Genomic DNA, 72,089 nt, shown 5'->3' on the forward strand with positions numbered 1-72,089 from the left:
CTCCCCTCCCTCCCACCCCCCATCAACCCTCAGTTTGTTCTCAGTTTTTAAGAGTCTCTTATGCTTTGGCTCTCTCCCGCTCAAACCTCTTTTTTTTTCCTTCCCCTCCCCCATGGGTTTCTTTTAAGTTTCTCAGGATCCACATAAGAGTGAAAACATATGGTATCTGTCTTTGTCTGTATGGCTCATTTCACTTAGCATCACACTCTCCAGTTCCATCCACGTTGCTATAAAGGGCCGTATTTCATTCTTTCTCATTGCCACGTAGTACTCCATTGTGTAAAATATACTTTAGGCCAAAGAGTGTAATAACAGTCAAATAATGGTGAAAGGGTCAATCCAACAAGAGGATATACCATTTGCAAATATGCACTCAGCATATGAGCACCTAATTTTATCAAATATTATCAGATATGAAGAGAGAAATAGTCATATAATAATAGAAGACTTTAATAACCTTCTTTCAACAATACATGGATCATCCAGACAGAAAATCAATAAGAGAGCATATGACTTAACCTACATATTAGACGAGATGGGCTTAACAGAGATAGGCAGAACATTTCTTCCAAAAGCAACAGGACATAAGTTTTCTCAAGCACATGGACATTCTCCAGGGTAGATCAGATGTTAGGCCATAAAAGAAGTCTTAGTGAATTTAATAAGATTGAAATCATATTAAATATTGTATCTGAACCAATAGCATAAACCAGAAATCAGTTATAAGAAGAAAATGGGAAATTCACAAGTATGTGGAGATTAAACAACATACTACTGAACAATCAATGACTCAAGAAAGAAATCAAAAGAGAAATAAAAAACTACCTTGAGACAAATGAAAACAAATACAACATACTGGAAGTTGTGGGACACACCACAAGCCGTTCTAAGAGGTAATAAGTTTATAGCAATAAGTGCCTACATTAAGAAAGAAGAAAGATCCCCAAAAAACTAACTTTACACCTCAAGAAAGTAGAAAAAGAGGAACAAACTAAGCCCAATGTTAGTAGAAGGGACGAAGTAATAAAGATCAGAGCAAAAAGAAATGAATTAGAGACTAAAGGACAATAGAAAAGATCAGTTAAACTGAAAGCTGACTTTTGAAAAGAAACCAAAATAACTAGACTCACCAACGCAAAAAGAGAGAGGACTCAATTACATAAAATTACAAATAAGAGAGGATACACTCCCACTACTACCACACAAATACAAAGGACCATAAGAGATTAATATGAGCAATTATACACCCAGAAATTGGACAACTTAGAAGAAATGGATAAATCCATATAAATATATAATCTTCCAAAACTGAATTGTGAAGAAGTAGAAAATATGAACAGACCAATTGCTAATAAGTTTGTTGAGTCAGTAATCATAAACCTAACAACAAATGAAAATCTAGGACCAGATGGCTTCACAGGTGAATTCTAGTTTTTGAAGAAGTATTAATGCAAATCCTTCTCAAACTCATCCAAAAAATAGAAGAGAAGGGAATACCCCTAAAGTCATTGTTTGAGGCCACCATTATCCTGATAACAAAACCAGTCAAAGACACAAGAAAAGAAAATTATAGGCCAATATCTTGAGTGAACATAGATGCAAAAGTCCTCAACAAAATAGCAAGCCCAATTCAATAGTACATTAAATGTAGCATATACCATAATCAATTGGGATTTATTCCAGGGGTGCAAGGATGGTTCAACATCTGCAAATCAGTGTGATAGATCATATTAACAAAATGAAGGATAAAAACTCTATGATCATCTCAATAGATGCAGAAAAATAATTTGATAAAATTCAACATGCATCATGATATAAACTCTCATCCAAATGGGTTAGAGGGAACATACCTCAAAATCATAAGGGCTGTATATGACAAGCCTACAGCTAACATTATATGCAGTAGTGTGTATAAAAGCTTTTCATTCAAGATAAGGAACAGCACAAAGATGCTCATGTCACTTTTACTCAGTGTAGTACTGCATCCTGGCTGGAGCAATTAAACAAGAAAAAGAAAAGGCTCCATATTATAAAAGAAGAAGTAAAACAGTCTCTATTTGTAGTGGCATGATATTATATATAGAAAACCCTAACGATGCCTCCAAAAAACTGTTGGAACAAAAAACCAAATTCAGTAAATTTACAAGATTCACAATCAATTTACAAAAATCAACGTCTTTCTATACACTAAAAATGAACTATCTGAAAGAGATTAAGAGTACAATCCAATTTATAATTGCACAAAACTAGGAATAAGTCTAATCAAGCCAGTAAAGAGCTATACACTAAAAACCAGGGACATCAATAAAAGAAATTTAAGACATAATTAAATGGAAAGATAGTATTTATGGATGAGAACAATCAATATTGTCTATACTACCCCAAATAATCTATAGATTCTTTGCAATCCCTATCAAAATTCCAATGCCATTTTTCAAAGAAATAGAAAAAAATTATCTTAGAATATAGAACCCCAAAAGACCCCAAATAGTCAAAGTAATCTTGAGAAAGAACAAAGCTGGAAGCATCACACATCTTGATTTCAAACTATATTACAAAGCATTAGTAATCAAAACAGTATGATACTGGCATGAATACAGACACATATCTTAATGAACAGATTAGAGAGCCCAAAAATAAACCCATGCAGATATAGTTAATTAATTTACAACAAAGGAGTCAGGAACATATAACAGGGAAAAGAAAATCTCTTCAATATATGGTGCTGGGAAAACTGGACAGCCACATGCCAAAGAATGAAACTGGAACTCTGTCTTATGCCATATACAAAAGTCACCTCAAACTGGATTAAATATTTGAACATGATAACTGAAATCATACAGCTAGTAGAAAACATGGGACTAGGATCCTTGATAACAGTTTTGGCAATGTTTTTTTATATTTGATACCAAAAACTAAGGCAACAAAAGCCAAAGTAAATAAGTGGGACTACATCAAACTAAGAAACTTCTTCACATGAAGGAAACCATCAACAAAATGAAAAGGTAACCTATCAAATGGGAGAATATATTTTCAAATCGTATATCTGATAAGGGGTTAATATAAAAAATATAAAGACATGACATAACTTGGCAAAAAACGCCACAAACAATATGATTAAAAAATGGTCAGATGAACTGATTAGACATTTTCCCAGAGAAGACATACAAATGGCCAACAGGTACATGAAAAGATGCTCAGCATCATTAATAATCAGAGAAATCCGGATCAAAACCACAATGAGATATCACCTCATACCTGTTAGTGTTGCTGTCATGAAAAAGACAACAGATACAAGTGTCGGTGAGGGTATAGAGGAAAGGGAATCCTTGTGTACTGCTGGTGGGTATATAAATTGGGGCAGCCATGTGTAAAACAGTATGGAGTTTCCTTTAAAAAAGTTAAAAAGAGAAGCACCTTATGATCGAGCAGTTCTATTCTGTCATATCTCTGAAGGAAATAAAATAACTATATTGAAGGTATATCTGACCCCCTCCAATGTTCATTGCAGAATTATTTACAATAGCCAAAACAGAGAAACAAACCTAACTGTCCATCAATGGATAAAAGAAAGAAAATGTGGTGTATATTTATAATGGATTATTATTTCACGATATTATTTCATGATAAAAAAGAATTCAGATTGAGGGCATTATGTTAAGTTATGTTAAGTAGAATCAGTTATATAGAGAAAGGCAAATACTATATGCCCTCAGTTATATATGGAATTTAAAAAAAACCTGAACCCATAGAAACAGAAAAGATTGGTGGTTGCTGGAGGAGGTGTTAGGGGGGTGAGAGAAATGGGTGAAGATAATCAAAGGTGGTCAGTAGGTATAAATTTCACATTATAAGTTCTGGGAATGTAATGTACAGGATGGTGACTATGGTTAATAATACTGTATTGTATACGTGAAGTTGCTAAGAGAGTAAGTCTTAAAAGCCTCACCTCATGAAAAAAGTTGTAACTATGTGAGGTGATGAATGTTAACTAGACTTGCTGTGGTGATCATTTCACAATATATACTTATATCAAATTTATTATGTTGTATACTTTAAGCTAATAAAATATTATATATATAATATATGTCAATTATATCTCAATAAAACTAAGGAGGGAAACCATGGTAAAAACTGAACTTCAAATTCCCCAAGTCCTCTCCTGTTATCTTTCCCATTTCCTGATGGCATTTTCACCTTTCCAATAGATCAGCTTAGAAAACTGTGGCCATATTGGACTCCTCTCTTTTTCTCATAGTCACATGTAATCATCACATTTGCTCACATTTAGTAAACCTGTCAGCTCTACTTATGAAATATGACAGAACATGACCACTTCTCACTGTGCTGTCCAAGCCACCATTTATTATCCTCTCTAATGGCCACAGCTTCCTGACTGGTTGCTCTGTGTCCACCATTGCCTGTCAACAGTGTGCTTTCCATGAAGAATTTAATACCTAAACCTGATTATATTACTCCTCTGCTAAAAATATTCTTGATGGCTTTCCCTTTCACATAGCCAAAGTCATTAAAAACCCTACAAAACTCTATGTTATCCCATACCTCCATGACCTTTTGATCTATTATTATCTTCTCAAACACATTTCTGCCTTTGCATCTATAGTTTTCTTATAATTCTCTGATATTTTAAAAATTCTAATTATAAATACTTCATTACATCTAAGAGATAATTTAAAAGTAATAATAATTATCACGTCTTAAACTGTAATTTCATAATGTCATGTAATTACAGAGTTTACATTTCCCTAGTTTTTGTAATTTAGAAGGAAATCTGTTCAGATTAAGATCCAAACAAGGTTCACACATTGCATTTGTTTAGTGTGTCTCTTTTTTGTATGTTCATGATGATACATGCATATATATGTATGCATATATATGTATATATATACATACATATATTTGAGTGTTACATTAATTTCAGATATATAGCATAGTGATTCGACTTGTCTGTATCTTATGTTATTTATGCTCACTACAAGTGCAACTACCATCTTTCACCATACAATGCTATTATAATATCATTGACCGTATTCCCTATTCTGTGCCTTTTATTCTCTTGATTTATTTATTCCATAACTGGAAGCCTATATCTCCTACTGCCCTTCACCTATTTTGCCCATCCCCCTACCCCACTTCACTGTGGCAGTCATCAGAGTGTTCTCTGTATGTATAGTTCTGATTTTATTTTTTGTTTATTCTTTTTTTTGTTTTTAAGATTCTACATAGTACGTCTCTTAAGATACTTTTAATCTGTAAGAGTTTTCTCTCCCACCACTTTCTTCTTTTTGTAAAGAATGGATCTTAGGTGGTAGAATTTCCCACATTCTAGATTGGTATTGTTTACCTTGTTTATCTAGCTTTCTATTTCCACTAACCTGGTTGTTATGTTAGACCTAGAGGCTAATTCAGATTCAAGTTTGAGCTTTTTTTTTTCTTTTTTTTCTTTTTTTACAAATATGTCATAGGTGGAACTGTATATTCCCTACTGAATTACATTGGGGGGTTATAATAGCTGTCTGTTTTTTGATGTTAGGATTATTCAGTAGATTCAATTATTGAATTAATTCAATTTAGCCACTAGAGGTCAGGACTTTGTTTTAAAAATAATAAGTACCATACTGGACTTCATGAAGGATCTAGACTTAAGTTTTGTAAAAGAGTGGAAAAATCTTTGTTAATGAGGTGTCATTAGGAATTCTTGGGTAAACCTTTTTGTCTCTTAAATATAAATGATGGCTGTCTTAAAAGGTTAAATATAGTTTTGCAATATAATTTTTCCATTTTAAACCATTTTCACTATATTAAAACTATATGTTTCCCAGATTTAAACACTTCTGTATCCTGGAAGTTTAATTCAGTTTGTATACTGCTTTAGTTGTATACAATATTCTGCTTAAAATGGTAAAACAGGAAAAATAAGACAATAGGAAAAATGCTAGTGAAACCAAGCATGGAAAAAGGGGATGACAGTAAAGGAGAGGAGGAACTAAGGCATGTCTGTGGCTACTGTGGGAATCTGCAGCTGTGTTTCCTCCCTGGGATTGTGCACAGGTCTGCTTCCCAGTGCTGTCTCTGGAACTTTTTTTGAAACATTCCTGCTATTAAATGAATGGGTGGCCTTGAGGGTCCAAAGAAGTTCTTCAATTTAATCACAGTAATAATTTTTATTAGAGATGCTGATAGAGGTAGATATGTGTTATTTTTGTTCTTTACAAGTGGGAGAAATTGAATGTAAGTAACACAACTATTATGGTAAATTACTGCCCCAGAACATAATGTCAAAACAATAATGAGTATGAAAATAGCAGTAATTTATACATTTTGAGAATCACATCTTTACTTTGGTGAACTAAGCCCAGATAATCTGGGGTTTAGATTCTGGCACTACTTAAAATTTTTTTTTCAACGTTTTTTATTTTATTTTTGGGACAGAGAGAGACAGAGCATGAACGGGGTAGGGGCAGAGAGAGAGGGAGACACAGAATTGGAAACAGGCTCCAGGCTCCGAGCCATCAGCCCAGAGCCCGACGCGGGGCTCGAACTCACGGACGGCGAGATCGTGACCTGGCTGAAGTCGGACGCTTAACCGACTGCACCACCCAGGCACCCCACTGGCACTACTTTATTATGTCATCTTGTAACATGACCACTTTGAGTGTCAGTTCACCTGTATATAAAGTGGGACCAATAAGACCAAGGTCTATATTAATAATATTGTATATTTGAAAGTTGCTAAGAAAGTAAATCTTAACATTTCTAATTTCAAGAAAAAAAAAATTTAACTTGTGAGGTGATGGATTTTAACTAGCCTTTTATTATTATCTACACCTGGGCCTGATCTGAATCATGCTGAACTGTTTAAGTCTAGTTAAAATGGAGATACTTGGGTGGCTCAGTCAGTTAAGTGGCTGACTTCGGCTCAGGTCATGATCTCACGGTTTGTGGGTTCAAGCCCTACATCAGGCTCTGTGCTGACAGCTCTGAGTCTGGAGCCTGCTTTGGATTCTGTGTCTCCCTCTCTCTCTCTGCCCCTTCACCGCTTGTGCTCTATGTCTCAAAAATAAATATACATTAAAAAAAATTCTTGGGGCGCCTGGGTGGCTCAGTCGGTTAAGCGTCTGACTTCGGCTCAGGTCATGATCTCGCGGTCAGTGAGTTCGAGCCCCGCATCGGGCTCTGTGCTGACAGCTCAGAGCCTGGAGCCCATTTCAGATTCTGTGTCTCCCTCTGTCTCTGCCCCTCCCCTGTTCATGCTCTGTCTCTCTCTGTCTCAAAAATAAACAAACGTTAAAAAAAAAAAAAGAAAAAAAAATTCTTTAAGTCTAGTTAAAATGGTCTTAGGAATTTCTTAAATACTTAGCTAATGTATTTTTCACTTACTTAAAAATTGAAGTTTTAAAATTCTCTACTATCACCCTATATAATAAGTTCTCAGAAATTATTTTTGGAAGTATATCTCTTCTTTCCAGCCCATATCGGCATTAAATCTTTATATTTATTTTAACTACTTAGAAGAATGTTCTGAACTATATGATTTTTTTTCCAGATGTATAAGAATATAACTGGCAATATTTAATAGTTTATGTTATTGTTGTTGTTGCATAGGTGGATAATTGGTTAGGTAAAGAAAACGAAATGATATCTTTTTAAAATCCAGATAGTTTACTAAAATAACTGAAAGCAACATCAGATTTTTATGATATTCCAATGTTTTATAAGTACAAATAAAGTCAATTATAGTTTATATATTAGTTGGGTAACTAATTTCATTTCATTCATATATTTGTTCATTAGTTGAATGAAAGAGAAACCATAGTACATTTACTTTTTAAATTATTTTATTTTATTTTTATTAATTTTAAAATTTTGTTTAAATCCAAGTTAGTTAACATGTACTGTAATAATGATTTCAGGAATAGAATTTAGTGATTCATCACTTACATATAATACCCAGTGCTCATCCCAACAAGTGCCTCCTTAATAATGCCCATCACCCATTTAGCTCATCCCCCTGCCCAACACCTCACCAGCAACCCTCAGTTTGTTGTTGTATTTAAGAGTCTCTTATGGTTTGCCTCCCTCTCTGTTTTCATCTTATTTTTCCTTCCCTTCCCCTATGTTCATCTGTTGTGTTTCTTAAATTCCATATATGAGTGAAATCATACTTCTCTTTCTCTGACTTATTTCACTTAGCATAACACACTCTACTTCCATCCACATTGTTGCAAATGGCATGATTTAATTCTTTTTGATCACCAAGTAATATTCCATTGTGTATATGTACACACACACACACACACCACATCTTCTTTATCCATTTGTCAGTCAATGGACATTTGGGCTCTTTCCATAATTTGGCTATTGTCAATAGTGCTGCTATAAACATTGGGATGCAGGTGTCTCTTCGAATCATCGTTTTTGTATCCTTTGGATAAATACCTAGTAGTTTAATTGCTCAATTTTAGGGTAGTTCTATTTTTAATTTTTTGAGGAACCTCCATACTGGTTTCCAGAGTGCCTGCACCACCAGCATTCCACCAGCAATGCAAGTGTTTCCCTTTCTCCACATCCTTGCCAACATATGTTGTTTCCTGAGTTGTTAATCTTAGCTACTCTGACAAGTGTTAGGTGATATCTCATTATAGTTTTGATTTGTATTTCCCTTATGATGAGTGATGTTGAGCATCTTTTCATGTGTCTGTTAGCCATCTGGATGTCTTGTTCGACAATTTTCGGTTTGGTACTGGCAGAAAAACAGACACATAGATCAATGGAACAGAATAGTGAACCCAGAAATGGACTCACAAATGTATGGCCAACTGGTCTTTGACAAAGCAAGAAAGACTATCCATTGGAAAAAAGAGTCTCTTCTGCAAATGGTATTTGGAAAACTGGACAGTGACATGCAGAAGAATGAACCTGGACCACTTTCTTACACCATACACAAAAATAAATTCAAAATGGATAAAAGTTCTAAATGTAAAACAGGAAACCATCAAAATCCTCGAAAAGGCAACAACGTCTTTGATTTTGGCTACAACGACTTCTTACTAGACATGCCTCTGGAGGCTAGGGAAACAAAAGCAAAAATGAACTCTTGGGACCTCATCAAGATAAAATCTTCTGCACTGCGAAGGAAACAATCAGCAAAACTAAAAGGCAACAGACAGAATGGAAGAAGTTATTTTCAGATGATAGATAAAGGGTTAGTATCCAAAATCTATAAAGAACTTATCAAACTGAACACCCAAAAAACAAATAATCTAATGAAGAAATGGGCAAAAGACATGAACACTTTTGGAAAGAAGACATCTAGATGGCAGACATACTACATTTAAAGTAGCATGGTGTCTGGGTGGCACAGTCGGTTAAATGTTCGACTCTTGACTTTGGCTCAGATCATGATCTCACAGTTCGTGAGTTCAAGCCCCACTTTGGCTCTGTGCTGATGGCTCAGAGCCTCCTTGGGATTCTGTCTCCCTCTCTGTCTGCTGCTCCCCAATTTGCTCTCCATCTCTTTCTCAAAATAAATAAAAATAAACTTCAAAACCAATTCAAAAAAAATTTAAAAAGTAAAGAAGCATGGCCCTTGCAGTCATGAAATTATAGAGTTGAATTTAAATCTCTGCTTATAAAGATTAAATGAGGTTTGTCATTTGTCTCTTTATTCACCCATCCATCCATTGATCTATCCATCCACCCATTTATCCATCCATGTTGAATGGATGAGATTCACATAAAACATTGTAAGTTTTTAGTGTAGTGAAGAGACAGATAATAAATCAGCGTTCACAGTTCAATATAATTATAGTGTGTGTGAATGCTACATCAGTACAGTGGAGGAGATCTAAATCGGATTAGGGGTAGGTCTTTTCTCTGAGCACATGAAACCACTAATGTGAGTGCCCTAAGAAAACTGGGGACTGCTGGGTCATGCATTAAAAGAAAAAGAATACCCCATGTCTATTAAAATGAAGGTTCAGGGAAATTGGTTTTAAATAATACAATTATTTTAAAATTTAAAGAAATTTGAGCATGTTTATGTTCTGCCAATTGCAAGAGAGAGATTCCATATTCTAGAAAGAGAAAATCTTTGCTATCATTTAATAGGGTTCCTGAGTATGTTGAAGAGAAGGGATTACAATAAGTAAACTAAAGTGGGAAATAAAATAGCCTGTGAAGGGTATTTGGAGCGACTGATGCATAAACACTCTGGCGTGTTTATGTTTGGATTGAGTAATATTTTAAGCACCTGGATTTTAGTTAATCCTGTTTCCCAAAGCAGTACTGTTCTCTGTATTTGTATAGCAGCCCAAGGAAGGCAAACAAAGATAGATTGCCAGCACTGAGGCTAAATCAGGTGTTCTTTTGTGTCAGGGTTACTGAGTTAAAGTTGTCTGTATTGGGATTTAAGCAGCATATCTTTCCCCTTTAATTTTCACTCTTAGGAAATGTTGATATGAACATGGGAAACTTAACCTGGAAGTTATAAAATATTCCGTGCTGAATTTTTTAAGAAAAGGGAACTTCATGTGGTAAGTAAAAAGAACATTCTAAGAGTAAAGGCTGTTAAATGTTGTAATAGCCTACCGAGAGGTTGTAGAATTTTCGTGTAAGAGCTTTAAACTTGCAATATAGATCCATTTAGATAACATTTTAGAACAGCCTCTGGCTTTGAGTACATGGTTAGTTATACTAATGTATTTTCTATGAACTAACTCAATCACTACTTTCCCCAAGAAGCCTTTCCTTAGCTATCCACTCAGATTTGATGATTTCTTCCTTGGTATCCTCATGTCACACAAGCACAGCACCTATAAAATTTTAGGACAGTTCTTTAGGTATCAGTCTCCTTTTACTAGATTATAGTTCTCTGAGGGCAGAGTTATGTTTCAAGTTTCCAGTTTAGTGCTAGGTAAAAACATACAATCAATATTACATAAGTCCCCTACCTCTCATTCTAGCTAAATCTGTCATTTCATTGTTCTAGGAGCTGGTCATGAACATTCCAATTTCTTGCGTTTATGCCATTTGCCTTATTTTGGAGCACACTTCCCTCTTCTGTATTTGTATGAGTCTTATGTGTTCTTCCAGACCCAGCACAAGTGTCACCTCTTTCATAGAGATCCCATGAGATTCAAGGCTTGTGTGAACATTCTTACCTTGGAAATTCTATAGCATTTATTTACAGATTTGGTAAATATGAGTGCATGTATCATGACTCCTCAATTTGTGAGCATCTAAAACACAGGGATCGTGCCTTATCTGTACTGTCCCAATGCCTAGCATGGTACTTTATTCAGAGTAGCTGGGGTAATGAGAGAGGTGTGAAAATGACTAATCTCCTCACTTAAGGAACTTACTGTTGAAGACACTGTTTCTAAAATCTGTACACAATGGAGAAAGGGGATCGACATTTCCAATACGATGAAATAATGATACGGCTTCCCATCCTTTATCCAGAATCCCTGAGGCCAGATTGTTTTGGAAATTAGAATTTTTCCTCTTCACTGGGGTAGTACTTTCCATTAATGATTCATAATAAATGAGTAAATAAAGACAGTAAAAATTATAAATATCCTCATGTCCATTCAGATCAGGTTTTAGTTAACAAAGTGAACCTTGATAATCTGAATTGCATAGACTGTGAAGTAAAATTATTTGTCTGATGATTAATCTGTAAGTCATATTGTTGACCTTGTAAATTGGTCACTGTCTGAAATTTATCCTCTGCAGTCCATTTAGTGTTCTTTTTAGTTTCAGTGGGGAGTAGCCATATTAATATAAACGTCATAAGAAGACTTTAAAACAGGACTTCAGTATTCTACAAACAACAATTCTTAGAGTTTGGCTAACCCAAACATATAGAGTAATATGTATGTCTTACTTATTATTATTATTTTTTTTGTGGGAATTCTGACAAGAATTTTTAAGGCTCAAAAGAAACTACCTGTTCAAATAGAGCGAGCCTGAAAGAGAATAAACTTCTAAAGTGGAAAAAACTTTTGAGTTAATTGACTCAGGAGTACACTGATGCTTTTCTATTTTTTTAAATGTTTAAAGAGGATTTAGAAATTAACTGCATTTCTATTTGACCTGAACTGTATACAACATTTTTAACTTTCAGCCTCTACTCTTCTTGGCTAGAGTTTAATATATTTTCTAATCCAACATTTATGGGTTTAGTTGAGCAATCTCTCTTGGCATGTATTTAGGTCAGTTTATTTATTCACAAAAATGAAGTCACTGCCATATGGAAGTATTTAGTGTAGTTTTTAAGTAATACATTGAAACAATGAAACCTAGAAAGCATTTTTATCAAGTTAAAATATTCAACCACAAAGGTTTCTTCTTTTCACTTTTATCATAAAATTGCTCCTAGGAATTGTGCTATGGTATAAAATTTTCTTTTTCAAAATTTGCTTTTTGGAGATTTTATTTTTAAAAATGAAAAAAAAAATCAATCTTTGATAGGATGGACCCCACACAAGATAGTGACTCAACTGGACTTCTAAAAAAACCTAAAAGAGGATCAACTGAAAGAGAGGAGGAGAGAGATTAGAGGTGGTAGATGAGGAGGAAGAGGAGGTACTGAGTGGTGAGGAGAGATGGTGAGGAGTATGGATTGAATACAGTGGCAGAGGATCTGGGAATACATGTTAACACATTATTAGGAGCCCCATGATAAAGTGTGACTGAGGACTATTTTAGCCAGATCCATGAAAGCCAAATGGTTTTAACCTGGGACTGTGAAAACAAAGTCAGCATCAGATTCAAGAGGCTCTGTGAACCTCTTGAAAAGAAGCAATGGATTATGATAGTAGATCAAAGATAGTTGGTAAAGGAGAAAGGGACAGTTTGATAGAAATGGGGAAATTTGGAAGGGATGCATATAGGTTGTGATAGGTAATATGTTAAGCCTTACTATTGGTCTCAGGCTGCTGACAATAATACCCGGTAGGTTTTGTGTATATTTCATGGCCTAATCATGAAAGAATAAGATGGATCATGTTAACAAACCCAAGGTGGCTTTACCTCTATATTAGGACCAGACCAGTCACTCTGCATATCTGCGTGGCCACACCTCTTCACAAGTTACTTGAAGGCAGCATAGTGTTTAAAAATGTTGACTACTTGAGGGGCTCCAGGGTGGCTCAGTCAGTTAAGCGCCCAACTTTGGCTCAGGTTGTGGCTCAGGTCATGCTGTCATGGTTCGTCAGTTTGAGCTCATGTTGGGCTCTGTGCTGACAGCTCGGAGCCTGGAGCCTGCTTCGGATTCTGTGTCTCCCTCTCTCTCTGCCCCTCCACCGCTCACACTCTGTTACTCTACTTTCTCTCTCAAAGATAAATAAATATTAAAAAAAATGTTGACTAATTGGGAATCTTAGCACAGTTATTTAGCTAGTTGAGGTTAAAAAAAAAGAGGGAAGAGAAAGAACATAATTCCTGTGCCACTGTAAAGTATATAATGGTGGGGAAATATTTTCCCTTCCTAAAAAGTAACTATGGAGTTATTGTATGAGAATGGAGATAAATTGGTCTGGATTCTTTTCCTTACAAGTGTTACAAACCTAACTTGAACCAGCTTAGGCAATAGAAGAATATTTATTGGTTCACATAACAGAAAAGTACAGGAGTTTACTGCTTTAGGCATGGCTGTCTCCAGGTGCTTAAATGATGTTGTCAGGTATCTGTTTCTTTTTTTCATCACCTGGCTCTATTCTTTTTTTTCTGTTTTCTTTTTTACAATAATTTTTTATTGAGGTAAAATTGGTATTTCACATCGTATTAGTTTCAGGTATACAACATACTATTTTGGTATTTGTATTTACTACACAGTGATCACCACAATAAGTCTAGTTATCATCTGTCACTATACAGTAATCCCTTTCACTCCTTTGCCCACCTCCCAACCCCCTTTCACTCTGACAATTATAAATCTGTTATCTCTATGAGTTTTGATTTGTTTTACTTTGTTTTGTTTTTTATTACACGTATAAGTGAAATTATAATGGTATCTGTCTTTTTCTGTCTGGCTTATTTTACTTAGCGTAATACCCTCAAGCTCCATCCATGTTGTCACAAATGGCAAGACCACTTCTGTTTTTATGGCTGACTAGTATTCCATTGTGTATATATATCACAACTTCTTTATCCATTTATCTATTGATGAACACATAGGTTGTTTCCATATCATGGCTATTGTAACTAATACTTCAATAAACATAGGGGAACATATATTATTTTTCAATTAGTGTTTCTGTTTTCTTCAGATAAATACCCAGAAGCAGAATAGCTGGACCATATGGTAGTTCTATTTTTAATTTTTTGAAGAATCTTTATACTGTTTTCCATAGTGGATGAACTAATTTTCATTCCTGCTAACAGTGTGTGAGGGTTCTCCTTTCTCCATATCGTCAACACTTGTTTTTGATTTTAACCATTCTCACAGGTGTGAGTTGATATCTCATTGTGGTTTTTATTTGCATTCCCCTGATGATTAGTGACGTTGAGCATCGTTTCATATGCCTGTTGTCCATCTGTATGTCTTCTTTGGCAAAATGCCTCTGCCCATTCAATCCTCTGCCCATTTTTTAAAAAGTTTTTATTTTAATCACCAGGTACTTATTGCAACAAGTGTGCTTCTTAATCCCCATCACCTATTTCACCCATCGCCCCCTCCTTCCCTCTGGTAACCATCAGTTCTCTATAGCTAAGAGTCTGTTTCTTGGTTTGTCTATCTCTTTCTTTTTTTTTCCCCCTTTGCTCATTTGTTTTGTTTCCTAAATTCCGCATATGAGTGAAATCATATCGTATTTGTCTTTCTCTGACTGATTTATTTCACTTAGCATTAAACTTTCTAGCTCCATCTGTGTTGTTGCAAATGGCAAGGCTTCTTTCTTTGTATAGCTGAATAATATTCCATTGTATCTATATACCACATTTCCTTTATCCCTTTATCAATCAATGGACATATAGGCTGTTTCCATATCTTGACTATTGTAAATAATGCTGCTGTAAACATATGGGTGCATGTATCCCTTTGAATTAGCGTTTTTGTATTCTTTGGGTAAATGCCCAGTAGTGCAATTGCTGGATCATAGAGTAGTTCTATTTTTAACTTTTTGAGGAATCTCCATGACTGTTTTACAGAGTGACTGCGCTAGTTTGCATTCCCACCAACAATACATGAGTGTTCTTTTTTCTCCTTGCCAGTACCTGATGTCTCCTCTGTTTTTATTTTAGCAATTCTTTTTTTTAATGTTTATTTATTTTTGAGACAGAGAGAGACAGAGTACAAGTGGGGGAGAGGCACAGAGAGAGGGAGACACAGAATCTGAAGCAGGCTCCAGGCTCTGAACTGCCAGCACAGAGCCTGATGTGGGGCTCGGAACTCACAAACCATGAGATTGTGACCTGAGCAGAGTCAGATGCTCAACTGACTGAGCCACCCAGGTGCCCCATGATTTTAGCAATTCTGAAATGTGTGAGGTGATATCTCATTGTAGTTTTCATTTGCATTTCTCTGATGATAAGAAATAATGAGCATCTTTTTATGTGTCTGCTGGTCATCTGGATGTTTTCTTTGGAGAAATGTCTGTTCATGTCTTCTGCCAATTAAAAAAAAAGTTTATTTATTTATTTATTTATTTATTTATTTATTTATTTATTTATTTCAAGAGAGAGAGAGAGAATAAAAGAGAGTTGGGGGAGGGGAAGAGAGAGAATAGAGAGAGAACCCCAAGCAGGCTCTGCAGTGTCAGAGTGAAACCTAATGTGGGGCTTGATCTCACAAACCATGACATGACCTGAGCTGAAATCAAGAGTTGGGCACTTAACTGACTGAGCCACCCAGGCACCCCTTCTGTCCATTTTTAATTAGATTATTTGTTTTTTGGGTGTTGAGTTGTGTAATTTCTTTATATATTTTGGATACTAACCCTTTCTCTGCCCATTTTTTAAAATTTTTTTTAACATTTATTTATTTTTGAGACAGAGAGAGACAGAGCATGAACAGGGGAGGGGCAGAGAGAGAGGGAGACACAGAATCTGAAACAGGCTCCAGGCTCTGAGCTGTCAGCACAGAGCCTGACGCAGGGCTCGAACTCATGGACCATGAGATCATGACCTGAGCTGAAGTCGGACGCTTAACCGACTGAGCCACCCAGGCACCCCTCTCTGCCCATTTTTTAAATTGGATTTTGTTGTTGTTGTTGTCATTGAGTTGCATGAGTTTTTTGTTTGCTTTTTGTCGTTTCATTTTTAAATTTAAATTCCAGTTAGTTAACATACAGTGTAATATTAGTTTCAGGTGTAGAGTTTAGTGATTCATCAGTTACATACAACACCACCCCATGGTCATCACAAGTGCCCTCCTTAATACTCATCACCTGTTTAGCCCAGCCCCCTACCCACCTCCCCTCCACCAACTCTGTTCTCTATAGTTAAGAGTCTGTTTTATGAAGTATGAGTTCTTTATATACTTTGGATATTAGTCCCTTATCAGATGTATGATTTAAAAATATTTTCTCCCATTCAGAACTTTGCCTTTTTATTCTATTGATGGTTTTGCTGTGCATAAACCTTGTAGCTTAGTGTAGTCCCATTTGTTTATTTTAGCTTACATTGACATTACCTTTACAGTCAGATCCAAAAAAATATTGTCAAGAGTGATGTCAAGGAACTTACTGCTGATGTTTTCTTCTAGGATTTGTATGGTTTCAGGTCTTACATTCAAATCTTTAATCCATTTTGAATAAATTTGGGTGCAGTGTAAGATAGTGGTCCAGTTTCATTCTTTTGCATGTGACTGTCCAGTTTTTCTAGCATCATTTATTGAAGAGACTATCTTTTCCCCATTGCATAGTCTTGTCTCCTTTGTTGTAAATTAATTGACCATATATGTGTGGATTTATTTCTGAGTTCTTTGTTGTGTTCCATTTATCTATGTATCTGTTTTTTAAAAAATATCTATCTATCTATCTATCTATCATCTATTTTTGAGAGAGAGAGTGTGCACACAAGCAGGGGAGTAGCAGAGGAAGAGAGAGAGAGAAAAGCTTAATTATGCTCCATACCCAACATGGAGCTCAACATGGATCATGAACTGAGCCAAACTCAAGTCAGATGGTTAACCAACTGAGCCACCCACATGCTCCTATGTGTCTGTTTTTATGCCAATACCATACTGTTTTGATTACTGTATCTTTGTAGTATAGTTTGAAATCAGGGAACATCATGTCTCCAGCTGTGTTCTTTCTCAAGGTTTCTTTGGCTGTCTTTTATGGTTCCATAAAGACTTATAATTATTTGTTTTAGTTCTGTGAAAAATTCCATTGGAATTTTGATAGGGATTGCACTGAATCTATAATTGCTTTGGGTAGTATGGACACTTTCACAGTATGAATTCTTCTAATCCATGAGAATAGAATATCTTTCTGTTTGTGGTTACTTTCATCAATGTTTCATATTTCTTTCATCAGTGTTTTAATATTTTCCAGTGTATAGGTCTTTCACTTCCTTGGTTAGATTTATTCCTATGTATTTTATTCTTTTCATGCCATTGTAAATGGCATTGTTTTCTTAATTTCTCTTTCTGATGTTTCGTTATTAGCATATACAAATGCAAACAATTTCTGTATATTGGTTTTGTACCCTGCAATTTTACTGAATTCATTTATTCCAGTGGTTTTTTGGTGGAGTCTTTACAGTTATATATATATAGAATCATATCATCTGCAAATAATGATTGTTTTACCTCTTTCTTTCCTATCTGGATGCCTTTTGTTTCTTCTTCTTGCCTACTTTCCACGGTAGGACTTCCAGTACTATACTGAATAAAAGTGGTGAGAGCGGGCATCTGTGTCTTGTTCCTGATTAGAGGAAAAGCGTTCAGCTTTTCACAGTTGAGTGTGATATTTACTGTGGGTTTTTCATATGTGGCCTTTATTATGTTGAGCTGTGTTCCCTCTATTACCAATTTTTTGAGAATTTTACCATAAGTGGATGTTGCATTTTTTCAAATGCTTTTTCATGATCTATTGAGATGATCTTATGATTTTTATATTTCATTTTTTTAATGTGATATATCACATTGATTGACTTGTGGATGTTGAACCATCCTTGAATCCCTGGAATAAAACTCACTTGATCACGGTGTATGATCCTTTTAATGTAAAATCTCACCTGATCATGGTGTATGATCCTTTCAATGTCTTGTCGAATTTGGTTTGCTAATATTTTGTTGAAGAATTTTGCATTTGTGTTCATCAGGGACTATTTTATTTTGGCTTAATTTCTATGTCAGGTTCTCTTTCAAATTGTAGGAAATATGGTCCCTAATATATTCAGACCCAAGTGATCCTTAAATCTCTAGTATACTCTCTGCTTTCTTTTGCATCCATATTAATCTCTGAAAAAAAAAAAGACTCTGAGTTTTCTTCCTTGGTATAGGTGTTTACCCTAGACTAATCAACCATCCATTGAGTCTGGGGAAATAGGATACTCTGTCTGGCAAGCTTGGATCTTGTGGCTATTTTTTGGGGTGAAAGTGACGAGGCCTGATGATTAACAGCCCCACAGGAATCACATGGAATGGAGTATGTAGGGTCTCTGAAAGGAAAGAACGTTGGGCTGAAATTAACCAGAAGAGGGCTTAATAGTCTTAAAAGCAATTTAACAAATTAATATTGGTATTTGGGAGATTGGGAAGGAGAGAAATCTAATAAATGCTCATCAATTACAAAGGGATTTGGGAAAAACCAGAATAATTCAGGACTGAGTCAAAGCTTAAGGAAAGAAAAAGCCTAGCTAGATAATTTCTGGACAATGCTCAGGGATCTCTGGTTATACTAGCAGTTTAGAATGGCTTTAAAGTTATTAGTAGTTTGATCTGTTGTTAAAAGACTTAGGCCTGACTCTGAGAAAAAAAATCTAGCCAAGCTAGGAATAGGGATTTATCTTTCTTACTTGTGTGTAGCAGCAGGCAGGTCTGTGTTGAATGGGACAGAACTTTTGAGTTCATATAAGCAATAGTGATGCAGCAGATGATATGTCTTGTAGAGACAAATTCAAGTTCTGGGGAGAAAGGAAGGGACTTATAGAATAAAAGGTACCCTGGGTTTGGGAAGTCAGAGAGAGAGAGTAAGAATGGGGCTAACAACATTATAAGTGAATCTGGACACTAAGGCAGAGGCAGTTTGCTTTCTTTCTATAGATTCTCACTTTTGCTGAGTCTTTCGACTTGCTCAGCAGTTAAACAGACTCCAGGCTCCTTTCCAGACTCACTACTGAGTCAGGGTTTCTGAGCAGGGGCATGGGAATCTGAATTTTTGCAAGTGCCAGCCAAGCCTAAGTTGCTTTAAGGCCCATGGCCATAGGGAAGATAAGGACATTCAGTTCACATTGACTTTTAGGAAATGTATGGGTCGAATGACACAAGTCTGACTAGAAAATGGAACTATTTAACAAAGATATTATAAGCTCTGCTACTATAGTATCTTTCCCAGTCTCCTTCTAGTTTTGTCCCCTCTATCACATGACAGCACCCATTTCATTAAATACCAAGGTAAGAGGGAAAATTGTGGAACTTATTTTCTAACTGATGTCCCAAAGTTCCTAGCACCATTCCAGGCTTTCCAATATCAAGTTTAACAGAATGCTTTTGAAGATTTCTTCTCATATTAGTTTTTTTTTTTTTTAATTTTTTTTTTCAACGTTTATTTATTTTTGGGACAGAGAGAGACAGAGCATGAATGGGGGAGGGGCAGAGAGAGAGGGAGACACAGAATCGGAAACAGGCTCCAGGCTCTGAGCCACCAGCCCAGAGCCTGACGCGGGGCTCGAACTCCCGGACCGCGAGATCGTGACCTGGCTGAAGTCGGACGCTTAACCGACTGCGCCACCCAGGCGCCCCTCATATTAGTTTTATAAATTAGAGGACTGGATTCTTACCATATAGCTATTGACCTGAAGATGTGTGTAGAGTGAGGAATGCAAAAGTAAAAATACTCTTAAACCATTTTAGGATTCAAGGCAAAAGAGAACAATCATTGCAGAGAATTTGTGCCAATTCAAGGCTCTAAGGAGATAATGGTAAACTTGGGCTTTCAACACAAAGAAATATTTGAAAATTTCCTATTGTGATGGTTAATTTTATTTGCCAACTTGGCTGGACTAGATATTTGGTCAAACATTGTTCTGGGTGTTTGTATGGAGGTGTTTTTGGATGGGATTAATATTTAAATCTTTGGATTTTGAGTAAAGCAGATTGCCTTCCATATGTGGTTGGGCTTCATCCAATCAGTTGAAGGCCTGAAGAGAACCAAGACTGATCTTCTTCAAGCAAGAAGGAAACTAACTACCTTTGGACTTTAACTGAAGCTCTTCCCTGGGATCACTGGCTTGCTGGCCTACTCTAAAGATTTTGGTCTTGTCAAGCCTCCATAATCACATGAACCAATTCCTTAAAATAAATCATCTATATCTATATATAAAAACACACACATACATATGTATATAGGTGTACACAGACACACACACACACACATCCTATTGGTTTGGCTTCTCTGGAAACCCTAATACATCTATCAATGTACTTAATTATTTCTAGTTTTGGTTGAATGCTAGGATTTGCAGAATCAAGACTAATAACCTCAAATCCTTAATTCTCTGTCCTTTCCCTGCAATACTGAAACTAGAGCTAACTAAGGACCATCCTTAATGACCTGTTTTGGTGTTCTTCCCAATGTGCCATGGTGTCCTGGTAGACTGTGAATGAGATACAGATGTGTCCCCAGACAGTGAACCCCACAGTCCTCAGTGTGGTAAGGTGGAACCTGCCCTATCAGGAACCTCTAGTAGTCACCCCCAGCAGTAAACCCCTGGCCAGAGTTCTTCCAGGACCTTCATGAGCCAACTGTACTCTGGTAGCCTCTCCCTTGGTCTCTGAAGGTTCTAATGGGATGGATATCATCTGACATTTGCTTCTTCATCAGGGAGGCCCTTTACTTTTTGGACATTACTTTAGCAGCCAGTTGCAAAATACACTCCTTCCTTGTCAAAGATAGGGAGCAAGTGAAACTTCTGAAGGAGGCTTAATGGTGTTTCTTCCAAGTATGGAACTGATAGGGGTCAGAAATTCAGGATGCACAGAGGCAGCCTAGTGATACAGCCCAGCCATTCTGTGTGATAGGCAGCTTCTGAAACTTCTGAAATGGCTCCCGATGATCCCCACTTCCTGTTCTTCTTGTGTAATCCCTTCCCCTTGGATATGGGCTGGTTATAGTGATATGTTTTTCATGATGACAATACTACAAAAGTGATGGATGTCACTTATGAGATTAGGTTATAAAAGACTGTGACTTCCATCTAGCTGTCATCCATATTCTTTGCTCTCTCTGATGAAGCCAGCCAAAATGTTGTGAGCTGTCCTATGGAGAGGCCCACATGGCAAGGAACTGAGAGAGGCCTAGGCCAGCAGCTCATGAGGAACCAAATACTGTTCAAAACTACATGTATGAACCTGGGTGCTTCTTCGGGTCAGCCTCAGTTGTTGCAGCCCTAACACCCACCTTGATTGGAGCCTTGCGAGAGACCAAAGCCAGAGAAAACAGTGCAGTTTCCTGACCCACAGAAATAGATGCAGCAATAAATATCTGGTACACTGGAAAAGTGACTCATCAATCCCAGGAAGCTGGAACTTTGGGAATCCCAGTGGAATTGGTAGGCCATGGTCATAGAAGGAGTGGCTGCAGGATAGCTGAGAATAAAAAAGCTGAGAATTTAGTGATTGCTTCAAGAGACCCTGAGGAGGTGCATAAAATGTATCTGATACATAGGCCAAATTTTACATTCTCAGAGGCTTTCCAGTATGGTGAAAAGGATCTGACCAGATCCTATGGTCAGAAAGAAGTAATAAGTTCAAATCCCAGCTCTGTCATGAGTTACTTAATTTGTCTTAACCTCAGTTTTTTTTCTTAGTGAGGTGGAAATAATAACACCTCCTCTTTAGGGGATTGGCTGAGCTGCACATGTAGCACTGTGCCTGACACAAGTGGTTCACAGCAATTGTCTTTAATCATGTAGATTATAGACTGTGTAATGTTTGGTGACTTGAACAATTTCTCCTTGTTGAATTTTTTTCCAGTCAGCCTTATCTCATTTATGTTCCTAAGACACCAGGGTTTTTTCTCCTCTAATCTTCCTGGCTATCCTTTACCTTTGCTGGTTTCTGTTTCACCACCTGCTCCTTTATTGTTTGTTTTCTCCAGTATTCCATCATTAGCCATAATTTTCCTGAGCAATATTAACACTAGGGGAAATATTCTTTACTATCGTCAAGTTCATTCTGGTCATAAATAAGAGCTTCCATTAATACTTTCATCCATTTAGAAGCACTCATTGGGAATAAGCTTTCATTGTTCTCCACACCTCTAATCTGTTCTTGTGCCCAGGAGTGGGAGTGACCACTTTTTGGTGAGATTGGGAAAAGGAGTTCAGTGTATAGCCTAGCTTCTGGTTTTCCAGAGTTCTCTCTCTCTTTCCTTCCTAGCTCTTTCTCTTCCTCTTTATCTTCTTTTGGTCTTTTGTTGGTCTTCTCTTTTTGAAGGTAAGCATATCAGACAAGCCTGGAATTGTCCAAATTAGGCAGGTAAGCTCAATCATGTTTAAAATTAAAGAAATACAGGGGCACCTGGGTGGCTCAGTCAGTTGAGTGTCCAACTTTGGCTCAGGTCATGATCTCACAGCTCATGAGTTCAAGCCCCACGTTGGGCTCTGTGCTGACAGCTCAGAGCCTAGAGCCTGCTTCATAGTCTGTGTCTCCCTCTCTCTCTGTCCCCTGCCCCTGCCTGCTCACACTCTGTCTCTCCTTCAAAAATAAATAAACATTAAAAAACTTTTAATGAAAGAAACACAGAGTCAGAATAAATATTGTTGACACAAGGGCTTTAAGAATTCAAACTATAAGTCTGTGGCATTTGCCATTCATTTCAGATAAGAAAGATTAAGGAAAGACCAAGTTTTATTTTTAATCTAATGTTATAACCTATAATATTAAGACTATGTTAACGTCAAGGCTTATTCACATGTTTGCTGTGGGAAATTGTGTTGGCTCGCTAAAGTTACAAGCTGCTCTTGTCCTAGGAAATTGCATTTGCTCACCACTTTGAGAAAATTAGCCCACTGACTATGACCTCATTGCTGTTGCTAAAACTGATCTTACCCATATTTAAACTCCAGATTCTCTTCAGATAAGAAACTACCTCAGATTCTGTCCAGATTTTAATTGTTGCTACTTGTATAGTTAAACTGCCAAATCTCATTCCTACACAGTTCCAAATGAGGTCCCAATATAGTTTTTCTAATAATAAAGGATGTATATTTATTTCAATTCCTACCTTATAGTTTTCTATACATCTTGATCAATTCTGAATCTGGAGAGGAGGTCTATGATAATTTGGTCTTTTTGAAGCCCAAGTTAAATTCATTTGGGGACTTGTTTTCATTGTAACACGCCATGTACGGTTGGAGAAGAGGGCATGATATTATAACATGATCCCATACTAACATTTACATAAAGAACCTACAGGATATCACCAAGATAGCAACATAGGCTTCTTTCTGAATTTCCCTCCTCTCACTGCACTATATATACAGCTACACATGGATCAATACCCTCTGAGAGAAATCCAGAAACTAGTTGAATGACTCCTACATGTTGGGTGGCTGAGGAAATACCAACAATGAAGTGGGGAGGGAAGGCTGAGACACACTCTGACCATGAATCACAGCCTTGGAGCAGTCTCACGGAAGTTTAACAAACAAACGAGCAATTATCAGGGATATAAGCACTCCTCATGGCTATCTCTGTGGACTCAGTGCAGAGAGAGCAGACAAAATTGCCCTCCAGTTTTTCCATGGAAGGGATTTGATTTCATACTTTGCCAGCTGCTGTCTGAGGGTCTAGTTTCTATTTAAGCCACATTTAGGTGCTGACTGGATACCTTCCTGGAGCATGAAAGAGCTAGAGAGCACTTTCCTACCTTCTCCCTTTTACTTGTTCCTTCAGTAAAACCATGTTACCAGCTTCTCCCAGGAAGGAGCTTTCCCACACATATAGTACCCCCCACGGTTATGGCTGCCACCCAAGGGACTGTTTCCCAAATGACCCAACCCTAGGAACTTATAGGGCTCAACATTCATGAATCACCTAGGACCACATAAAACAAAGAGGCAGTTCTATTTGGCCACAAACAGCCCGAACAACTTTTCCCTCTGGCTTATCACAGAGTGAATATGCAAAAAAAATTATTCCTAATTTATCTCTAATAAGTGCTAATCTCCAACTTTCCCTCCTGTTGCCTGAAGGTTGAGCTTCCAATTATCCTCCATTGGGGAGCTAAGGGGGTAAGCAGTTAGTAGTTCTCTGGGAACCTGAACAGGTATATTAGTATTTCCCACACTTTGGGACACTGATAGTCTTGGCACACCCACAATGACTGGGAACCACTAAGAACAAAGATGCCAGCTTGAACAATCACAAAGGTTCGAGAGGCAACCAGGAACTTAGATTAGGCTGACTGATAAAGTTCACCTCCTACATGAGGGCAGACCATCAAAACTGGGAGAGGTGTCTGCTATGTCTAATGCTCAGAAGCTAACAGAGGTTATAGCAAGATGAAGAAACTGAGGACTATATCCCAAACAAATTAACAAGATAAATTTACAGAAATTGATCGTAATGAAATGGAGTTAAATGATTTACCCAATAGAGAGTTCAAAACAGTTGTGCATAAAGATGCTCACAAGATCAGGAGAGGAATCCATGACCAAAAGTGAGGATTTTAACAAGTAGATAGAAATATAAGAAAGTATCAAAGAGAAATCATAGAGTAGAAGATGATAACTGAACTGAAAAATTCAGCAGAGGGGTTCTACAGCCGAGTAGATGAAATGGAAGAAAGGATCAATGAACTTGAAGAGAAGGCAGTGGTGGGAAGTGGAATTCACCAAATCAGAGGAGCAAAAATGAAAAAAGAGTGAAGATAGCTTAAGGACTAATGAAGAACTGTCAAGCATACTCATATATACATTATAGAGGTCCCAGAAAGAGAAAAGGGAGAGTTTCTCTTTCTCCAAAAGAACTCTCTTTTGAAGAGTTCCAAAAAAGATCTATCTAAAGAGCCCCAATCTGAAACACATTTAATTAAAGAGAGAATCTTAAAAGCAGCAAAAGAAACACTTTTTACGTATAAGAGAACATCTCCTTTCTCCTCCTTCCCCTGTAAGATTATAAGCTGATTTTTCAGCAGGATCCTTGGAAACCAGAGGTGAATAGGATGATATATTCAAGTGCTGAGAGAACCTGCCAACCAAGAATACTCTACTTAACATAGTTGTTCTTCAGAATTGAGGGAGAGATAGAGTTTTTAAGACAAACAGAAATTAGGGTTCATCGCCGCTAGACTAGCCTTATAAGAAATGTTAGGGTTCTTCAAACTGAAATGAGAAGGTGTTAATGGTTACATTAAATATATGAAAGTATAAAGCTTACTGATAAAGGAAAACAGGTAGTTAAATACATAATACTCTAATGTTGTTAAGGTGGTAGATAAACCGTGTATAACTCTAGCATAGAGATTAAGAAACAATGGTATTAAAATTAATATTATGGGGTGCCTGGGTGGATTAGTTGGTTAAGTGTCTGACTTCGGCTCAGGTCATGATCTCATGGCTCGTTGGTTAAGGCCCACGTCGGTCTCTGTGCTGACAGCTTGCTCAGAGCCTGGATCCTGCTCTGGATTCTTTGTCTCCTTCTCTCTCTGCCCCTCCCTGACTTGTACTCTATCTCTCTCTGTCTCTCAAAAATTAATAAATGTAAAAAAATTAATATTACTATGATGATTTTATAAATGGATACATAACATAAAAAAGATGTAATTATGCCGTCAAAAATAAAAATATGGGGTGGGAGAGGAGTGTAAAAATGTAGAGCTTTTGTATGTGTTCAAATTTAAGTTATTAGCTTAAAATAGACTGTTATAACTTTAAGGTGTTTTATGTAAGCCTAATGGTAACTACAAAATAAAAACCTATAGTAGATACATAAAAAATAAAGAAGTCAAAACACTACTACAGAAAATAGTCAAATCATAAAGATTGTAAGAGAAGAAGAAAGAAACAAAGAAAATACAAAATAGCAAGAAAACAATAAATTAACAAAATCTCAATAGTGGGTCCTTATATATCATGTGTATATGGTCTGATTCATACAATGAAAAGACATAGAGTGGCTGAATGCATTAAGAAAACAAGACCAACACTATGCTCCCTAAATGAAACTCAGTTTAGATTTAAGGTTATACATACAGTGAAAGTGAAGGGATGGGAAAAGATATTCCATGCAAGTAGAAACCAAGAGGGAGCAGGGCTAGCTATACTTACATGAAAAAGAAAAACAGTAATGAGAGAACAAAATGGGTCAATACATAATGATAAAAGGCCAATTCATTAAGAGGACATAATAATCATAATTATAAACACACCCACCATTGGAATGCCTAAATATATAAAGCAAATATTAACAGATCTGAAAGGAGAAATAGGCTGCAATATAATAATAGTAGAAGACTTCAATTACCCACTTTCAACAATGGGTAGATCAGACAGAATATTAATAAGAAAACATTGGACTTAAATTACACGTTACACCAGATGGAACTAATAGATCTATACAGAACATTCCATCCAATAACAGCAGAATAAACATTCTTCTCAGGTGCACATGGAACAGTCTCCAGGCCACAAAAGAGTCTTAACAAACTTAAGAAGATTGAAATCACATCAAGCGTCTTTTCTGACCACATTGGTATGAAAATAGAAACCAATACAAGAGGAAAACTGGAAAATTCACAATTATGTGGAGATTAAACAAGATGCTCCTGAATAATTAACAGGTCAAAGAAGAAATCAAAGGGTAAGTAAAAAATATCTTTAGACAAATGAAAATGGAAATACAACATACCAAAACATATGGGATGCAGTAAAAGCATTCTTAAGCGGGAAGTTTATAGTGGTAAACACCTACATTAAGAAAAAAGAAAGATCTAAAATAAACAACCCAACTTCATGCCTCAAGGAATTAGAAAAAGAGGAACAAACAAAGCCTAAAGTTAGAAGAGGAAGGAAATAAATGTTAGAATGTAAATAAATTAAATAGAGTTTAGAAAGACAATTGAAAATTTCAGTGAAATTAGGAGCTGAAGTTTTGAAAACATAATCAAAATTGACAAACCTTTAACTACTCTAAACAAAAAAGAGAAGACTCAAATAAAATTAGAAATGAAAGAGGAACATTACAACTAGTAACACGGAAGTACTAAGGATCATAAGAAACAATCATGAACAGTTATACCAACAAATTAAATAACCTAGAGGACATGGATGAATTTCTGGAAACACACAAGCTACCAAGACTGAATCATGAAGAAATAGAAAGTCTGAACAGAAAGATTACTACAAAAGAGATTGAATTAATTAATGAAAAGCTTCCAAACAAAGAAAAGTCCAGGACAAGATGGATTAAGTGCTGAATTTTACCAAACATTTAAAGAAGAATTAATACCAACCTTCTCAACCTCTTCCAAAATAGAAAAGGAGGGAACACTTCCAAACCCATTTTACCAGGCCATCATTACCCTAGCATCAACGTTGTACAAGGACACTACAAGAAAAGCAAGTTAAAGGTCAGTGTCACTGATGAACAGAAATGCAAAAATCCTCAACAAAATATTAGCAAACCAAATTCAACGGTATATTAAAAGGATCAAACACCATGATCAAGTGGCATTTATTCCTGGGATGCGAGGGTTGTTCAACATCTAGAAATCAGTAAATGTGATACACCATGTTTAAAAAATGTGATATATAAAAATTATATGTTACCTAAATAGATGTAGAAAAACCATCTGATAAAATTTAACATCTTTTCATGATAAAAATGCCTAGCAAATTAGGTATGTATATTTCAACATAATAAAGGCCACATATGACAAGCCAACAGATAATATCAACTCAGTATTGAAGAGCTAAAAGTTTTTCCTATAAGATCAGGAACAAACCAAGGATGTCCATTTTTACCACCTTAATTCGACATAGTGTTGGAAATGCTAACCAGAGCGATGTTTGCAGGTGCTACATTAGATAAAGACTCTACTAAAAAAACTTTTAGAATAAAAAATTCAGTAAAGTTGCAGTATAAAAATTCAGCATCCAAAAATCAATTGTGTTTCTATGTATTAACAATGAACTATTTGAAAGAAAAATTAAGAAAATAATCCCATCTGTTACTTCCTCAAAAAGAATAAAATATCTAGGAATAAAGTTAATCAAGGTGGTAAAAGATCTATGTGCCAACAACTATAAAACATTGATGAAATAAATTAAAGAAGATGAAAATATATGAAAGGTATTCAGTGTTCATAGATTGGAAAAATGATATTATTAAAATGTCTGTACTAGGGTGCCTGGGTGGCTCGGTTGAGTGTCTGACTTCCACTCAGGTCATAATCTCACAGTTTATGAGTTTGAGCCCCGCATTGGGGTCTGTGCTGACAGCTCAGAGCCTGGAGGCTGCTTAGGATTCTTTCTCTCTCTCTGCCCCTCCCCTACTCATGCGCTCTCTCTCTCTCTCTCTCTCTCTCTCTTTCTCTCTCAAAAATAAACATTAACAAATTAAAAAAAATAGGTAAATAAAATGTACTACCTAAAGCAATCTACAGATTTGGTACAATGCCTATCAGAATTCCAATGGCAATTTTCATAGAAAAACATAATCTTAAAATTTGTGTGGAATCACAAAGGATCCTGAATAGTCAAAGCAATCTTGAGAGAAAACATCGCTAGAGGAATCATCTACCCTGATTTCAAACTGTATTACAAAGCTATAGTAACCAAATGGACTGGTTGGCATAAAAACACACAGAGATCAGTGAACAGAATAGAGAGCCCAGAAATAAACTCATGCATATATGGTCAATTTATTTTCAACAAAGCACCAATAATATGGGGAAAGAATTGTCTCTTCAAAAAATTGTGTTGTAAAAACTGAATACATGAAAAAGAATGAAACTGGATCACTCTTTAACCATACACAAAAGTCAACTAAATATGGATGAAATACTTGAACATGAGCTGCAAAATGACAAAACTCCTAGAAGGAAAAAAAAACATATTAGGTAAGTGAATCAACATGGATCTTTCTGAATTTGACACTAAAATCAAAGGCAACAAAAGGTATAGTTTGTTGGGGTGCCTGGGTGGCGCAGTCGGTTAAGCGTCCGACTTCAGCCAGGTCACGATCTCGCGGTCCGTGGGTTCGAGCCCCGCGTCAGGCTCTGGGCTGATGGCTCAGAGCCTGGAGCCTGTTTCCGATTCTGTGTCTCCCTCTCTCTCTGCCCCTCCCCCGTTCATGCTCTGTCTCTCTCTGTCCCAAAAATAAATAAACGTTGAAAAAAAAATTAAAAAAAAAAGATATAGTTTGTTTGACTATATCAAATTAAAAAACTCTGTACAGCAAAGGAAACCATCAATGAAATGAAACTCAACCTAATAAATGGGAGAAAATATTTGCAAACCACTTATCTGACATGGGTTAATGTCCAAAATGTATAAAGATACAATTTATAACTCAATAACATAAAAAGAAATAATCCAATTAAAAATTTGGCAAAAAACATGAAAATGCATTTTTCCAAAGAAGACATACATATGGCCAATAGGTACATGAAAAGATGCTTAACATCTTGAATTATCTGGAATATGGACATTAAAACTGCAATGAGATGTCCCTTCACACCCGTTAGGCTATTCTAAAAAAATGCTGGCGAGGATGTGCAGAGAAGGGAACCCTTGTACACTGTTGGTGAGAATATAAACTAGTGCAGTTATTATGGAAAACAGCACAGACATTCCTCAAAAAATTAAAGGTAGAGCTATCATATTATGCAGAAATCCCACTTCTAGATATGTACCTGAAAGAAATGAAATCACTATCTTGAAGAGATATATGCCCTCTGAGATTCACTGCAACCTTGTTCACAGTAGCTGAGACATAGAAACAAACTAAATGTCCATCAACAGATGAATGGGTAAAGAAATTTACACACATATAATGCAATATTTTTCAGCCTTAAAAAAGAAGGAAAATTTATTATTGGTGATATCATGGATGATACTGGAAGGCAGTAAGTGAAATAAACTAGACAGAGAAAGACAAATACTGCATGGTGTCATTGGATGTGAAATTAAAAAAAATTAAATTCATAATAATAGGGTGGTTGTTGCCAAGGGCTGGGGAATGAGGGGATGGGGTGAGTTTGGTAAAAGGATACAAACTTAACAGGTGTAAGATGAATAAGGTCTGAGGATATAATGTATACCATGGTGACTACAGTTGATAATACTGTATCATATAATTCAAATTTGGTAAGAGGGTACAATTTAAGTGTTTTAGCCACATACACAAAAACAGGTGAATATGCGAGGAGATGGATGTGTTAATTAACTTGATGGGGATAATCCTTTAAAATGTATAGGCATAGCAAACCACCACATTGATTATATTGTAATCTTATTTGTAAATTGTACCTCAATAAAGCTGAAAAAAATTAAAAAGGACTTGCATTTCTTAAATGGCCATCTTGGCTTTGACCAGTTTGCAACAAATCCTCCAGGGTAAACTCTAAATTTCTTAGAATGTTGCATATGCTCCTTAGTGATACAGCCTTCCAGTAGTTCTTCCAGTATCACTTCTGGTACTTTCTCCAATACTTAACTGTTTTCAGAGGTTGTGAGTTTGGAGATCACATTCTTTTATACATCGCCTTGTCTTACACTTGCTCTTTTCTCTTCTTAGAATACTCACCTCCTCAAGGCAATCTTCCCTCACTCTTCCTCTCCCTTCTCTCCCTTCTCTTCCAAAGCTTCATTTAGTACCTGATCTGAGCTTGTATCTTCTGGAGCATGTATCTACAGAAGTTGTTTCAAAGTTGTGGTTAAAGTGTACAAAATTGTTTCTGCTTTGTGAAATTGATTGTAAATTCTCTGGGTGCAGAGATTATTTTTACAACTTTAGTGCTTGATATGCTCTTAACGATTGTTTATTGAAAATAAATTTAATGAATGCACTTTATAACTACAGTGACCAAATGTTTTTGCTGTGGATCAACCACAATTTATATGTTTATCCTGGCATGATTATTAATAGAATCACCTTTTCACACTCAAAAGTGTTTTAGTTTAAATGATAAATTATGGGTCACCCTGTTTATAAGCATTATTAGGGGAGATGTAATGCTGAATTGCTTTTCTTAGCATTTAAATGATAATTTTGTCTTTTGATTCTCTGGGGAACAGAGACAATAATTATTATAAATTATAACAACAATACTATCTCCGTAGTAATTTCCTTAAAGCAAAATGAAACTAGCCAACTGGTTCCCAGAATTCTGTGAAGATAAGTGTATTAGTTTGCTGGGGCTACCATAACGAAGTAGCACAGACTGAGTGGCTTAAACAAAAGAAATTGATTTTCCCACAGTTTCAGAGGCTGGAAGCCCAAGATCAAGATGTTGGCAGGTTTGGTTTCTCCAGAAGTTCTTTCCTTGATTTGTAAATGGCTACCTTCTCATTGTGTTCTCACATGGCCTTTTCTCTGAATCCCTGTTATCGCTGCTGCTGCTGCTGCTGCTTCTTCTTCTTCTTCTTCTTCTTCTTCTTCTTCTTCTTCTTCTTTTTAAGAGAGACAGAGACAGAGACAGAAGCAGAGAGAGAGCGTGAGCAGGGTTGGGGCAGTGGGAGAGGGAGAGGGAAAATCTTAGGCAGGCTCCATGACCAGCATGGAGTCCAATGTGGGTTCTGAGACCCTGGAATTCTCTGCTCAAAGTTCTTGAGCCTGCTCTGGGGTCTTTTCCCAGTCTCCATCCTCCTGAGGGTGGTCTACCCCACGGTGCGCACATGGTTAGGCCCAGGGAGTAGCTAAGGGAAGTTGTTGCTTAAGGAGAAAGTTTCTGGCTCTGTCCTAATTGCCATTTTCTAGCATGGAGCTGGGAGGAGCCCTTGGTTACTATAAGACTATATAAATATATATGTATGTTGTATATATATGTACTGTATATTAGGTACAATAATAAATAGTACATACTTTATTTACCTGTTTATTGATTTGCTTATATACATTTAAAATGTTTAGAAAATATAAAAATATAAAATATATGGTGTTAATGAAAATTCCCACCTTGACCAAACTTTAGTTAGGCTCCTTGTAGACTAACCTTTGACCTCGGGCCCCAGTTCTTGCTGGGTCTGCATAGCCCAGCTTTAATAAGATTGCTGCTAAATCAGTTTATGGTGAATCTCCCCATCCTTGATATCTCTTCACCTTGGCCTACTTTCAGCAAGATTTCTGTTAAGTCAGTTTAGCAAGAATATGATGTCTTTCTCCTCTTAGTAATTTTCCATCCATTGACCACCTCACCTAGCTCTTTGGCTATAGATTCCCACTTATCCTTCTTGTATTCAGAATTGAGCTGAGTTATATAAAAAAAAAGTCTTTTTCCCCTAATTGTAATAGTTTCTGCATAAAATATATCTTTACCACTTTGACCAGTGTCTGTCTTTGGATCTTTTTGACAGTATGTGTTGGGACTCTATAGCTGCTGTATTAAATTAAGAATATGCAGATTATGACCTGGTGAATGAAAAGGCACAAACCACTCACTTGGGGTCAGCAGGTAGTTAGCTCTGTCATTGTTTGAACTCCCACTTTGGGGAAATGAAAACCCTGAGGTCATTTTGGATTGAAGGTGTGATTTCAATATAGTCACACAAAGGAAAGGAAAGTCACAAGATTTATTACTTATAGATACCAGAAATTAGGGGTGGGGGGTTGCACAGTGAGCCAGGGGTAATGGCAGTTCTCCATCCTAGGTCATAAGGGAGCAGGAGAAGGAGAGCTCCTCTTACTTGGTGAGGTGGTTGGGATGGCAGTCACTAACTTTTCATGTGCTCTACTCCAAGTGGTTATTTGAAGGTGCCCTGGGAATAGTTTGAGGAGAATATGTTTTAACTCTTCTTAAATGTTTGGTAAGGAAGGCTTCCAAATACATTCTATGAAGCCAGAATTACCCTGATACCAAAACCAGACAAAGACACCCCAAAAAAAGAAAATAGGCTGATATGCCTGATGAACATAGATGCAAAAATCTTTAACAAAATATTAGCAAACCACATTTAACACTACATTAAAAGGGTCATTCACTGATCATATAGAATTTATTCTGGGGCTACAAGGATGATTTGATAGCCACAAATCAACATGATACACCACATCAACAAAACAAAGGATAAAAATCATATGATCATCTCAGTAGATACAGAAAAAGCACTTGACAAAGTAAAACGTCCATTCATGATAAAAATGTCAATAAAGTGGGTTTAGAAGGAGCATACCTCAACATATTAAGCTTATATATGAAAATCCACAGCTAACATCATTCTTAATTGTGAAAAACAGAGCTTTTCCTCTAAGATTAGGAACAAGACAAGTATGTCCACTCTTACCACTTTTATTCAACATAGTACTGGAGGTCATGGCTACAGAAATCAGAAAAGAAAAAAGAAATAAGAGGCATCCATATTGGTAAAGAAGAAGTTAACCTATTACCACTTGCAGATGACACGATACTATACATAGAAAATCCTAAAGATGCCACCAAAAATTACCATAAGTAATAATTCAGTAAACTTATAGGATGCAAAATTCACCCAGAAGTTGGTAACATTGCTCTACACTAATAGCATAGTAGCAGAAAGGGAAATTAAGAAAACAACTCCATTTATAATTACACCAAAGAGAATAAAATAGCTAGGAATGACCTTAACCAAAGAGGTGATAGAGCTGAACTCTGAAAACTGTAAAACACTTATGAAAGAAATTAAAGATGACACAAACAAATGGAAAGATAGTCCATGCTTATGAATTGGAAGAATTAGAATATCAATCTATAGATTCAATGAAGTCTCTATCAAAATATCAACAGCATTTTTCTCAAAACTTGAAGAAATAATACTAAAATTTGAATGGAATCACAGAAGACTCAAACAGTCAAAGCAATCTTGAGAAAGCAAAATAAAGCTGAAAGTATCACAATTCCAAAGTTCAAGATATACCACAAAGCTATAGTAGTCAAAACAGTATGGTACTGGCATGAAAATAGACACATAGATCAATAAAACAGAATAGAGAGTCCCAAAATAAACCCATGATTATATGGTGAATTAATCTATGACAAAGGAGGCAAGAGTATACAAAGGGGAAAATAGAGTCTTCAATAAATGGTCCTGGGAGAACTGGACAGCTACATTTAAAAGAATAAAACTGGACTATTTTGTAGCAGCATATACAAAAAAGATTCAAAATGGATTGAATTTGAGACCTGAAGTCATACAAATTCTAGAAAATACCACAGGAAGTAATTTCTCTGACGTCAGCCACAGGAATATTTTTCTAGATCCCTTTCCTCAAAGGTGCCCTGGGGAAAGCAAAGCTGGAACATGGGGTGGGAAACTTAAGCTCAGGTCCTTATCTCAGCGTCCAGGTATGAACAGGGTTGTTACACTGTAAAATGACTAGGCAGCAACTCAAAATTGCTGTTTTCTCATCACATAGTATCTTAGACTTTGTCTCCAGGCTCCACAAATACTAAGGTTGAGCCTTTTTACTGAGCATTAATTATTTGCCAGTCACAATATCAAGTGTCATTTATTATTTGATCCACACAATAGTCAATTGGAAGGTCCTATTTCTGACTTCACTTTATAGACAAAGAAACTGGGGCATAGAGAGCTTAGGTAGCTTTGTCAAAGGTCCCCTGGCCCAGAAGAGGCAGAGCTGGGCCTGGAATGGAACTCTGGCCTCGGAAACTGAACTTTTAGCCACTGTACCCTACTATAGGACTATAAAAATGGCAATTGTGAATCTCATTAATTTTGAAGTGAATAAAATATAGACTCATTAATTACAAACAGCTAGGCTCTCTGGAGATAATAGTTGTCTGAGAATTGCAACAAATTGTTCAGGCTCCAAGATTTGCCATTTTAGACATAAGGCATAATTTAGACACAATTATAACTGCTTGCATTATCCTGTTATTTGTTCTGCCTTAACTAGTGTAACTGCACATTGGGAAGAGTGGGTAGTCTTGTTCAGATGGGAGTTTCCTCGTACAGAGAAGCAAGGAATCTGTTTAAAACCAGAGAGGAAGTTGCTCTGTATCATTTATCAAGGAGTGTAAAAGGCCCGAGGAAGTTAGCTAGCCTTTTGCTTATCTTGAGATGTAATGACAGTGCTCAAGAATTCCATCGACTTACACATATTTTTATTATTTATATTCAAAATGTATACTATTGCAAGCAGGATCCACACTATGTGTCTTTAAGTACTGAATATCAGAACAAATGTTTACCCACACAAATGCTAGAATTGTCACCTTATTGTTTTTTAATTGATTTTTTTAAATTCAAGTTAGTTAACATGCAGTGTAGAATTGGTTTCAGTAGAACCCAGTGATTCATCACTTCTATATAACACCCTGTGCTTGTCCCCAATAAGTGCCCTCCTTAATGCCCATCGCTCATTTAGCCCATTCTGATACCTTCCCTCCAGCAATGCTCAGTTTGTTTTCTGTATTTAAGATTCTCTTATGGTTTGCCTTCTCTGTTTTTATCTTATTTCTCCTTCCCTTCCCCTATGTTCATCTGTCATCTTTTTTTAAATTCCACATAAGAGTGAAACCATGTGATATTTGTCTTTCTCTGATGGACTTATTTTGCTTACCATAATACATTCTAGTTCCATCCGTAATGTTGCAAGTGGCAAGATTTCATTCTTTTTGATCGCCAAGTAATAGTCTATTGTGTAGTCACACACCACATCTTCTTTATCCATTCATCAGTTGATGGACATTTGGGCTCTTTCCATAATTTGGCTATTGTCAATAATGTTGCTATAAACATTGGGGTACATGTGCCCCTTAGAGTCAGCACTCCTGTATCCTTTGGATAAATACCTGGTAGAGGAATTTCTGGGTCATAGGGTAACTCTATTTTTAATTTTTTGAGGAACCTTTATACTTTTTTCCAGAGTGGCTGCACCACTTTGCATTCCCACCAACAGTGCAAAAGTGTTCCCCTTTCTCTGCATCCTTGCCAACATCTGTTATTTCCTGAGTTGCTCACTTTAGCCATTGTGACAGGAGTAAGGTGGTACCTCATAGTTTTGATTTGTATTTCTTTGATGATGAGTGATGTTGAGCTGCTTTTCATGTCTGTTAGCCATCTGGATGTCTTCTTTGGAAAAGTGTCTATTCATGTCTTCTGCCCATTTCTTGACTAGATTATTTGTTTTTGGGGTGTTGAGTTTAATAAGTTCTTTATAGATTTTGGATACCAATGCTTTATCCAATATGTCATTTAAAAATATCTTCTCCCATTCCATTGGTTGCCTTTTAGTTTTGTTGACTGTTTCCTTCACTGTGCAGAAGATTTTTATCTTGATGAGGTCTCAGAAGTTCATTCTTACTTTTGTTCCCCTTGCTTCTGGAGATATGTCAAGTAAGAAGTTGCTGTAGCCAAGGTCAAAGAGGTTGCTGCCTGTTTCCTCCTCTAAGATATTGATGGTTTCCTGTCTCACATTTTGGTCTTTCATCCATTTTGAATTTATTTTTGTGTATGGTATAAGAAATGGTCCAGTGTTATTTTTCTGCATGTCACTGTCCAGTTTTCCCAGCACCATTTGCTGAAGAGACTGTCGTCTTTCCATTGTATTCTTAACTGCTTTGCCAAAGATTAGTTGGCCATACATCTGTGGGTCCATTTCTGTGTTCTCTATTCTGTTCCATAGATCTGTATGTCTGTTTTCGTGCCAGTATCATACTGTCTTGATGGTTACAGCTTTATAATACAGCTCGAAGTCTGGAGTTGTAATGCCTCCAGCTTTGGTTTTCTTTTTCAGGATTGCTTTGGCTATTTAGGGTCTTTTCTGGTTCCATACAAATTTTAGGATTGTTTGTGTTAGCTCTGTGAAGAATTCTGATGTCATTTTGATAGGGATTGCTTTGAATGTGTAGATTGCTTTGGATAGTATAGACATTTAACAAAAAACATTCCATGCTCATGGATTAGAATTGTCATCTAATTTAAAACTGAGGGTTCGTCTGTTGCTCCTTGTTGGAGCTTCACCCTGTGGAAACTTTACAGGCCTATAGGCAAGGCTAAGTTAGTGGTTTGCTTCTTTGCTCATCATATTTATGTTTGTTCCTAATAAGGTCAGTTTTTAATTTGGGGAATGACATCGTTTTTGGCTTTTCACATGAACATGAATGTCCCAAGCTCCTGATGATTTGTAAACCAGAAGATACAGCAGCTGAAATGCATTAGTTTAATAATAAATACAGGAAATGGTTTGATCTTATAAAATATGCATTATACAAATATCTCACACCAAATAGTGGTCTTAATAGTGGCAGTGTTTCAGCCATAGCTGGTTTTCCACTGTATTTCAAAAGTGTTTTTGCTTGTGATTTTAAAATTCCAAGTTATTTCCAGGATGATTCAGTCTCTAAGTTTTTTCTGCTTGTCCCTTACTATGTTTTAGATTTCACAGTGCTGTTGAACAGTTACCTAAGCAAAGCATGGAAGAAATCTTGAATCACAGATGGAATCAGCAATGGAAGTATTTGTTCTCTCTCAATCCCCTAAAGTGAGGAAAGGGGGAAGTACTTAGCGTGGGCTGAAGGGCAAAGGAGACCATTAAAGGACCCCTTGGAGGTAGATAAAGCCAAATAACTATAAAGGAGAAGTCAATTGAATTTGCTGCCTACTAGGCATCCCCGTAGGCATTTCCAATTAGATATCTGCCTCTCTCAGGCATCTCAGATTTAACATATGCAAAACCAAGCTCTTTTTTTAAAAAAAATATTTATTTATTTATTTATTTATTTATTTATTTATTTTTTAATTTATTTTTGGGACAGAGAGAGACAGAGCATGAACGGGGGAGGGGCAGAGAGAGAGGGAGACACAGAATCGGAAACAGGCTCCAGGCTCCGAGCCATCAGCCCAGAGCCTGACGCGGGGCTCGAACTCACGGACCACGAGATCGTGACCTGGCTGAAGTCGGTCGCTTAACCGACTGCGCCACCCAGGTGCCCCTAAATATTTATTTATTTTTGAGAGAGATGGAGACAGAATGCAAGTGGGTTAGGAGCAGAGAGAGAGGAAGACACAGAATCCGAAGCAGACTCCAGGCTCCGAGCTGTCAGCACACAGCTGGCAGGGGCTCGAACTCACGAGCTGTGAGATCATGACCTGAGCTGAAGTCAGACGCTCAACCGACTGAGCCACCCTGGGACCCCCAAAACCAAACTCTTGATCTTGACCCGCCCAAAACAGGCACTTCCAGGTCCTTCCCATCTCAGTTTATGGTAACTTCCTCCTAGTTACCCAGCCCAAACATTAAGAAGTCATTTTTGACTTGCCTCTCTTTCTTTCTCCTCTTGTTGGCTCTACCTATAATTCATGTGTTATTTTTCATCACAATAATTATCATCTTCTAAATAATTTAATTTACTTATTTCTTTTTATTATTTGCCCCTACTACGGTATAGATTCCATGAAGGGAGTTTTCATCTACTCACTTATACAACCCCAGCAACTGAAACATTTGAAACAAATATTTGGAATATAGTATGTGCTTAATAAATAAATGTTGAATGAACAAATGAAAATATGAATGAACTATGCTGAAACATGACTGTAGCCTAATCTCTCCACTGTTTAATTGTGGCATGATTGCCACGTCCAGATGGGTTTTATGTATCAGAACATGTCTAATGTTAGCAGAGGTAGAAAAAAACTAGTTTGTATAATTTGATAAGTTTTCCTGTGTTGTTTTATTCCTCTCTTTCCATAATAGGGATAACAGATTGACTACATTGGATTTTAGAGGTAAAGATGAGATTTATAGGTAAAAATAAATTTTATCTAGAATTTTTGAGTCAAATCTCAAACCAAGAATCATCAAATGAGCTCAAAGAAATGCAGTGGGAAGCTTTCAGAACTTTTTTTATCAAGATGCTTATGAACAAGTCTGTATGTATGCTCAAGTGTTGTGGATAGTGATGCTGGTACTACTAGATTGGGGTAAAAAGCGTATGTGTCTGAACTTCTGTGATCCATCTCTGACTGGAAAAGTAGCAGCACACTTGGCTGCTCTGTCCCTCTAGCTCTGTGCCTCTAGTCCCTCATAATGTACCTAAGGTATCCTTGAGGTAGAAGATGTCTGAAGGGAAAGGTGTGAAGGACTTTGGAGGTTCCACTCAACTTATGCATTAATAAAGGAGCCATCATTCCTTCTTTTCCCTTATGGTTTAAAAGGTCTCCCTGCCATTTTGCAAATTTCTTTTTGTTTTTTAGTTTCTTTATAACAATTCATGACTTGTCTGGATTTTCCGTTAATATTTTACATGTTGAGGGACACAATGTTTTAAATCCTGTGATTCTCCTGTGCCTAAACTGTTTCTAAATTATATCATACACGGGAACTGTAGCCAGGAGTTAAAAATCTGGCAGTTAAAACTTGGATTCAGTACAGGTTTTCTAATGTTCCTTGGAATCACTCAATATGACCTCTTGACGGGTGAGTGTCTGTCTCTCTCTTTTGTAATTCCTGGGGGTTTCAAAGTTGGAAGTCAGAGAAATACAGAACTGATGATGCAGCTTTATTTGGAAAATGTGTCATTTTATTTCTACATATTTCAGATGTGGTTGTGTATGTGTGCGCGCGCGTGTGTGTGTATGTGTGTGTGACCAATGTAAAGCTGTAAATATATTAAGAGAAAAAATTGCATATAAATGTGTGCATACTTAAAAAAAAACCTCTTAGCTTTACAGCATAAAATATCTTCTGTCTTTATGTGTTAGATTATAATTTATTACTCTACAGGAGATTCCCAACCTGGGAACAAAGGCATTTGCACATGTATTGCTGAAGATTAGTTCAGGGAATGGGAAAAAGAGGAGTTAATGGTAAAGAGCTAAGACATAAATTTTGAGAAGCTGTTATTGTTCAAGTACTATGTTAGGTGCTCCACTCACCTTATTCCATTTAATACCACAATCCTATGAGGTAGCTGTTATTCCCCCTAACTGGGTAAGGGAAAATAACTGTTATTTTCCTTTACTGAATAAGGAAAGTATGTCTCAAAGTATGTAGCTGGTCTAAGGTTGTACAGAGAATGTGGCTGAACTGGGATTCAAAACTGCCTGGGCTTGTACAACTCTGAGGCTCATGTTCTTTCAACTTCATGCAGAAATGGGAGTGCCAAGGGCTTGAATAATAACGATAGTCTTGTTTTCTGGTCCAATTATTGGCTCACCTGCTTCCCTAGCCATTACCTCTGTGTGATTTATTGCAAATCATGGCACCATCTCTTAGGCCTTTTCTCTGCCATTTCTGTGGTTACTTCTTTATTCAGTTTTGTCAAAGTTTTTTGTTTTTGTTTTTGTCTTTCTGTTAGTTAAATGAAATGTCTTTTTAAAAAAGTTTCCTTTTTCAGTGTTGTGTTGTTTTTTTTTTTCTTTCCATGGAATCCTTTAAGTATACACAAGATTCCACATAGAAGCTCTGGTATCACTCTGGCTAAACAAAGATTTAAGTAAAATTTAACGAAAATACAGAAGGGAACCAGACATAAGTGGCTCTGAGCACTTTCTCAGAAAAATTGGGATACAAACTAGCATAAGAACTGTATCATTTTAAAGACATAGCTTCCCTTCAGTATTCTCATGGGAATTCACATCACTAATAACGAAAAACCTAAGCTTATTTTGTTTTATGAGTTATGGTAAGGAGACGAATTTCTGCTAGTAGGGCAGTAGCATTGAATTTGGGGAGGCATTGGCACAGGGGCTGGAGAGGGAGGTGCAGCTTTGATAGTTGGCATTTTCCTCTTCCTTACTCTCTCACATAACAAGTTATGTTCCTAATTTTTCTTCTTCTTTTTAAAAAAAAATGTTTATTTTGAGGAAGAGAGAGCATGTGAGCATGAGCAGAGGAGGGGGAGAGAGAGAATCCCAAGCAGGCCCTGCACTGTCAGCACAGAGCCTGAAGCGGGCCTCGATATCAGGAACTGTGAGATCATGACGTGAGCTGAAATCAGGAGTTGGATGCTTAAACTGACCGAGCCAGTCAGGCACCCCTATGTTCCTAAATATTCTAATCTGCGACAATTTAGGTAAGAGAAGGAGCTAGCGTGAGGTCTGGGAGGGCATAAAAGGTTATAAAGTCTTTTAAAAGATATTGTTTTATTCAGTCTTTATAACAAATATGTGAAGTGGGTAGTGCATTGTATTACTTGGCTTTGCAACAGTAACAACCCTCTAATCTCAGTGGTTTACAGCAATGAAGTTTGTCATTTATGTTTCATGGAGGCTATAAATCACTGCATGTCTGCTTCCTGAGTGCTCTTCATTCTAGAATCCAGGCTGAAAGAGCAGCCCCCTTATGGGTGTGTTATAATAGCAAAGGATTAGGACAAATGTCACATTACATTGGACAAAGCATGTCATATGTCCAGGTCCAAAGACAGAGTATGTGAAAATGTATACTCCTCCCATGGCCAGGTAGTATTATAATGTACCACAGGCAAGTATTGCTATTGTGGTTGCCCTTCTTATTCTACAGAAGTGGAAACCAAGGCATAGAGAAGTTAGAAGAACTGTCCAAGATCGCACTACTGACAAGTGGTCGAGGACAGTTTGGAACTCAAGTAGGACTGGAGGCCATTACTTTATGTATTATACCAACAAGAATGACATTTTCTTTCATTTATCCCTTTATTTTTGTTGATGACATTGAGAACAGTTTTCCTCCTAATGACCTACTAGAACAGTGTCCATTGTTTCCTTCTCTTCCAGTCTTTCAAATCAATGGCTTTAACATAAACCTTAAACTTCAAATGATTTCTGTATGACAGAAGTCAGTATTTAAAAGTTATAGATAGTTGGGGCGCTGGGTGGCTCAGTTGGTTAAGCATCTGACTCTTACTTTCGGCTCAGGTCATAATCTCACAGTTTCGCGAGTTTGAGGCCTGCATCAGGCTCCATGCTGACAGCACAAAGCCTGCTTGAGATTCTGTCTCCCTCTTTCTGCCCCTCCCCCACCCATGCTGTCTCTGTCTCTCTCAAAATAAATAAATAAACTTAAAAAAAATTAAAGTTACAGATAGTCCTGTTTTTGATGAAAGTGTGAATTAAAAAAATAAAATTCTTTTTCAAATCTGGAACTGAGATTAATTATTGTTTAATAAAAATTTGTCCTAAGTCCCATATTTCTTTGTATCAGTTAAAGGCATTGTCTATGAAAGAGGGCCGAATGTAATTTATAATGGTGCTTGTGTGGACTTTCACTGATAAGGAATTTTGTGAGCATTTTCAGAATGGGAAGCATTATTTAAAAAAAATTTTTTTTTAATGTTTATTAAATTTTGAGAGACACAGAGTACAAGCAGGGGATGAGCAGAGAGAGAGAGGGAGACACAGAATCTGAGGCAGGCTGCAGTCTCTGAGCTGTCAGCACAGATCCCAATGTGGGGCTCAAACTCAGGAACCATGAGATCATGACCTGAGCCGAAGTCTGATGCTCAGCCAACTGAGCCACCTAGGCGCCCCCAGAATGGGGAGCATTGTTAACCGAAGTGGTGGTATGACCCTGGTTTGTTTCCAGCCCAGTCTTCCCTGAATTCTCTAAACCTCACGCTAGCAGAGCTGCTGACTTCCCAGAACACTTAGATCTCTCCTTTCTTGTCTCTGGGTCTTGGCTTAGGATATTGTTCCCTCAGCTGAAATGCTTCCAGCCTGATCCACCTTTTCAGTCAACCGGGTCTGACTGTAACAGTTTTTCAAGGCTTCATCTTTAAATGCTTTGTGCTCCAAGAAGTCTTTTCCCATCTCATTGAATACAAATAGAAATCCTCAAACAATGCTTTGCTTGAACTCTTGTACTCCTTCTTCCCCTTTTGCCCAATACCTTTCACCTAACAGATATGCAACAAATCATTTTTTAATGGAAATAAATTGAACTCTGTATTTGCTAAATTGAAGTTTTTGTGTAGAATTGATTCATATATTTATTTAACAAATAGTTGTTAAATGTCTACATTTGTAAGACACAATTAACTTGCTAAAGGTAACATAACAATAGAGTGATGTATTCAGGACTGAAATCCAGGATTGCCTGACTCCACAGCCAGTGCTCTTGAACCCTAGGTATCAAAAGCTAGAGATTTCTGAATGCTAGAGAGCGTCACTGTTGGGCAGATACTAATCTTCTTTCTTCCCCTTAAAAATTGTATAAAGTATTTTTACCAATGCCTTTTTAAGCTACTATTTAGTCTTGGTTTCAAAATTGTCATTAAAACCATTTTTTCCTATTAATGTAAGATGTTCCCATCGAAAGTAAAATAACATTTTCTGTATGGACTGACTGGGTTGGGTAAATTGTTCTACCTAAAGGCAGATTCAGGTTTTGTGGGTTGTGAGCTTACACATTTTTTTTTCTGGCCCCTTTTAAGAAAAAGAAAAAAAGAAAAACTACAAACATTAAAAAAAAAAAGGTATGCCATATTTAACATAGGAAAAGAAATCATGACAATTTACTTGAACTTGGAGGTTCAGATCTCTTTTTTTTTCCTAAGGATCTTGAGGCAATTTACCAGAAATGCTTACATAGAAGAGTCTTTATTGCCAACCTGGCTTCTCCTCACCTAGGATACTTCGCAGCTCCTGGAGACTCCAGGCACCCCAGGGACCATGCATGTGAGGCTTTATTCACTTCCCAGTAAGTCCCCCCTCAGTCTTGGCAGTTTAAAAGTGATGGTCAAATTGCATTGAGTTTAGTCTTAGATGAGTTTTTGAGTTTATTTTCTAGACTATTTGTGACGTTTTCCTAGAAAATGGAGATATTTATTAGGAATGGCATTGTGAGACACAAATTTCTTTCTAATTAAACAAATTTTTTTTCCCCATAGCATTGGAGAACTACTGTTATTGTAGAAACCATTTGGTATGAATATAGTCTCTTTTTGGAAATACTGAAATGGAACATAAATAATGAAAATCTGTTCTTAAATGAATAGTGCTGTCACTAAGGTATTTAATGTAGCTCAGATACTGTGTTCAGAATAACATTACGCTGAATCAATCACTTCGATTTTTTAAAAAAATCTTGTAAGTGACTACACTTTGTTGAAGGATTTAAGTCATTTTTTCCTTAAAACTTTGTTGAAGTATTGACCCTGCAAAGAGACACCACTGGAAATTAGTCTTTTTCATGTAGTATTGAAAAATAGCAGCAGAGGGCCACATTGCAATGTGCTGGATTTCTTTTCTTCAAGAAAGAACATTTTCTGTCCATTGTTTGGCATCTGTTCTCTCATTTTGAAACTTGGCAATACATTTATTTGAAAAGAAGAATCTTTTTATATAATTTTATTTTATTTTTAAGTTTTTACTTTTATTGATTTATTTTGAGAGAGAGAGAGCGTGTGAGGGAGAGGCAGAGAGAGAAGGAGAGAAAGAATCCCCAGCAGGCTCTGTGCTATCAGTACAGAGCCTGATGCAGGGCTCAATCCCATGAACTGTGAGATCATGACCTGAGCCGAAATGAAGAGTTGGACGCATAACCAACTGAGCCACCCAGGTGCCCTGAAAAAAAGGACTTTTAAATACAGATTTTACTCTATTGAGAATGGAAGATGCAATGTAAGTCTTAAAATTTATTACCTTTTTTTTCTTGGTTGCTCTAAAGATGTTGAAATTTTGACATCTTTCTTCACTTCCTTCCACAGCGGTAAGGAATTAATACTCTTTTAACTTTTTGGTGTAGGCCGTTACTTTATTTCTTAAGCTCATCCAGTTTGTTGGCAGGTTATTATGAGAACACATTCTGACAAATTATGTTACTTTATTCAAAGGATCAGAAAAATTACATGGCAGCAGTTCATAACATAATATCACACTTACTACATCTTCCAATTTCCTTTCAGCTGATTGTGCTCATGTTCTAACAAAGTTATTTCCTATAGTTAAAAAGAAAGTTGTAGGTTAAAACTATGTCAAGATGTTAAAAATGATTGAGGTTGAGTATGTGTGATCTACTCAATAAAACTGTCTTACTTATTTTGTGGGCTCATTTTCTGATTAGCTTGACTGTGATCAGGACAGATAATGGCATAGAAAATGAAAGGATTGGCTGAAATACAGCTTAGTGCACCCTAAATATGTAGACATGAGTTTGCACTTAATCCCAATAAGTTTCTTTTTAACACTATAGTCTAGCAGACCACAAATATTTTTGATAACTCTGGGTTCTGCAGTCAAATGTATTTATTTTTGTAGTCTTAACCTGGTTTCTTATAATTATGTTCATAGAGAGTTTTTTATCTTCTCCAACCATCATTCATTCTCACTAAAAGTACATTTCTAGAATCCTGCTTTTGAAAAAAGGATTCTAATCATCCTTCAAAAAGGACTTGTTTTGGGATGAAAGAGTTTCAGAATAATGAATTATTGTTCATTACCAACTTTCAGAATCCTTGTGTCTTGAGGAACTTGAATAATTTAACTATTAGGGACTATAAACATTATATAGAAAAGAGCCAATATTTTATTGAGATTAAATGAATATATAACATCATATAGAAACATGGAAACATTGTATGGAAACATATAACATAAACATATAAAGATTGTAGAGAAATATTATATAGGAAAGGGCCTCCATATAAACTTTAGATAAAAAACATGTATTTAAAAAATTTTTTTAATGTTTATTCATTTTTGAGAGACAGAGAGTGAACATGAGTGGGGGAGGGGCAGAGAGAGGGAGACTGAGGATTCAAAGCAGGCTCTGCACTGTGAGCACAGAGTCGAATGTGGGGTTCGAACTAATGAACCTGTGAGGTCATGACCTGAGCTGAAATCGAGAGTTGGCCGCTTAACCAACTGAGCTGCCCAGGAGGCCCTAGATAAGAAACATTTAAACATTGTATAGAAGAGGGCCAATATTTATTGAGATTAGGTGAATATTTATTTTGTATGTATTTGTTGTGATCCGCAAAACAAAATGCTAATAATAATGACTATCAGTTAGACAATTTAGAATATGCCCTACTATTAACTTTCTGTGATAAAATGTCATATATTTGATTCTGTTTTCTGATAAAGCATTATATTCATAAAATTGGATAAAATTGGATAAAATTTCAAGGCTTAAAAACAACCACTTCAGGACTTCTGAATTGACCAAAGTCGTACAAGTTGAGAAGCAATTATTTATGAAAAAAATACTGAATGTCAAATAAGAACAGTGGGAGTCTGGCATTTTTGCCTGGGGCTTCTCCCATCCACACCCACACCCATGCTGATCTGAGCAGAAATGTACAGGGCACTGCAAAACAAGAAAGCCAGCAGCTTTGTTGCCACAGGGGATTCACTTGGTAGGAGCAGAGTGGAGACAAACCTCACGTTCAACAGTGTTGTCAATAACAGTACTGGTTTTGGTGGCAAATGAAGGAGGAAGACCAATGGTTCAGGTAGCACGAGGTTGCGGTAAGCAGTGGACTAACAGACTGGCCTGAAATTTAACAGGGAGATAAGGGAAATAAGAGCTTTGGTAAGGTCTCCGCATGTCCATCCGGGAGGGACTGGAGAAGACCCCCAAATCCCCATATCCCTGGCTGAGCGTGAGACTGTATACCTGCAAAGAGCTGCTGCCAGAAGGCCTAGTGGGAAGTAAAATCCAGGACATTATTGAAAACTGACTGATTAATTCAATAAGGCTTTCTTTAGGTCATTTAATTAGGCTTAAAAGGCCATGAAAGGATTATATGATTCCTTCTATTTTTGAAAATTCTTTGTAATTTCTAAATATTTAACTTAGAAATACACTAGAATAGGGAATAGTTTTTTAATCTCTGAATTGTGAATCTTTGAAATCTTTCTCTCCACCTACAGAGTAGAACTCAACTTTTGCGAGGTTACCACAGCTGGAGTAGGTAGAATGCAAATCAGATTGAAACAATCTGATTTCCAAAAATTCATATTCTTAAATACTATGCTATATTTTCAGATGATGGTGATATAGAATATAAAATATCTTTAACATAATATCATAGCAATCAAGTTAATTTATACAGTTATTGGTACGTTAAGCCAGTATATACTTTATAGTTGATCCTTTAAAAAAACTTTGTATTAAGGAGAATTTCAAACAGTTACAAAAATAGATAATATAACAATCCTTTATGTATGTATCCATTACACAGCTTTGAGCTTTTTCTATAAATGCTAAAATTACTGCTTGCTATGCTAATCTTTATTACAAAAGGGAAATAATTCTATTTATTTATTTTATTTATGTATGTTCATTTATTTTGAGAAAGAGAGTGTGTATGTGTGTGTGTGTGAGTGGGGGGAGGGGCAGAGAGAGAGGAGAGAGAACATCCCAGTCTCCTTGCTGTCAGCACAAGCTCGATGTGGTTCTCGATCTCACGAAATGTGAGATCATGACCTGAGCTAAAATCAAGTGTCAGACATTTAACCAACTGAGCACCCATGCATCCCAACAAAAGGGAAATAATTAAAGATGAATTTTTGTAGGGTAAACACTAATTGCTTTTAAATTTTGCAATTAAAAATCTCACTAATCTATTTTACTAACTCATTATTCAGTGACTATTTCCTTTTGGAATGGACACACTTAATATGTTTTTAAAAGTAGTCAACACAGTGGAAACAGCATAAGGAGTAGGAGGAGTAGGCAGATGGAAATATTCAGTGAATACTTTGGCATAATGGAGCGACCAAGTAGAAGGTAGCTGAATGGAGCTTCAGACTTCAGTTTCTTTAAGACATTGTCTCTGTACTTATGGCCCCATCAATCACCCATGGTCTAATGTTTTTTTGTTTGTTAGTTTGTTTTATTTTATTTTTTATTTTTTAAGACTAATTTTTAGAGCAGTTTAAGTTCGCAGCAAAAACGTTGAATGGAGAATACAGACAGTCCCCGTGTCCCCTATACCCACATGCATAGCCTCCCCCACTTTGGACATCTCCCACCAGTGGTTCCTTTGTTACATTCAATGAACCTACAATGACACAACATTATCGCCCAAAGTCCATAGTTTACTTTAGGGTTCACTCTTGGCGCTGTACATTCTATGTGTTTTGACAAATGTGTAATGACATGTATACATTATAATAGTGTCATACAGAGTAGTTTCACTGCTCTAAAACTCTGGGCTGGTCTTTTGTTTATAACATTTTCTCTTTTATACACATTAGTACTGTTATTTCTTGTATTTCTAATAACATGTCAGGGTTTTTAGTGACTTTTGGCGGGGGTTAGATAACTGACAACCAGTTACAATTATTGCAACCTGTGCCCAATGGTATGCAACAGAGGTGTGTATGTGGAACTGGAAGGAATTAGTAGCATGATCAAACCTATTCTTTCAGGCCACCTATGAAGTATTTTGTGTTGCACAGAGCATTTAACTACTTCATTTGAAACTTTAGGACCCTTGAAGAGAATGTGATATTTTAAGCCATATGTTTCCATAATAGTCTTCAAATTCCAAATGTCAAATCTATTTACAATAACTCTGGCTTCTGAAAGAAACTATTTTATAGTTCTGCCTCTTCTTTGGCCTTATATTCTGTCCCACAATTCAGTAGTAAATGTCATTGGTAAAGCTTTGATTTATTTCTGGGAAAGTCTTCCTGGATTTTTCTTCATGGTTTCCTTAAGAAATTGGAAGTTATGCATATCCAGACTATGTTCATTTTATTTGACAAACTGTTTGCATTAAAAGAATTTAGAAAAATTTTGGTTACGAATATCTGACTTGCTTCTCTCCTAGGCATCAGGGCTCTGGTTTGCCTAGACACTTAGAAACTGTGCATTTTGATTATTCCCATAACTTCTTTACCAGGTTATAATGCTCGGCCATTTAAAATACTATTGTCTTTTGCTTTTATAAAAGTTTTTATTTATTTATTTTGATAGAGAGCACAAGCAGGGGAGGGGCAGAGAAGGAGAGAGAGAGAGAGGAAGAGAGAGAGGGGGAGAGGGAATCCTAAGCAACCTCTGCACTGTCAGCCCAAAGCCTGATGTGGGGCTCGATCTCACGAACCATGAAATCGTGACCTCATCCCAAATCAAGAGTTGGATGCTCAACTGACTGAGCCACCCAGAAGCCCCTGTGTTTTGTTTTTAATGAAAGCTCAAAATTATGTTACTTAGATTATCTGCTTTAACTTTGTAGATCTGGAGTGGGGGAGCCCACTGATAATCAGAGTATAGTTTCAGACAATATCCCTCTCCTACTCTATAGAACAGGTTGCCATATAGTAGAGTTGTAAGGATCCCCAAAATTCTGTTCTGCTAGAGTTATTGCTGCCAGACTGGATGGATTTTGCTCAGATTTAACATAATTTACAGATTCCTTTTTGTATAATTGTGGAATTTTCAGATGACTTCAAATGGAATGTTTTTCATTTTAGAGGTCTTAGAAAGGGCAGTGTTGAACATCAGTTAAAGTTCAGATTCTGTATTATGAAAAACTATATGTTAACAAATTGGATAACCTAGAAGAAATAGATAAATTCCTATAAACATATAATTTATCAAAACTGAAATAGGAAGAAATAGAAAATTTGAACAGAACAACAACCAGCAAAGAAATTGAAACAATAATAAAAAAAAAGTCCAAACAAAAAAGTCCAAGACCAGATGACTTCACAAGCAAATTTACCAAACATTTAAAGAATAGTTAATACCTATTCTTCTCAAACTATTCCAAAAAGTAGGAGAGAAGGAAAATTTCCAAATTTATTTTGAGACCAGTATTACCCTAATACCAAAATCAGATAAAGACACACACAAAAAAAGAGAACTACAAGCCAATATCTCTGATGAACATAGATGCAGAAATCCTCAACAAAATACTAGCAAACAGAATTCAACAATACATTAAAAAAATCATTCACCACAATCAAGTGGGATTTATTTCTGGGTTGCAAAGGTGGTTTGATATTTACAAATCAATCAGTGTGATACATCACATTAATAAATGAAAGGATAAGAATCATATGATCATTTCAATAAATGCAGAAAAAGCATTTGACAAAGTTCAACATCCATTCATGATAAAAACCTTCAACAAGTAAGGAACCTACTCAACATAATAAAACCCATGTTAATATCATCCTCAATGGGAAAAGTGAGAGTTGCTGATGAAATCGTAGAATGTTTTTAAAGTGTCATTTTCACAATCATGTACTAGGAAGCCAATTTCATACTGAAATGATTAAATAATACATTTTAATCTAACACTGTTTGCACTTACAGCTTTTTTGTAAATAGAAACTATAATTTATTGTCTATTTCACATCTGTTTTACTGTAACATTTAAGGAAAGACCAGACTTTTTTTTTTTGAAGAGTTTGTTTAGAAAGTATCATAGTGTAAATGGTTGGGAACAAGACAAGGATGTCCACTCTCACTATTGTTATGTAAGATAGTATTAGAAGTTGTAGTTACAGCAATCAGACAGCAAAAAGAAATGAAAATCATGCAAATCAGCAAGGAAGAAGTAAAACTTTCACTATTTGCCAATGACATTATACTATATATAGAAAACCCAAAAGGCTCCACCAAAATAACTGCTAGAACTGATAAATGAATTTAGTAAAGAAACAGGATACAAAATCAATGTACAGAAATCTGTAGTATTTCTATACACCAATACTGAAGCAGCAAAAAGAGAAATTAAGGAATCAATCCTATTTACAATTGCACCAAAAATAATAAGATACCTAGGAATAAACCTCACCAAAGAGGTAAAAGACCTGTACTCTAAGAACTATAACACACTTTCATTAGTGTGATGAAAGAAACTGAAGATGATGCAAAGAAAAGGAGAGACATTCCATATTTATGGATTGGAAGAACAAATATTGTTAAAATGCCTGTACTGTCCAAAGTAATTCAGACTTAATGCAATCCTTACCAAAATACCGCCAGCATTTTTCACATTTAAGATACACTCCTAAAATGTGTATGGAACCACAAAAGAACCCAAATAACCAAAGTAGTCTTCAAAAAGTAAAGCAAAGCTAGAGGCACCATAATCCCGGACTTCCGGTTATATATCAAAGCTGTAGTAATCAAAACTGTATGGTATTGGCACAGAAATAGACACATAGATCAATGGAACAGAATAGAAAACCTAGAAATGTACCCATGATTATATGGTCAATTAATCTGTGACAAAAGAGGAAAGAATATCCAGTGGCAAAAAGACCGTCTCTTCAATGAATGATGTTGGGAAAACTGGACAGTAACATGCAAAGGAATGAAATTGGGCCACTTTCTTACACCATACACAGAAATAAATTTAAAATAGATTAAAGAACTAACTATGATACAGGAAACCATCTGAATCCTAGAAGAGAACACAGGCAGTCAGTAACATCTTTGACCGAGGCCAAAGTAGTCTTTTTAGATTATGTTATGAGGCAAGGGAAACAAAAGAAAAAATAAATTATTGGGACTACCTCAAAATAAAAAGCTTATGCACAGCAAAGGAAACAATCAATAAAACTAAAAGGCAGCTGATGGAATGGGAGAAGATATTTTCAAATGACATATTGGATAAAGCGTTAGTTACCAAAATCTATAAAGAACTTAAACTCAACACTCCAAAAACAAATAATCTAGTCAAGAAATGGGCAGAAGACATGAATAGACACTTTTCCAAAGAAGACATCCAGATGGCTAACAGACATGAAAAGCAGCTCAACATCACTCATCATCAGAGAAATACAAATCAAGACTACAATGAGGTACCACCTTACACCTGTCACAATGGCTAAAATGAACAACTCAGTGAACAACAGATGCTGGCAAAGATGCAGAGAAAGGAGGACACTTTTGCACTGTTGGTGGGAATGCAAACTGGTGCAGCTACTATGGAAAACAGTATGGAGGTTCCTCAAAAAATTAGAAATAGAGCTATCCTACCACCCAGAAATTCCTTTGCTAGGTATTTATCCAAAGAATATGAAAATGCTGATTCAAAGGGACACACATGCCCCTTTGTTTATAGCAGTGCTATCAACAATAGCCAAGTTATGAAAAGAGCCCAACCATCTATCGACTGACAAATAGCTAAAGAAGATGCAGTGTGTGTATATATATATATATATATATATATTTTTATATATATATATATATATTTATATATATATATATATACACATACATACACACACAATGGAATATTACTGACTGATCAAAAAGAATGAAATCTTGCCACTTGCAACAATGTGGATGGATCTAGAGTGTATTATGCTAAGCAAAATAAGTCAGAGAAAGACAAATATCATATAACTTCACTCATATGTAGAATTAAGAAACCAAACAGATGAACATAGGGGAAGGGGAGGAAAAATAAGATAAAAACAGAGAGGGAGGAAAACAATAAGAGATTTTAAAGTTTTTTTTAATTAATTAATTTATTCTTGAGAAAGAGAGACAGAGCATGAGCAGGGGAGAGGCAGAGAGAGGGAGAGAAGGAATCCCAAGCAGGTTCTGCACTGTCAGTGCAGAGCCCAATGTGTGGCTTGAAGTCATGAACTGTGTGATCATGACCTGAGATGAAATAGAGTTGGACGATTAACTGACTGAGCCACCCAGGTGCCCCAAGAGACTCTTAAATACAGAGAATAAAGCTAAGGGTTGCTGGAGGGGAGGTCAGTGGGGGATGGGCTAAATGGGTGATGAGCATTAAGAAGGGCACTTGTTGGGATGAGAACTGGGTGTTATATGGAAGTGATGAATCACCGGGATCTATCCCTAAAACCAATACTACACTGTATGTTAAATAACTTGAATTTAAATAAATAAATTTAAAAAATAAAGAAACATAACAAAAGAGCAAAGGGGAAAAAAAAAAGAGAGAGAAATGCAAACCAAGAAATAGACTCTTAACTATAGGGAACAAAGTGATGATTACCAGAGGGGAGATGGTTGGGGGATGGGTTAAATAGTTGATGTAGATTAAGGAGTGTACTTGTCATGACGACCACTGGGTCATGTATGGAAGTCTTGAATGAGTATATCATATACCCGAAACTAACATTACATTATACATTAACTAACTGGAATTTAAATAAAAAGTTAAAAATAAGAGTTTATATTCTGGACCTAGAAGCTCAAATACTAGTTATAACACTCAGAAGCCAAGTGATCCTAGGAAAAGTGAGTTTTGCTTTTTTTTTAATTTTCATATAGGGGTAATAATACCAAACTCACAAAGTTCTATCTAGGATTAATTGAAATAAGGCATGCAAAGCTCTTAAGTTGGCCTGGTATACACTAAACCCTCATTATATTCATGGAAGAATAAAAATGGTAATAATGTATGCTTGAACTACAAATTGGGTTTACAAAGTCTCTTTCTCCTCTTTGGATATAATGGTCACCCTCTCTACCCCAAGTACACTCCCTAAAGTGTTTGTTTTTTTGTTTTGTTTTTATTATAACAGTACCTTGTAATTCTTATGTAAGTCCAGAGACTAAACTGGCTTGGCTTAAAGTAGGTACTGGGATAGTACATCCTGAATGAGTAAGTACACTTCAGCATAGAGTGCCTGCCTCAAGTCTGACAGGTGGGCTTTGTCATTATATCATTATCACCTGTCACCACCATCATCACCATAATCCCATTATTTCCATGTTATTCTTCCAGGCCAGTACCAACTGCTGGGAATACAAAGGAGTCAAAAGATAAGGTTCTTTCCTGGAAGGACTTCAGGTCAATTTAGGATGTCTGGACATGGGCAAAATAAAAAACAAAACACAAAAGAAATAATTCAAAGTAGCACATTTGAGTGTTGAATGAGTACACACTATAATTGTGGTTAGTATGTATTTAATGATGAAAAGCACGGGCATTGTAACCATCCAGTCTTATTTTACATTTAGCCATTTATTTGCTGTGTACTCTTGGTCAAATTATTTTTTATTCTCTGTTACTGAATTTTTTTTTTTTTTAATTTTTTTTTCCAACGTTTATTTATTTTTGGGACAGAGAGAGACAGAGCATGAACGGGGGAGGGGCAGAGAGAGAGGGAGACACAGAATCGGAAACAGGCTCCAGGCTCTGAGCCATCAGCCCAGAGCCTGACGCGGGGCTCGAACCCACGGACCGCGAGATCGTGACCTGGCTGAAGTCGGACGCTTAACCGACTGTGCCACCCAGGCGCCCCTGTTACTGAATTTTAAAAATAGGCTTTTTTTTCCCCTTGGGAACCATAAAGTGAAAATGCATAGAATGTGTTCAAAATAGAATCTGGCACATAGAAATCAACCAGTAAATTGTAGTTAACGGTCCTGTAGAAGAGAAGGCCACCTATGGGGGTTGGAGATTTCATAGGAGGAAAAAAAAACATAATAAGAACAGGATTAAAAATGGCTTCCTGGGGTGCCTGGATGGCTCTGTCTGTTGAGCCATCTGACTCTTGATTTTGGCTCACATCATGATCCCAGGGTCTTGGGACTAAGCCCCGCCTCAGGCTCTGCTGAATATGGAGACTGCTTAGGATTCTCTTTATTTCTCTCTCTCTCCTTCTGCCCTTCTCCCCTTTTCATATGCTCTCTTGCTCTCTCTAAAATAAAGTAATAAATTAAATTAAATTAAATTAAATTAAATTAAATTAAAATAAAAATGACTTCCTTACACATTACTTAAATTTTCTGGAATCAGTTTGCAAATAATACAGTATAGGGTGGTATATGGAGTGAGGAGGAATATGGGATTGTGTTACTGAATATCAGGTGCAGAATCATATTCTCACTCATAGAAATTTTTGGCATAGTTTTTATCTATCACCTTTCTGAAGCCTGAATTGAAATTGATATGCTTTATTGTCGAAGAGGTAACTGATACAATCAATGACAGTCTATAATATAAAATGGAATAATATTTTGAAATATAACTGCAGTCAAAGCTCTTCTAATCAGTACTTTCGTGATTACTGTATATGCCCCTAAAAAGCAATAGTATCTTGCTTTTAATCCAAATATTAATTGCAAATAATCCAGATATTATTTGTAGCTAAACTAAAAGGAAAGATTCATTTTTCATGCTTTTTTAAATTGGATTAGGTAATTCAAACACATATTAAACAAGTCACAGAATAAGAAAGAGCCTACGGTAACAGTAAGTTTCTTTACCACTCCTTTTCTTTACTTCCCAGGTTCTCCTTCCTGGAAGGAATCCCTGATGTCTATTTCTTCCATGGACAGTTTATAAATCTAGATATATCCCCCTGTTTTTAAAATCACAAAACATTTATAGTGTGCCCATTCTTACATCTTCATTTAATATTTATTACTTACTCATTTTATATCTGTTCTTAGGACTCTATAGTCTGAAATATGCTATTGGAAAATTGAATTACTCTAGTGAGATGCTACAATGATAAAAGCTAGCATATGTTGAATATGTGATGTGTTCCATGAAGTTTACACTGATTATATCATTTTTTTTTCTCATAATGACCTTAGGAAGTGGGTGTCATTTTTGTGCCTATTTTATAGATGGGAAAAACAAGGTCTAGAAATATTAAATATCTTGCCTATGATCATAAAGCTAAATAGGCTGTGGAGTTAAGACGCACATAAGGTGGTTTGGCTCCTGAGCTCACACATTAAATGCTCTGTTGCTTCTAAGATTTCATTGTGTTCATTTTTAAGAAGACAACCGTAAATGTTATTGTATAAAAAAATAGAAGACAGTATGAGAATAACAGTGATGGTGGTGACAGAAATGGTAAAGTCTTTATCAGTGTTGAAAGGATGTCTAAGAAGGGAAGAAGTTCTTGGTAGACCAGATAGCCCTGAGGACTGATGCGGGCAGCTGAAGCTGCTGCAGTGGTGTCAGGGCATCAGCAGCGAGGGAGCTCCAGATTCAGAAGATGTCACCAAGCCTGAGGAAGTTGTGGTGATGGATGCCGGCACACAATAGCCCATAGCTGGCACATAATAGTACTGTTGTGAAGATGATACGATTAGTCATAAGGTCTAGATGAAAAACTGAAGCTCACGTAAGTTGCCCTGGGTCTCACACAGCTGGAAAGTGACAGGACTCAGATTCAAAGCCAGACTCCAGTGCCTCCTAGGAAGGAGGTGATGTGTTGTCCTGCTTGCAGCACCTGGTGGACACACCAGCCTTGAAACCACAGCTTTGTGTCACTTATTGGAGTGGTTTCAGACTTTTTCATGCTAAATTTTTGTAACATGTTTTCAGTGCAAGTTTTCAAGAAAGTCCCATATGAGACTGAAGTAGGAGTGTTTGCATCCCTGTCATCCTCTTAACGTGGTTACCCTCTTCCCATCCCCTGGAATGCCCCAAGGAAGTTACATGTAATCAAGTTTGAAACTATCATTTCTACTTCTGGGATGAAAATTCTTTCTGATGACAAAACGTGTAGGAAGCACTGCTCTTTATTGACTAAAAGACTGGTACGTTCTGGTCAGGTTCAGTGAAAACTTCTGTCCTCAGTTTTGCTTTTATAAGGTTAATTTTGACTATATCATTATTTCAAAGGACGTAACCTGGAGCTAGAGAAAGATGGTATTGTCTCTCAGAGTGTAGTCAAGTGCTTTATTCTGAGAACCTAATGTAACTCTTAAGATAATAACAGCATTTGGCAGGCCTTTGTTTAAAGTTTTTTCTCCCGTACAATCTCAAATTCCAGCAATGTAAAGGGCTAGTCTTTCCTTTGTCTGGAATGATGAATGCTAGAATAGAGTCTACATGCTAACTTAATTTCAGAAATATTTTATACAAAACTTCTCTCCTCTGCTATTGTAATGTTCTTACGAACATGCAAAATTTTACTCAAGGACCTCTGGCTTTGGTCCTAGCTGTCTGGAAGCTATGAAATGAATGCTGCCAGGTATATCACAGGATGTGCCCATATAACTGAGCAGAAAGACAGACTCTCATATGGAAGCAAATGAAATAATGAAGGACTTCTTAAAGTCCCATCAAAATTATTGTATGGAATTATTTATAGCAGGCAAAAGGAAACACAGCTGCATTTTCAATGATTTTTGAAAATACTCTTTAGAATACTGGCAATGGCAGAGAAAATTAAAAATTTAATATTTTTTGGTTATACAGTATATTTTATAAACACATAGTCCTTTTTCATAACTGACACAGTGAAAGGTACTTTGATTGTAGATGGAGAACTGAGAACTCAGTTCAAGCTCTAGATCCTTTATTTTATAAATATGTGACCTTGGGCCAAGTAACATTTCTGAACCTCAGTTTCTTCTGTAAATTGGGGCCAGTACTCCACCTCGTCTGGTTCTTGTGAGGCTTGAGTGAGATATGTATAATCTATAAAATACTGTGCACATAAAGTGTATTAATTATATGACTCCCAATGTCTAACACTTAGAATAATAAAATCATATATCTTAAAGGAACATTAGAGGACATCCATATACGCATATTATCTTTAACATTTAAAAATCATTGTCCCATCTTTAGTCATTTTCAGCAATGGGTTCATACTATTTAGGATGCAGGCAATTCCATATTTGGCAAGTGTCCCAGGTTGGGTTCCTCTGGAGGCAGACTCAAAGTGGGAAATGAGGGTGCAGGGCATTCATTAGGAAGTGCCCTTGGCATCATCCCTTGAGGAAGAGTGGGAAGGAGGCAAGATTGGACAGAGGGAGAATTCAAGCTGTGATGCAGTCCCAGTGAAAGCTTCTACTGAACCCACAGTGAACTCAGAATTCACTGATGTGGCCCATCAGAGTTGTCATAAGTTGGACTAAAGTGCTGGGCTTTTATGCCCCATTATTGACCAGTCATTGGATTGTGGGCAAGGCAGTTTTCTTCAACTGAGGCAGTCCTCACAAAAGACTACAAGCTGAAGATCATCTTCTGCAATTAGTGGAGCAAGTCTTTCCTTTGTCAAGGAGTACCTAGGCATCACAGTATCAACTAGGTCATTCTGCAGATAAGACATTTTGTTTTATATTGAGTGGAAGTCTTCCTCACTGTGGCTATCTTGTAAGCTACTCTCGTTTGAGTCAATTCAAAGTCTTATCAATATTTTTATTTTTTTTAAATTTTTTTTTCAACGTTTAATTATTTTTGGGACAGAGAGAGACAGAGCATGAACGGGGGAGGGGCAGAGAGAGAGGGAGACACAGAATCGGAAACAGGCTCCAGGCTCTGAGCCATCAGCCCAGAGCCCGACGCGGGGCTCGAACTCACGGACCGCGAGATCGTGACCTGGCTAAAGTCGGACGCTTAACCGACTGCGCCACCCAGGCGCCCCTCAAAGTCTTATCAATATTTTTATAACAGAGACTTCTTTAATATATTTTGGCAGCACTAGTGCTATCCTAAAATTTGGAAAGAATCAAATCAGTATGCATAATCAAGCTTCATAATATTACATACGGGGCAGTAACAAAATCAATTACATACAGAGGCGGACTTCATGCTTCAAGAAACAAAACACAGACAGAATAGTTACTGTGAGTGGAGCTTTTGGACAAAACTTCCAAGTGAGATATAGGTATCATAGAAGAAAGAGATTTTAAGTAATTTTTGAGTTTAGGTTTTTATTTTTTTAATATCTTTCTGAAGGATGACTTATCATGGCTTAGGGGAGTTTTAAGGAATGAAAACATTTAAAGAAATAGGGTAGATGTTGGCAACTACTATGGATAAAGGAAAATTATTCATAGCACAAAAAATATCTTGGAAGGTTGTGCAGATGTAGGAAATAAAGTGACCAAGATTTAGGTGATGCCCTAACAATACAGAATGGTAAAAGAAAAGCAGGCAAGAGCATTGTAAGAATATAAACTCTGAAAGCTAAAGTAGAGTCTGTTGGCCAAGAAATTCCATCAAAATTCTTAATTACATGAGCTTCCTCTTGTTTTCCTTATAACATCAATGTGTACTTGTATATATGTGCATATATGTTTGATTCTTTCATTCCCTCAGAGAACGGATAGAATTTAAATACTTTGCACTTCAGTATATTACATGTCTTGGTTGCTCTATGTATATACATGCTACATGTCTGTGTACATACAGTATATCACATATCTTTGCTCTATGTAGTGTGTATGCTTTTTCTTCAGGACACAGAATTTTTAGGATATATTTCTCTTTTGCATTCAATAATTTTTCCTATAATTTAAAGCCATGAAATTGAATTGTTTTTCATTCTCAGTGCATTAAGCCCTCATGGAAAGGCTCTTTTATTTTAGTATTTGTGGAAATTTCTTGCTGTCACATTCTGGCATTCTTCCACACAATAAGCAGTTGTGTAGTGTTGGCAAATGTCCATGAATCTAGTTCTAAAGAAATGTATCCTTCACTGTGTATCTCCCATTTCCTCTTGACCTGACCTCTCTCTTTGACCTGACTTGATTTATCTAAGTATGTTGGTGGTGCCAAGTTCCTTCTGATTTTCCCACTCAGCCCCCCCACCCCACCACAGACACACCCAAACAAATCTCTAGGGAAAGTTATGTTGGCTTTGGGGGAGGATGGTTGTAAAGGCAGAATGAGGAAGTTGGAGAGTAATGACAGGAATTCAGCAGATTATTATAAGACAGATTGATTCAAATGATGAGTTACTCTCATATTTTGAGTACGTGACATGGTGTCTTCACTTCTTTCCTTTTCATGTAGCAAGTGGCTACTCATGTACACAGGAGAGAATAAGTCATGTCTGCTCTGTTTCCTGTTCTATGATTCGGGTTATATCATATTGCCAAAATCCGGAAAAGGATGGAGCCATTGTTTGCTGACATAGTGCATGGAGTTCAGTTGGGGAATAGGGACAGCTAAATGCTTCCAGAAATAGAGGTGGTGCAGTTTCCACCAGTGCACCAATGTCAACCTACCTTAAAAGTTTTGCTTATCTAGTCAGGACTGCATTTGAAATACAGAGCCCTCTCCACTTTCTGTTATCATTACCATCTCCAAAATACAAAGTTTCTTTTAGTGACCTAGCGCTGTATTAATTTTTTTGCCAGGAAGAATTATTTTCTAGTCTTCTATGAAAGTCTTTTTCTTCAGTCAGTCCATAGATTCCTTTTGCTGGAAATATCATTGATCTACGGTGAATTTAATTTTAGCCATCACATCACCTACCTACCAACCTTCTTTTCTTCTTCCCTTCCTCCCTCTCTCCTTCCCTCCCTACCTTCCTTCTTCTTTCCCTCCACCCCTTCCATCCTTACTCCCTCCCTTTTTAAATATTTATTTATTTTTTGAGAGAGAGAGAAAGAGACAGAGAGAAAGAGAGAGAGAGAGAGAGAGAGACAGATAGAAAGAGAGAGAGAGAGAGAGAGAGAGAGAGAGAGAGAGAGAGAGACAGAATCTGAAGCAGGCTCCAGGCTGTGAGCTGTCAGTACAGAGCCCGACGCAGGGCTTGAACTCATGAACTGAATTGTGAAATCATGACCTGAGTCAACGTCGGATGCTTTACTGACTGAGCCACCCAGGTGCCCTTCCCTTCCTTTTTTTTTCTTTTTATTCAGTACATATTTAGGGTCTATTTGATTAATACCATGCTAAGCACCAAGGATACAGTGTTGAAAATGTAACACCAGGAAGCTACAGTCTAACATGGAAGAAAGATATTTTAAAAATTAGTGAGTTATAATATGTGTTACAGAGGGGAGGTACAAGATAATATAAACATGTGTAATAGGGTAAAGTAACTTGGCTGTAGAAGCGACATTTAAAAGGAGACCTGGAGAGTGAGTAGGAGTTACTGAGACAAAGGGTGTAAAGTTAGCATTAGAGACCATGGGAGTTTTTTCAGGCAGAGGGAATGGAATGTACTAAGGCCCTAAGACTTAAAGGAAAAGGATTGACTCAAGACGTTATGAAGAGTCGTGAGGCCTGAATTCAGAGTGAAGTGAGTCTGAGACGTTACACAGAGCAGTAAGGACCAGATTAAGAGTCATAGTCAAGTTAAGAGCTCAAGGTTCATCCTACTGTAATAGTATGAGTTTTATGGTTTTCTTACTGCAGTAGGGTATCTGTGAGATGGAGCTAAAGAAAACAGACACAAGGCACACAGGTACTTAAGAGGGATAAACTGTTGTTCTAATGTCAGCAATTTTATTTCTGAAGATAAAACCATCAATTGATCTTCTTGTTTTAAGAAGAACTGTTTTATTGTCTTAATCACCATTGTGTAAGATAAGTTGGAACATGCCCTTCCAGGGAAAATGTAATGGGAGATATTTTTGCCAAGAGAATCACCTCGTTCTTGCTCTATAGAGAGTCATGGTGCTTCTCTTCAGTGACCTCAGGATTGTGGATTTAAAGACAGGAGGATGAAAAATTGACCCACTTTCCTCAGAATTATTGGACTTTCTGGGAAGGAGAGGATTATGAACCCTCTTAGAGCTCCAAGTTATGATATCCTATCTGAAAGATTAGTATAGTCTCATCTGAGGCCATTTAATAGGAAAAAATCAAGATCTTCCTCCCCCTTTTTCCTCAAAGGATGTATTGATGATGTGTAGTCTGGGTTTGGTCACAATACAGGAGGCATGTCTGCACTGTGAGTGCATTTCCCAATACAGGGAAATGGAGACTTCTGTAGCTGTTGGAAGCCCCGCAGGAGCAAAAGCCAGGAACACTGCCCTGATGATCTCATCCTACAACAGTGATTTTGGTGATTCTCAGAGAAGGTCAAATTACTTGGGTCCTCATTTTCGCTAATGTGGCTATCTGCAACTGACTACATAGGGTAACAAAATATTCTATTCTTCTGCCCTCTAGAGCTCACGCAAGTGCCTCTCACAGGCAGATTTTAACCTGTAACCATACAAGGAAGAGGATTCTGGAAAGGTAGTTCTTCCCTCTTCTCTGTTTTCCTTTTCAGGAAATAATTAACCCTAGAAATTTATTACTTCCACAGAGAGATTGGGCCATGTTATAAGTGATTTAGACAAGTTCAAACCTCTTTCCTTATTTTCCTCTTATTAAGAACCTTCTCACACCCCCAACATAAATGATACATATATTCTGTTTATCAGGCTATCTTTATCTTCTCTCTCAACTTCCACTTCCTACTTCATCAGTATAAATTGCTGACAGTCTGGGGTAATCCCAGAACTAAGTTACGCAGAAGTTGGGACATACGGAATGTTACTTGGGAATTTTACCTGAATTTTCTGGGTTCCTATCAGAGATCTGCTGAAAAACATTGGAGGAGCATAGGGTTCTGCTGGACCAAATAATGACTTTTTGTCTGTGGGCACAAGAAAACCATGTGATGTGGGTGCAAAGCTGGTGAGCAAGAGAACTTCATGCAATTTAGAATAAAAGTGCCCTTTCGTTTGGGGGGACATGGCCTTGTGTCAAGGATTATGGCTTGGTAGGTGGTATACAGGTTGCATTTAGCCTCAGTTCATCCCTTTGCTGGGCCCTTTTGTGTAGTGAACAACCTGCACAAACCTATATGGCTGCACAGGGAAAATGAAACATGAGTAAATGTAAAAACAGGCAGAAGATGACGAGCAAGGCTTATGTTATGAAACCTAACAACTCATATTTCCTTGGAAAGAACAAGTGTTTTCCAACCCAATCACTAAAGGTATACTAAATGTTAATCAGGGTTTATAATAAATAAGGTATTAGAAATATGTATTTTAGTAGAAAATGAGTGTAAAATTGGGAGATTAAATAAAGATAGATGGAGTATAGAAAAATATTGGGCAAACTTTTTGTTAAAGGGCCAGATGATAAATAGTTTAAACTTTGTGGACCATAGAGTGTCTCTTGCAGCCTTTTTTTTTTTTTTTAGTTTCTTTTAATTATTATTCTTATTTTTTTGAAGCATAGTTGACACACACTGTTACATTAATTCTGTTACAACTACTAAATTCTACTCAAGAGCAACCATAGAAAATAGGTAAATAAATGAACTGGCTGTGTCCCAGTAAAACTTTATTTACGAAAATAGGTGTGGTGCAGGGTGGTTGATAGTGTAATTTGCAAATCCTTGGTAGAGCATATTAAGAAAAAAAAAAGCGTCCACTGAGGCATTTGATTGGTGTGCATCTGATGTTTATACAGAAAGTATTCTAAATACAAGTGATAAGTATTCATAAATCATCAGATATATTCTTTTTTTAGTTTTTATTATTTTTAATTTTTTAATTTTTTTAATATGAAATTTATTGTCAAATTGGTTTCCATACAACACCTAGTGCTCGTCCCAACAGGTGCCCTCCTCAATGCCCATCACCCACTTTACGCTCCCCCCCGCCATTAACCCTCAGTTTATTCTCAGTTTTTAAGAGTCTCTTATGGTTTGCCTCCCTCCCTCTCTAACTTTTTTTTTTTCCCCTTTCGCATCCCCCATGGTCTTCTGTTAAGTTTCTCAGGATCCACATAAGAGTGAAAACATAGGTATCTGTCTTTCTCTGTATGACTTATTTCACTTAGCATAACCCTCTCCAGTTCCATCCACATTGCTACAAAAGGCCATATTTTATTCCTTCTCATTGCCAAGTAGTATTCCATTGTGTATATAAACCACAACTTCTTTACCCATTCATCAGTTGATGGACATTTAGGCTCTTTCCACAATTTGGCTATTGTTGAGACTGCTGCTATAAACATTGGGGTACAAGTGCCCCTATGCATCAGCCCTCCTGTATCCCTTGGGTGAATTCCTAGCAGTGCTATTGCTGGGTCATAGGGTAGGTCTATTTTGAATGTTTTGAGGAACCTCCACATTGTTTTCCAGAGTGGCTGTACCAGTTTGCATTCCCACCAACAGTGCAAGAGGGTTCCCGTTTCTCCACATCCTCTCCAGCATGTATAGTCTCCTGATTTGTTCATTTTAGCCACTCTGACTGGCGTGAGGTGATATCTCAGTGTGGTTTTGAGTTGTATTTTCCTGATGAGGAGTGACGTTGAGCATCTTTTCATATGCCTGTTGGCCATGTGGATGTCTTCTTTAGAGAAGTGTCTATTCATGTCTTCTGCCCATTTCTTCACTGGATTATGTGTTTTTCGGGTGTGGAGTTTGGTGAATTCTTTATAGATTTTGGATACTAGCCCTTTGTCCAGTATGTCGCTTGCAAATATCTTTTCCCATTCTGTTGGTTGCCTTTTAGTTTTGTTGATTGTTTCCTTTGTAGGAAATTCTTTTTCTACATCGATTGACAGGATCCTATGGTTCTTATCTTTTCTTTTATTAATGTGATATATCACATTGATTGATTTGTGAATATTGAACCAGCCCTGCAGCCCAGAAATGAATCCCACTTGATCATGGTGAATAATTCTTTTTATATGCTGTTGACTTCAATTTGCTGGTATCTTGTTGAGAATTTTTGCATCCATATTCATCAGGGATATAGGCCTGTAGTTCTCTTTTTTTTGCTGGGTCTCTTAGATATATCCAATGTGGATGAAAAACAGCCTTTTGGTAACCAATTTTAAATTATAGCTCTACAAACACCAGTAATGTAAGTTTTGTCTGGCATTTACTTCTTTGTTAAATTCCATATAATGTATACACATGAAAAGATTGAAAGCTCTGGTAGTAGCCTATGTATTTCATATAAAATGTTATACTTTCATCTTTACACCTTAATGTTATGCTTTTTAATCTTCCCTTGCATTGTTCAACGTAATATATAATAGATATGTTATGTAATTCTCTGGGTCAAGGTCAATTTTTTTCCTTTTCCTTTGTAGCAACTGAGCTGGCATGAGGACTGATCTTTGCTTAGGCTGGCTTCATTAGTGGAATTCAGATGTTTTTCTCAGATAAGTAAATTTTGGGGGTAAAACTCTTTGTAAACAAAATACTTCTAAATATATGAGAAAGAGCAACAATTAGGCTGTTAAAAGAGACTTTATCTTTTTCTATGGAAAAAAAATTTCAGGGTCCTAGCATTTTACTTATCTCCTTAGTATCTGAATATATTATTTCATGGCATAAATACAAAGATAATTTTGCTTTTTAAGGGAATGTTGCTGAGTTATCAAACTCTTAACTCTTGAAAAGGATTAATCTTGAAAAGATCCATATTCTTCTTTTGTGGTGTCTGCTCTCAAGGTGAGTATAGACTGTTCCAACTAAGTTTTTATAAAAACTATGTGGAATAAGTGAGAGCTGATGGTTAATTGGGCAACTGAACATCTGGGCCTTAGTGTTTCGTGCAGGGACCAGATTCCTTTGGCCACACCAGCCCTCCAGCGTTGTTTATTGTAGACTTTAGCCTCCCTTTTCACCAACGCAGGCAAATTTATGAAGGAGTTCACACAGCTGTTCTGGGTTCTTCAGGCAGCTAAGGCCAGCTGGAATATACTTCATTCACTGTAATACACTTCAGTTTGTATGGTTTTTATATTCCACTGAAAACTAACAGTTAAGAGGTCTCAGGGTTTAGACTTTGATTGTCATTTATCACTGCTAGAAAAAAACTAAACAAGTTCTAGTGGGGTCAGACCTCAGTGAAAATAAACCTCTCTCCTCCATAGCACATAAATGAAAACTCAGAGTTACATTGTTTTTTGTTTTGTTTTGTTTTTGTTTTTAATGCCACTGACTATGCTTTGCTAATTAGTAACATGACTTATTGAAAAATGCATCAAGTACTTTGATACTTGTTTTGACTTTCTTTTAATATCACTCTAATTTCCCATGGCATCTTTTAGTTCTAAACTTTTTGCTGACAAATATACAAACTGTGGACAGGATTAGTCTTGTTTATTTATGAAACAAAGTTTTGTTAATATGTATTCAGAGTTGTTTCTGGGCAGTTAAATGTAGGAAGTAATTAGTACCTTCTTTCTAAGGCCATTTTGAGATTTTATTTAAAAAATGTAGGTGATAGAAAATTGGTTTGGGAATGCAGTGGGTGAACTGATTTTGAAGCCTACTCTGTGTGGAGCTAGGTGGATTTTCTGGACTGGTTTTGAGGGTGGGAATGGTATATTTCTGTGGGGTAGAGTCTAACAATTGCTGCCATATACTTTTCCTGTCTGTGTGCTCTCTGGAACAAGTGACCTAACTAGAGCCTGCCATTGAGAGAGCCAGCAGGGATGCAGCTAATGAATATTTAGCAACTTGGCTCTGCTTATCTCCTCTCTTTGGCTTATTTTGATGTGATGAGAGAAAAGGGTGAATGCAGTATGTCAGTGAGAGAGCTACAATTTCATTCCTTACTTGAAGGACGTTATTCCCAGCAGCCGAGAGTTTTGTCAGCAACACCTTAGCATGAGTTCAGGCCTGTGCTATTAAACTGTCCCTCGTTGAAGAATCACCCCTGTGGCTGTTGGATCTAGAGCTCTGCTTCCAGTGAATCCCTGATTTACATAAAATCTTTAGAGTTACAGACTGTCAGAATAAGATGCTACAGTTGCCACACAGAATGAAAGGCTATACATAGAGGTTTGAGTTATTTACTTTGTAGTAGAAATATTCAGTGTGTATCATGGATTCATGTTTGTTAAGATTTGGGAAAACTTTTGTTAAGATTTCTTCAGCATATTGCTGCTACCCATTGTGGTTTTTTTTTGTTTTTTTTTTGTTTTTTTTTCTTTTGGTTCACCAAAGGTGAATTTCTTTAGGCCTTGTGACTAGCTTCTCTAGATCCAGAGATTATCTAATGAATTCTTTAGAAAACTATGGAACGAAATTAATTCAAGATTTACTGAGTGACTAATGTAATCATATCTCTCGGGAAATAAGCTGGCTCCTAATATACTGGTTAGTTGCAAAAAATTCTGGCAATGAACTGAAACAGATAAACATTTATTATTGAGGAAAAAAAAAAAACCATCAGGGGCCTTGATGTCCATATAAGACATAGACAGCCTCAGTTTTAAATTTTCTTCCAAAAACATACATTTCTTACTTGGCCATCAAAACTTATCTGTTGATAAAATTCACAATGTGATTTTTTAAATTTTATTTAAAAAAATTTTTTAATGTTTATTTATTTACTTTTGAGAGAGAGAAGGCACAACTGGGGTAGGGACAGAGATAGAGAGGAAGACACAGAATCCAAAGAAGGCTCCAGGCTCTGAGCTGTCAGCACAGAGCCCAATGTGTGAGATCTGTGACCTGTGTCCCAATGTGTGAGATCACGAACTGTGAGATCATGACCTGAGCTGAAGTCAGATGCTCAACTGACTATGCCAACCAGGTACCTCCAAGATGTGATTTTTTTTTAAGTTTTTTAACGTTTATTTATTTTTGAGACAGAGAGAGACAGAGCATGAATGGGGGAGGGTCAGAGAGAGGGAGACACAGAATCCGAAACAGGCTCCAGGCTCTGAGCTGTCAGCACAGAGCCGGACGCGGGGCTCGAACTCACAGACCGCGAGATCATGACCTGAGCCGAAGTCGGCCGCTTAACCGACTGAGCCACCCAGGCACCCCCAAGATGTGATTTTTAAAAAAAATTTTTTTTTTCAACGTTTATTTATTTTTTTGGGGACAGAGAGAGACAGAGCATGAACGGGGGAGGGGCAGAGAGAGAGGGAGACACAGAATCGGAAACAGGCTCCAGGCTCCGAGCCATCAGCCCAGAGCCTGACGCGGGGCTCGAACTCACGGACCACGAGATCGTGACCTGGCTGAAGTCGGATGCTTAACCGACTGTGCCACCCAGGCGCCCCCCAAGATGTGATTTTTAAAAAATGTTTATTTATTTTTGAGAGAGAGAGAGAGAGAGTGAGCCCAAGTGGGGGAGGGGCAGAGAGAGTGGGGGACGGAGGATCTGAAGCAGCAGGCTCTGTGCTAACAGCAGATGTGGGTCTGGAACTCCCAAATCGGGAGATCATGACCTGAGCGAAAGTTAGGTGCTTAACTGACTGAGACAACCCCGCGCTCCTCACCATGTGTATTTAGGAAAATCTGATTTATCAAAGTTAAGATGTAGACTGGACCTTTATTATATAAAAGACTTTAATGGGTTATTTTTGGAGGAGTAATTGTGTAAAGGAATGTTTGCATAGAGCACAAGTTGGTAAAACATATGTAACCATGAAGAATATTATTAGAAGAAAATAAAAAGTAACATCACCAGATTCATCCGTTTCAAACTTTGGTGCATCAGATTCAATCTGTGCTTCAGAAGGTATTTTAAACTGTCATAGGATATTTTTTTCCATCAAGCATTTTCATATTTAGATAATGCTTAGATAGTGCTTCAAATGTTTTAAAGGAACAGAGAAATACTATGGCAAAAATGAAAACCGTATTCACTCTGTTTCTAAATGCCAAATGATCATAATTCATAGTCCCCGACAGAATTTTGTTTTGTTTTGTTTTTGTTTTTAATTGATGGATAGTTCTGACATACAGTGTCACATTAGCTTCAGGTGTACAAAGTAGTGACAGGACAAGTTTATACATTATGCTGTGCTCACCACAAGTATAGCTGCCATCTGTCATCATACAATGTTATTACAATACCATTGACTATATTCCCTATGCTGTACCTTTTTTCCCCTTAACTTATTCATTCCATTGCTGGAAGCCTGTCTCTCCCATTCCCCTTCACCCATGTTGCTTATCCCTCCCATCCCCTTCCCTCTGGCAATTGTCTGTTTCTGTTTTTTGTGTATTTGTTTATTCATTTGTTTCGTTTTTAGATTCCACATATAAATGAAATTATATGACATTTGTCTTTTTCTGTATGACTTACTTCACTTAGCCTAATACCCTCTAGTTTCATCTGTGTTGTTGCAAATGTCAAGATCACGTCCTTTTTCATGGCTGAGTAATATCCTTGTGTCTGTGTACATCTATATCTATCTATCATCTATCATCTATCTGTCTGTCTATCTATCTATCTATCTATCTATCTATCTATCTATCTACCTATCTATATCACTTCTTTATCCATTCATCTACCAATGGACACTTGGGTTGCTTCCAGATCTTGGGTATTTTACATAATGCTGAAGTACACATAGGTGTGAATATATCTTTTTAAATTAGTGTTTTCGTTTTCTTTGGGTAAATATCCAGTAGTGATATTACTGGCTTATATGGTATTTCTATTTTTAAGTTTTTTGAAGAAGCTCCATACTATTTTCCACCGTGGCTGTTCCAATTTGCACTCCCACCAACAGTGCATGAGGATTCCCTTTTCTCCATATCCTTGCCAATACTTGTTATTTCTTGTCTTTTTGATTTTAGACATTATGACTGGTGTGAGGTGATATCTAATTGTGATTTTGATTTGCATTTCCCTGATGATCAGTGATATTGAGGATCTTTCATGTGTCTGTTAGCCATCTGTATGTCTTATTTGGTAAAGAGATCTCTGCTCTTTTTTTAAAAAAATCAGATTTTTTAAAATTTACTGAGTTATATGAGTTCTTTATATATTTTGGGTACAAATCACTTAGTGGATATATCATTTGTGAACGTTTTCTTTCATTTAGTAGGTTGATTTTTCATTCTTTTGATAGTTTCCTTCACTGTGTTAAAGTATAGACACAAAAGTTTATATGTACTTCTAATTTTTTCAGTAATATGTTTTAGTTTTTAGTGGATAGATCTTTCACCTCCTTGGTTAAATTTATTCCTAGATGTTTTATTATTTTTTGATGGAATTGTAACTGGTATTGTTTTCTTAATTTGGCCTTCTCATAGTTAGTTGTTAGTTTATAGAAACACAACTGATTTTTGTGTGTTGATTTTGTATCCTGAAATTTTACTGAATTCAATTGTTCTAATTATTTGGTGGAATTTTTAGAGTTTTCATTATATAATATCATGTCATATGCAAATAGTGACAGTTTTACCAATTCCTTTCTGATTTGAATGCCTTACTTTTTTTTTTTTCTTTTCTTGCTTAATGCTCTGGTTAGGACTTCCATCCACTTTTGTTCTTGATTTTAGTAATTTGGGTCATCTCAAATGCTCCTTTTTTTCTTGACCTTTTGTTTAGAACACATTCCTCTGTTTCTTCATTTTCCTTGGCTATGTGTGTTGGTGTCTATGCATTAGATAAAATAGCCACCTCTCCCTTTCTTGAAGGAGTGACCTCATGTAGGAGATGAGTCTTATCATTCAACTTTGCCCTACCTTGTAGTTGTCTCTTAAGTCTTTGTGAGTGTCTAGTTGCCTACTTTGTTCTTAGTTGCTCCCAGTGATTGAGGGTGTGCCAAGACCTGTCAATGTTCCAAAGGAAAATATTTCCATCAGCACCTAGATGCTGGCTGATTGGAAACTAGACTCTCAGGCAGTAGCTGTTAAAGTGCAAATACACCTGTTTCAGGGAGGACTGGAAGATGGGTATTTCTGTCTGCTCCCTCTGCACTGAGCTCTGACATGATAGCCAGTTAAGAACTGTTTCTTTGTTTGCTACCGTCCCTTTGAACCCATGAACACAATCTCTGCTGGCCACCAGAACCAAGGTATCAAGGGATGTTTCCTCTGGGTGGCAGCCACAAACGCTGGGGCATCAGACATGTGCACTAGTGCATTTAATGCAAATTCATGCAAAGAAAGAATATAAAATTTCTTCTTCATCCCCCTCCCCATTCCCATTGTCCTACCATTACCACTATTTACATTTTAGTATGTATCTTTGTAGTCCTTAACATACATAGACATTTAAAAAAATAAATGTACTTTGACTTCCAATTCCACTATCTTTTCATTTCACTAATATTAGTCTCTTTTTTTCAAAAAGAGTAATTACCACCTTTTAAAAATAAACATTGGTTTAACACCCAGAGTAAATATAGTTCTTGGTATACAGAAATTGATTTTGAATTTCAGATGTCTCAACTTGCTAGACTACTCATCAAAAACTCTCACTGTACTTCATTTTATGGGGAAGTTATAAAATACTGTATTGAATTTCATGGTGGCCTCCAAAAGAGAATGTCCATGTCCTAAGTCCTGGAATCTGTGAATGTTACTATTATTAATGAATGAATGAATTAGTTAATGTATTTATTTTGGAAAAAGGTCTTTATATGTGTAAATAATTTAAGGATCTTGAGATGAGGAGATCATCCTGGAGTAACCGAGTGGGCTCTAAATTCAATGACAAGAGTTTTTATAAGATAGACACCCAGAGGAGAAGGCACACACAGGACAAGGCAATGCAAAAACAGAGGTAGAGAATGGAGTAATGTGGCCACAAGCCAAGGAACCCAAGAGATGTTGGCACTACCAGAGGTGGGAGGAAAGATTCTCTATTAGAGCCTCTAGAGGGAGTACACCTTGGCTGACATTTTGATTTTGGACATCTGGCTTCCAAGTGTAAGAGAATAAATTTGTTGTTGTAAATCACCTTGTTCATGGTAATTTGTAATGGCAGCTGTAGGAAACTAATACAACAAACAAAATACTGTACTCCCATTATCTAGAAATAGAAGAAAATGAAACAATTGATCCATAAATTTCACTCTTAAATAAGCAACACTAACAACTTATATACCCCAAATTATAATTCTGGTAAGCTTCTGTTTGGTGTTATATAATTACTTGACTTTAACACTGAGAATAAAAGATTTATTTCTGTATTAACAAGAAAGACTTGTTAAAGAGCAACAACAAAATATCAAATTAACATTATCTAAGGCTTAAGGATGACATTTGGAATTGGATTCCAATTCAACTTATAAAATAAAAGCAGTTTATTGATAAGGTTTATATTTTTATACGTATATTTTTACAAGGTATTTATAAAATAATATCTTTAGGATTATAAATCTATCAAGTTTCTATTTAAACTATTATATAGCCACTTAACTAAGAGCAGTAAAATCAAAACCAAAAAAAATTCAAAATAATTTTAGAAGGACAACAAATTCTTG

This window comes from Prionailurus bengalensis, chromosome A1, assembly GCF_016509475.1.
Source record: "Prionailurus bengalensis isolate Pbe53 chromosome A1, Fcat_Pben_1.1_paternal_pri, whole genome shotgun sequence".
In the NCBI taxonomy this organism is placed as follows: Eukaryota; Metazoa; Chordata; class Mammalia; order Carnivora; family Felidae; genus Prionailurus; species Prionailurus bengalensis.